This window comes from Eubalaena glacialis, chromosome 16, assembly GCF_028564815.1.
Source record: "Eubalaena glacialis isolate mEubGla1 chromosome 16, mEubGla1.1.hap2.+ XY, whole genome shotgun sequence".
NCBI lineage: Eukaryota > Metazoa > Chordata > Mammalia > Artiodactyla > Balaenidae > Eubalaena > Eubalaena glacialis.
Window position 1 is genome coordinate 42,746,210 of NC_083731.1, and position 72,089 is coordinate 42,818,298.

Here is a 72,089-nt window from a genome sequence, read left to right on the forward strand (position 1 = left end):
TATATAATACACATAATACACATAATACACATATATGTGTAAGTCTCCTCTCTAAGCAACAACATAATAAGTACAACAAACATTTCTTTTTAAATGTGTATTTTCTTACAAATGCTTAGAAATTTAAGAAGAAAATACTTACTGTATTCATTTCCTAGAACTATTGTACCAAAGTCTCACAAATTGGGTAGCTTAAAACAACAAACATTTATTGTCTGAAATTAAGGTGTCAACAGGGCCATGTTCCCTCTGAGACGCTTGAGTTGAAAGAATTCTTCCTTACCTTTTCCTAGTTTGTGGTGTTGGCCCTAAATCCTGGCATTCCTTGGCTTGCAGCTGCATAACTCCAATAACTGCCTTCATCTTCACATGGAGTTTATCCATGTATCTTCAGATAATCCTCTAACCAAGACAGTCATATTGGATTAAATGTCCACCTAACTCCACTATGACCTTGTTTTAAATAATTATATCTGCAACAACCCTATTTCCATATAGGGTCACATCTTGAGGTACTATGCATTAGAACTTCAACATATCTTTGGGGGGGGGCACAGTTCAACTCATAATGCACACTTCTTCTGCAAGGAAGTTTGTGTTACGATAAAGAAATAATTTTAAAAATATATTACCACAAATCCACATCTTCCTAAACCCATGATATTAAGAACTCACACTAAGTGCAATGCTGCTTTCTGTTGAGAACATATCTCAGGTTTTTCCTGTTCTAGATTCTTACTCACTAAATGGCCACTGCATTAAAGGCTTAGGTGTAACATAAATATGCTTAATAATCTAGGCCCAGCTGTTTACTTTAATGTAAGTTAAAAGAACATAAGCAACAATAAAGAGCTATAATAAGAGTCATATAAAAAAAAGCCAGACAAAAACCTAGCCATCCTTAAAAGTGCATTTTTACCATTAAAATTGTTTCATTAGATATATAAAGTGTGATATATATAATTTCTTAAATGTGGCTTTTATTCTATTTAAAATACGTTATATGTGTTAAAACATTTCTCTGCTATACAAGACAATACACAATATTGACTTAGGTAGTTTTACAGGTTTATGCTGGGGACCCTCTCTGACGCCTTCCCGAGGGCGCGGGTTGGTGGCTAGTGCGAGGCCGCGACATAGTTATAACTGCTTTATCACACTGAAGAGGGGTGTCTCTTTCTTCCCCGGGCGCCATCGCGCCTGTCCGGAAGCCCGGAGCGTGGGCGCGCAGGCAAAGCTACAGCCTAGAAGTTTTGGCGAGGAGCTGGAGTCGCCTGGCGCGGAGAGCGCGCACGGAGCTCGCCCAGGGATTGTTTGGCAAGAGGAATCTACGTGCTGTCTGCGCCATTCCCCAGTGGTTTTAGCCAAGGCTGCTCTTGTAGAATTTTCTTTCAGATTTTGTACTAAAGGGGAAAACACTTCTTTCCCACATCAGATGTTTCTTAAGGTATGGAGGGGGTGCCACTAACATAACACTCGATACCTCATTCCAGCGCTTCTAACAAGTTTCCTGATGTGGCATTCTGGGAACGAAACCTACTCTTTACCAGTGGCCCCACGAGATTCCACAAAGGAGGTGAAATCACTATTGAAGTGGCCTTATGAAGATGGGAGCAGGACTACCCCAACTGACTGCTGACTTCTTACCCAAGGGGGATAACCATGTGCTAAGGTGATCTCAGTAGATACATGAGAAATACATCTACATGTGGAACTGCTCCTACAGAACACCCACTGAACGCTGGCAGAAGACGTCAGACCTCCCAAAAGGCAAGAAACTCCCCACGTACTTGGGTAGGGCAAAAGAAAAAAGAAATAACAGAGACAAAAGAATAGGAACGGGACCTGCACCAGTGGGAGGGAGCTGTGAAGGAGGAAAGGTTTCCACACACTAGGAAGCCCCTTCACGGGTGGAGACTGCGGATGGCAGAGGGGGGAAGCTTCGGAGCCACGGAGGAGAGCGCAGCCACAGAGGTGCAGAGGGTAAAGAGGAGAGATTCCCGCACAGAGGCTCGGCGCCGAGCAGCACTGACCAGCCCGAGAGGCTTGTCTGCTCACCCGCCGGGGCAGGCAGGGGCTGGGAGCTGACGCTCGGGCTTCAGTTGTATCCCAGGGAGAGGACTGGGGTTGGTGGCATGAACACAGCCTGAAGGGGTTAGCGCACCACAGCTAGCCGGGAGGGAGTCCGGGCAAAAGTCTGCAGCTGCCGAAGAGGCAAGAGACTTTTTCTTGCCTCTTTGTTTTGCAGTGTGCAAGGAGAGGGGATTCAGAGTGCCGCCTAAACGAGCTCCAGAGACGGGCGCGAGTCGTGGCTATCAGCGCGGACCCCAGAGGTGGGCGCGAGCTGCGGCTATCAGCGCGGACCACAGAGACGGACATAAGACGCTAAGGCTGCTGCTGCCACCACCAAGAAGCCTGTGTGCAAGCACAGGTCACTATCCACACCACCCCTCCGTGGAGCCTGTGCAGCCCCCCACTGCCAGGGTCCCGTGATCCAGGGACAACTTCCCCGGGAGAACGCACGGCGCGCCTCAGGCTGGTGCAACATCACGCCGGCCTCTGCCGCCGCAGGCTCGCCCCGCATCCGTACCCTTCCCTACCCCCGGCCTGAGTGAGCCAGAGGCCCCGAAGCAACTGCTTTTTTAACCCCGTTCTGTGTGAGCGAAGAACAGACGCCCTCAGGCGACCTACACACAGAGGCTGGTCCAAATACAAACCTGAACCCCGGGAGATGTATGAACAAAGAAGAGAAAGGGAAATCTTTCCCAGCAGCCTCAGAAGCAGTGGATTAAAGCGTCACAAACAACTTGATGTGCCTGCATCTGTGGAATACCTGAATAGACAACGAATCATCACAAATTCAGGAGGTGGACTTTGGGAGCAGGATATATTAATTTTTCCCCTTTTCCTTTTATTGTGAGTGTATATGTGTATGCTTTTGGGTGAGATTTTGTCTGTATAGCTTTGCTTTCACCATTTGTCCTAGGGTTCGGGCCGTCCTATTTTGTTTTTTGTTTTTTTTTCTTTGTACTTAAAAAATTTTTTTTCTTAATAAATGTTTCCTTAATAATTTTTTCCTTATTTTCTATTTTTAAAAATTAAAAAAATTTTTTTTGTAGTAAGATTTTTCATATTTTTTATTTTAAAAAATTAAAAATTTTTTTCTTATTAAATTGGTTACAAAACAATTTTTTTCTTATTTTTTATTATAAAAACTTAATAAATTTATTTTAAAAAATTAAAAAAAAATTTTTTTCTTAATAAATTGTTTCTTAATAATTTTTTTCTTATTTCTTATTATAATAGCATTATTTTATTTTATCCTCTTTCTTTCTTTCTTTCTATTTTTTCTCACTTTTATTCTGAGCCGTGTGGATGAAAGGCTCTTGGTGCTCCAGCCAGGCATCAGGGCTGTGAATCTGAGGTGGGAGAACCAACTTCAGGACACTGGTCCACAAGAGACCTCCCAGCTCCACGTAATACCAAATGGCAAAAATCTCTCAGAGATCTCCATCTCAACATCAAGACCCAGCTTCACTCAACGACCAGCAAGCTACAGTGCTGGACACCCTATGCCAAACAACTAGCAAGACAGGAACACAGCCCCATCCATTAGCAGAGAGGCTACCTAAAATCATAATAAGGCCACAGACACCCCAAAACACACCACCAGATGTGGACCTGCCCACCAGAAACAGAGCCAGCCTCATCCACCAGAACACAGGCACTAGTCCCCTCCACCAGGAAGCCTACACAACCCACTGAACCAACCTTAGCCACTGGGGACAGATACCAAAAACAACGGGAACTATGAACCTGCAGCCTGTGAAAAGGAGACCCCAAACACAGTAAGATAAGCAAAATGAAAAGACAGAAAAACACACAGCAGATGAAGGAGCAGGGTCAAAACACACCAGACCTAACAAATGAAGAGTAAATAGGCAGTCTACCTGAAAAAGAATTCAGAATAATGATAGTAAAGATGATCCAAAATCTTGGAAATAGAATAGACAAAATGCAAGAAACATTTAACAATGATGTAGAAGAACTAAAGAGGAACCAAGCAACGAAGAAAAACACAATAAATGAAATTAAAAGTACTATAGAACGGATCAATAGCAGAATAACTGAGGCAGAAGAACGGATAAGTGACCTGGAAGATAAAATAGTGGAAATAACTACTGCAGAGCAGAATAAAGAAAAAAGATTGAAAAGAACTGAGGACAGTCTCAGAGACCTCTGGGACAACATTAAACACACCAATGTTCGAATTATAGGGGTCCCAGAAGAAGAAGAGAAAAAGAAAGGGACTGAGAAAATATTTGAAGAGATTATAGTTGAAAACTTCCCTAATATGGGAAAGGAAATAGTTAATCAAGTCCTGGAAGCACAGAGAATCCCATACAGGATAAATCCAAGGAGAAACACGGCAAGACACATATTAATCAAACTATCAAAAATTAAATATAAAGAAAACATATTAAAAGCAGCAAGGGAAAAACAACAAATAACACACAAGGGCATCCCCATAAGGTTAACAGCTGATCTTTCAGCAGAAACTCTGCAAGCCAGAAGGGAGTGTCAGGATATACTTAAAGAGATGAAGGAGAAAAACCTACAACCAAGATTACTCTACCCAGCAAATATCTCATTCAGATTTGATGGAGAAATTAAAATCTTTACAGACAAGCAAAAGCTGAGAGAGTTCAGCACCACCACACCATCTTTACAACAAATGCTAAAAGAACTTCATTAGGCAAGAAAAACAAGAGAAGGAAAACACCTACAATAACAAACCCAAAACATTTAAGAAAATGGGAATAGGAACATACATATCGATAATTACCTTAAATGTAAATGGATTAAATGCTCCCACCAAAAGACACAGACTGGCTGAATGGATACTAAAACAAGACCCATATCTATGCTGTCTACGAGAGACCCACTTCAGACCTAGAGACACATACAGACTGAAAGTGAGGAGATGGAAAAAGATATTCCATGCAAATGGAAATCAAAAGAAAGCTGGAGTAGCATTTCTCATATCAGACAAAATAGACTTTAAAATAAAGACTATTACAAGAGACAAAGAAGGGCACTACATAATGATCAAGGGATCCATTCAAAAAGAAGGTATAAAGAATTGTAAATATTTATGCACCCAACATAGGAGCACCTCAATACATAAGGCAAATACTAACAGCCATAAAAGGGGAAATCAACATTAACACAATCATAGTAGGGGACTTTAACACCCCACTTTCACCAATGGACACATCATCCCAAATGAGAATAAATAAGGAAACACAAGCTTTAAATGATACATTAAACAAGATGTACTTAATTGATATTTACAGGACATTCCACCCAAAAACAACAGAATACACATTTTTCTCAAGTGCTCATGGAACATTCTCCAGGATAGATCATATCTTGGGTCAAATATCAAGCCTTGGTAAATTTAAGAAAATTGAAATCGTATCAAGTATCTTTTCCGACCACAACGCTATGAGACTAGATATCAATTACAGGAAAAGATCTGTAAAAAATACAAACACATGGAAGCTACACAATACACTACTTAATAACAAAGTGATCACTGAAGAAATCAAAGGGGAAATCAAAAAATACCTAGAAACAAATAACAATGGAGACACGGTGACCCAAAACCTATGGGATGCAGCAAAAGCAGTTCTAAGAAGGAAGTTTATAGCAATACAAGCCTACATCAAGACACAGGAAACATCTCAAATAAACAACCTTACCTTGTACCTAAAGCAATTAGAGAAAGAAGAACAAAAAAAACCCCAAAGCAAGCAGAAGGAAAGAAATCATAAAGATCAGATCAGAAATAAATGAAAAAGAAATGAAGGAAACAATAGCAAAAATCAATGAAACTAAAAGCTGGTTCTTTGAGAAGATAAACAAAATTGATAAAACATTAGCTAGACTCATCAAGAAAAAAAAGGAGAAGACTCAAATCAATAGAATTAGAAATGAAAAAGGAGAAGTAACCACTGACACTGCAGAAATACAAACGATCATGAGAGATTACTACAAGCAACTCTATGCCAATAAAATGGACAACCTGGAAGAAATGGACAGATTCTTAGAAATGCACAACCTGCTGAGACTGAACCAGGAAGAAATAGAAACTATGAACAGACCAATCACAAGCACTGAAATTGAAACTGTGATTAAAAATCTTCCAAAACACAAAAGCCCAGGACCAGATGGCTTCACAGGCGAATTCTATCAAACATTTAGAGAAGAGCTAACACCTATCCTTCTCAAACTCTTCCAAAATATTGCAGAGGGAGGGACACACCCCAACTCATTGTACGAGGCTACCATCACCCTGATACCAAAACCAGACAAAGAGGTCACAAAGAAAGAAAACTACAGGCCAATATCACTGATGAACATAGATGCAAAAATCCTCAACAAAATACTAGCAAACAGAATCCAACAGCACATTAAAAGGATCATACACCATGATCAAGTGGGGTTTATACCAGGAATGCAAGGATTCTTTAATATACGCAAATCAATCAACGTGATACATCATATTAACAAATTGAAGGAGAAAAACCATATGATCATCTCAATAGATGCAGAGAAAGCTTTCGACAAAATTCAACACCCATTTATGATAAAAGCCCTGCAGAAAGTAGGCATAGAGGGAACTTTCCTCAACATAATAAAGGCCATGTATGACAAACCCACAGCCAACATTGTCCTCAATGGTGAAAAACTGAAACCATTTCCACTAAGATCAGGAACAAGACAAGGTTGCCCACTCTCACCACTATTATTCAACATAGTTTTGGAAGTTTTAGCCACAGCAATCAGAGAAGAAAAAGAAATAAAAGGAATCCAAATTGGAAAAGAAGAAGTAAAGCTGTCACTGTTTGCAGATGACATGATACTATACATAGAAAATCCTAAAGATGCTACCAGAAAACTACTAGAGCTAATCAATGAATTTGGTAAAGTAGCAGGATACAAAATTAATGCCCAGAAATCTCTTGCACTGCTATACACTAATGATGAAAAATCTGAAAGTGAAATTAAGAAAACACTCCCGTTTACCATTGCAACAAAAAGAATAAAATACCGAGGAATAAACCTACCTAAGGAGACAAAAGACCTGTATGCAGAAAATTATAAGACACTGATGAAAGAAATTAAAGATGATACAAATAGATGGAGAGATATACCATGTTCTTGGATTGGAAGAATCAACATTGTGAAAATGACTCTACTACCCACAGCAATCTAGAGATTCAATGCAATCCCTATCAAACTACCACTGGCATTTTTCACAGAACTAGAACAAAAAATTTCACAATTTGTATGGAAACACAAAAGACCCTGAATAGCCAAAGCAATCTTGAGAACGAAAAATGGAGCTGGAGGAATCAGGTTCCCTGACTTCAGACTATATTACAAAGCTACAGTAATCAAGACAGTTTGGTAGTTGCACAAAAACGGAAACATAGATCAATGGAACAGGATAGAAAGCCCAGAGATAAACCCACACACATATGGTCACCTTTTCTTTGATAAAGGAGGCAAGCATATACAGTGGAGAAAAGACAGCCTCTTCAATAAATGGTGCTGGGAAAACTGGACAGGTATATGTAAAAGTATGAAATTAGAACACTCCTTGACACCATACACAAAAATAATCTCAAAATGGATAAAAGACCTAAGTGTAAGGCCAGACACTATCAAACTCTTAGAGGAAAACATAGGCAGAACACTCTATGACATAAATCCCAGCAAGATCCTTTTTCACCCAGCTCCTAGAGAAATGGAAATAAAAACAAAAATAAACAAATTGGACCTAATGAAACTTAGAAGTTTTTGCACAGCAAAGGAAACCATAAACAAGACGAAAAGACAACCCTCAGAATGGGAGAAAATATTTGCAAATGAAGCAACGGACAAAGGATTAATCTCCAAGATTTACAAGCAGCTCATGCAGCTCAATTACAGAAAAACAAAAAACCCAATCCAAAAATGGGCAGAAGACCTAAATAGACATTTCTCCAAAGAGGATATACAGATTGCTGACAGACACATGAAAGAATGCTCAACATCATTAATCATTAGAGAAATGCAAATCAAAACTACAATGAGATATCATCTCACACCAGTCAGAATGGCCGTCATCAAAAAATCTAGAAACAATAAATGCTGGAGAGGGTGTGGAGAAAAGGGAACCCTCTTGCACTGTTGGTGGGAATGTAAATTGATACAGCCACTATGGAGAACAGTATGGAGGTTCCTTAAAAAACTAAAAATAGAACTACCATACGACCCAGCAATCCCACTACTGGGCATATACCCTGAGAAAACCATAATTCAAAAAGAGTCATGTACCAAAATGTTCATTGCAGCTCTATTTACAATAGCCAGGACATGGAAGCAACCTAAGTGTCCATCATCAGATGAATGGATAAAGAAGATGTGGCACATATATACAATGGAATATTACTCAGCCATAAAAAGAAATGAAATGGAGGTATTTGTAGTGAGGTGGATGGAGATAGAGTCTGTCATACAGAGTGAAGTAAGCCAGAAAGAGAAAAACAAATACAGTGTGCTAACACATATATATGGAATCTAAGGAAAAAATAAATTAAAAAAAAGGTCATGAAGAACCTAGTGGCAAGACGGTAATAAAGACACAGACCTACTAGAGAATGGACTTGAGGATATGGGGAGGGGGAGGGGTAAGATGTGACAGGGTGAGAGAGTGGCATGGACATATATACACTACCAAATGTAAAATAGATAGCTAGTGGGAAGCAGCCGCATAGCACAGGGAGATCAGCTCGGTGCTTTGTGACCACCTAGAGGGGTGGGACAGGGAGGGTGGGAGGGAGGAAGATGCAAGAGGGAAGAGATATGGGAACATATGTATATGTATAACTGATTCACTTTGTTATAAAGCAGAAACTAACACACCATTGTAAAGCAATTATACTCCAATAAAGATGTTTAAAAAATAAAAAAAAAATAAAAATGCGTTTGTATATCTTTGCTCTGAAAAAAAAAAAAAAGCTTTATGCTAGCTTTATGATTTCTTAGCATTTCTTTTTGATGAGTCCCTAACCTGAAGATATAACTTAAAACATAGGTTTTATATTAATTATAATTTTTATCAATTTTGGAATCATAATCAACTTTATGAATGAATTTCTTTTATTAACATATTCAGCCTACTTGTTAAGTGCTATAAATTATAGTGAAAATGTTGGATATTACTAGTATGCAATATAAATTATCAAATCATTGTTACCCTTTATATAAATAAAATCTCTATTAGCTATGTATTTTGATAAAAAAATATATTTTTTTCAAATCTAGTTCATGGTGCTACACAAAGTTCAGGAAGAAGTCAGTTATAATGGGAATTTTTGCAGATGTTGCACAAAAATAATATTTTCCAAACCTCAAATCAGGGGGTTTACAAAAGCTTAGTAGCAAACAATAAAATATCTTAGATGATCTACAACTTTGATAGGGTCCTGCTTTTTTTTTTTTTAACAAAAGACAGTGGTGTAAGTTAAAAATATTTTTAAAGTATTTATCTATTATTTATCTATGTAAATTAAGTAAATTATAATATATATGATATTGCAAACCTAAAGTTCCCTGTTTCCTGTATTAAAGATTATTTGTTACAAATGTTCCAGAGCCCTTCCCATCTCTGCTTTGACATGAATTTCTTTTATAAACTCTAAAGTGATTAATTAGTGTGAGGCAATCGTTACTTGTTCCTCAAGAAAACAGTCATGTTTAACCAGATTTTCAGAAAATTGATGGTTTGTTATTTGAAGATAATTGTTGTTTTTGAAATGCAGTTCATGTTTTAATGTTATTTTAACTTATTTTTAAAGATAGCACATATAACACATATGATCGTGGGTTTAACAATATAAATAATTATACATGTCCACTCCTCCTCAAGAATTACCCAAATAGTGGAGGAATCATTTCCAACTCAGATCTAAATTCTTTTTTTTTTTTTTTTTACCACATCTAAAGCGAAAAGATAAAACTTTCCCCCATTGCTTCAGATCAGAAAGGACAGAATGGGCCTATCATAAATGAAATTTTCTGCCAAGAATAGACTGTGGAATTTGTGAAATAGAGTTGAAACAATCAATAGCATAGCTATTATTCCTCTGTTGATTAGTAAAGTCAGCAAGTTGCAGTGTGTGTTCAGGGGAAAATAATAACTCCTTAGTAATGTTTTTAAGGATTATGAATTTAAAGGGAATCTCCAAGATATGCAAATAAGATTTTAATTCTGTGTGCCAATTTTACACACATTACTAAATAGAGTATAGTTAGATATGAACATGTAAAGATATAGTAAAAGATTCCCAGAAGGGCTATTAAGTGAGTGGTTAGAGGATTAGAGAGATTTCACAAAAAAAGGGGCATAGGCATTGGGGCTTGAAAAGTATGCAAATTTAACAAGCCAAGATCAACAGTGTGACAATAAATGGAAATAAAGTGTTGAGAATAAGAAATGTTTTTCACATGCAGTTAACTTTTCCTAAATTCTACCTCATTAGATGGAATGGGGACAAAACTGTGCAGCTTCCTGGATCTTTACCTCTATTTTTAAAATTAATTTTTATTGGAGTATTGTTGATTTACAATGTGTTAGTTTCTGCTGTACAGCAAAGAATCGGTTATATGTATACACATATCCACACTTTTTTAGATTCTATTCCCATAAAGGTCATTACAGAGTATTGAGTAGAGTTCCCTGTGCTATACAGTAGGTTCTTATTAGTTATCTATTTTATATATATAGTGGTGTGTATATGTCAATACCAATCTCCCAATTTATCCCTCCCTCACCTTTCCCCTTGGTAACCATAAATTTGTTTTCTACATCTGTGACTCTATTTACCTCTATTAATTAAAAAAATTTTGAGATATAATTGATAAAAAATTACTTGTATTGAGTATATATAATTTTATCAAATAATGTATTTTGGTTATTTATTAACAGTTCTTTTTGCCTTTAGCATTGAAGACTCCACTATTACCAAAAAGTTACTTGGTCACCAATCCCCTAGCCCCTCAGTGAGGTAGTTTAATCCATTTGTACTAAAGTTAGATTGTTTTGTCCACATTCTTCATTCCATACTGGGATATTAGCTTACTCATTTATTTTTAATTTGCACACATTAAAATTTACTCATTTTGCTGGAAAATTCTTTGAGATTTGACAAATATGTGGTTTCATGTAGCCACCATTAAAGTATGTACTAGAATAATTTCACTACTAAAAAATGCCCTGTACATCACTTCTTCAACATTCTTCTACCTCTAAGTGCCTGGCAGACACTGATTTTTTTTTTTTTTTTTTTTTTTACCATTTTTATCATTATGACTTTTCTAAAATATCACATAATGATAATGATAATGACATGGTATAATGATAATATAATGATTAAGCCTTTCAGACTGGTTTCTTTCACTTAGCAATAAGTGCATGGCTGCCAATGAAACATCTATAATTCTAATCCTTGTGCTTCTGCATGTAAGGTTATTTTTGTTTTGTTTTCTAACTAATTTCAAAGACTTTATCTTTTTTTTTTTTTTTTTTTGGTTTTTGTCAGTTTGTTATATTTCTAGGTATAGATATTTTTTGCTATTTACCCTGCTTGATAGTTTCTGAGATTTCTGAAACTGTGATTAGGTATAAGTCACTAATTTTGGAAATTTTTTGATTATTATTACTTTCAATGTTTGTTTTACTTCTTTACTTTTCTTCTTTTGGTATTACAAGTATATGTATGTTACAGCTTTTGAACTTGCCCCATAGTTGTTGGATATTCTGCTGTTTTTTTTTTTTTTTTTTCTTCTTTCTTTCTTTTTCTCTTTGTATTTTAATTTGGAGAGTTTCTATTACCTTTCCTCAAGTTCACTTATTCTTTTCTCAGCCATATGTAGTCTACTGTTGAGACCATCAAAGGCATTCTTTATTTCTGTTTCAGTATTTTTGAGTTCTAACATTTCCCTTTCACCATTTTTTAGAATTTTCACCTCTGCTTAAATTATTCATCTCTTCTTTTATGTTGTCTATTTTTTCTATTAGATCACTTAACATATTAATCATATTTTATTTTTTACTTTTTTTACATCTTTTTTGAAGTATAATTGCTTAACAATAGTGTGTTAATTTCTGCTTTATAACAAAGTGAATCAGCTATACACATACATATATCTCCACATCTCCTCCCTCTTTAGTCTCCCTCCCACCCTCCCCATCCCACCCTTCTAGGTGGTCACAAAGCACTGAACTGATCTCCCTGTGCTATGTGGCTGCTTCCCACTAGCTATCTATTTTACATTTGGTAGTGTATATATGTCCATGCCGCTCTCTCACTTCGTCCCAGCTTACCCTTCCCCCTCTCCGTGTCCTCAAGTCCATTCTCTACATCTGCGTCTTTATTCCTGTCATGCCCCTAGGTTCTTCATGAGTATTTTTTTTTTTTTTAGATTCCATATATATGTGTTAGCATATGGTATTTGTTTTTCTCTTTCTGACTTACTTCACTCTGTATGACAGATTCTAGGTCCATCCACCACACTACAAATAATTCAATTTCATTTCTTTTTATGGCTGAGTAATATTCCATTTTATATATCTGCCACATCTTTTTATCCATTCATCTGTCAGTGGACACTTAGGTTGCTTCCATGTTCTGGCCATTGTAAATAGAGATGCAATGAACATTGTGGTACATGACGCTTTTTGAATTATGGTTTTCTCAGGGTGTATGCCCAGTAGTAGGATTGCTGGGTCGTATGGTAGTTCTATTTTTAGTTTTTTAAGGAACCTCCATACTGTTCTCCATAGTGGCCATATCAATTTATATTCCCACCAACAGTGCAAGAGGGTTCCCTTTTCTCCACACCCTCTCCAACATTTATTGTTTGTAAAGTTTTTGATGATGGCCATTCTGACTGGTGTGATGTGATACCTCACTGTAGTTTTGATTTGCATTGCTCTAATGATTAGTGACGTTGAGCATCTTTTCATGTGCTTGTTGGCAATCTGTATATCTTCTTTGGAGAAATGTCTATTTAGGTCTTATGCTTATTTTTGGATTGGGTTGTTTGCTTTTTTGATATTGACCTGCATGAGCTGCTGGTAAATTTTGGAGATTAACCCTTTGTCAGTTACTTCATTTGCAAATATTTTCTCCAATTCTGAGGGCTGTTCTTTTGTCTTGTTTATGGTTTCCTTTGCTGTGCAAAAGCTTTTAAGTTTCATTAGGTCCCATATGTTTCTTTTTGTTTTTATTTCCATTTCTCTAGGAGGTGGGTCAAAAAGGATCTTGCTGTGATTTATGTCATAGAGTGTTCTGCCTAGGTTTTCCGCTAAGAGTTTTATAGTGTCTGCCCTTACATTTAGGTACTTAATCCATTTTGAGTTTATTTTTGTGTATGGTGTTAGGGGGTGTTCTGATTTCATTCTTTTACATGTAGCTGTCCAGTTTTACCAGCACCACTTATTGAAGGGGCTGTCTTTTCTCCATTGTATATTCAACATTGTGAAAATGACTATACTACCCAAAGCAATCTACAGATTCAATGCAATCCCTATCAAACTACCAATGGCAGTTTTCACAGAACTAGAACAAAAAATTTCACAATTTGTATGGAAACACAAAAGACCCCAAATACCCAAAGCAATCTTGAGAAAAAAAAAACGGAGCCTGGAGGAATCAGGCTCCCAGACTTCAGACTATACTACAAAGCTACAGTAATCACGACAGTAGGGTACTGGCACAAAAACAGAAATATAGATCAATGTAACAGGATAGAAAGCCCAGATATAAACCCATGCACATAAGGTCACCTTATTTTTGATAAAAAAAATCATAGTTATTTTAAATACTGAATTTTAAATTCCCTGTCTCCTGACATCTCTGTCAAATGTGAGTTGGATTCAGATGTTTACTTTTTTGTTTCAGATGTTTTTGTGTTTTGCCTTTTAACATGCTTTGTAATTATTTATAGGAAGTCAAACATGATGTTTTGGGTGACAAAAGCTGAGGAAAATAGTCATTTAGTGGTAGTTTTTTTTTTTTCTTTTCATCTGACTAGAAGTTTTGTTGTGTTTAATGTTTGTAACATCTGTAGGTGCCAGAGTCTTAACTTTTCTCTAGTGCCCTAGTTTTCAACTCTCCTGTAAATTTGGGTTTCCCTAATTACTCCTCTGAGAGTTGTAGCCTTTTTAACTGTACTCTACTATTATTATCCTGGAGCCCTCTTCCCATGCTATTTAGGTGTTTGTAGGGGGGATTTTTCTATAATCTTCTAATTAAATCTCAATCTTTTAGTAGGCCTATGTCCCTGGCATGTAACAATCACAAGGGATTTTCAACATTTTTATTCTACTACATGAAACAAAAAAGCTCCTGGGGACAGAAATTGGAAAAATGCTCTTCTCTCAAGGGGGATGAAACTCTGGTAAAATCTTTCTTCTGGAAAATAGAATTTTGCTATAGAGAACACTCTCATATATTTCATGATTATTCTTCCCCTCCCCCTGGCTTAGCCAAGAACTTATCTCTCTCAGATAGTCATCATATGACCTTGGAATGTTTCCAGTGGTAAAATCCAGAAAAGTGTGGGACCCACCCCCTCCACAAGTGTTTCTCACTTCCATGCTAATTCACACTCAGCTTCCAGCAATCAATCATAATTATCATTTAGTTGCTTCTATTAGTTTCTAGTTCCAACTGTTTCTGCTTCAGCTAAGCAGATTTTGGCTGTGACTCTCTGGATTCTCCCGTCCGTATGGATTTTGACATAGTTAGCACTGTGACCTCAGATTTCTAATGGGGCTCAGAGAAGGCACTGATTTCAGTTTTTCAGTTTTGTTTTTTTTTTCATAAGAATGGGAGTGATACTTCCAAATTTTTTGCATGTCAGAGCTGAAGTTAGAAGTCTAATAACTCTTAAAATATTCTTTTCTGCTAATTCTATAATTTCTATCATTTCTAGTTCAGTTTCAATTAATTTATTTTCCTCTACATTATGAGCCCAGTTTTCCTTCTGCTTTACATGCCTGATGGGATTTTTGCCAATTCAAAGCTTGCTTTGTTATGTAGGTGAAGAGTTTAGTTTAGTGTAGGTCTAATTAGCTCCACTCCTGAGGAGCTTTGGATTACTCTGTATGATACCCTGTGAATGATGAGATATTCCACTCTGGAGAATTAGAACATGAGCTAATTCTGGTGTTGTGCAAGGTCAAGGAATTCATGATTCTGCTCTCTTGAATGGTTCTTTACTACACTTTAGGTACTTTCCTCATACAAATGTGCTGATCAGTACACAGATAAAAATCCTATGGGAGTCTCATAGATTATTGGAGATCTCCTTCGTTGAAGCTCTCTCTTCTCCAGTACTATATCAAACTCTAATCTCCTGGACTCTTCCAGCTCTCTATTGATAACTTGGAGAAATTATCAAGTGATACTTAGATTCTCTTGCAGTTTGGAATCTCTCTGGGCAGTAAAATATGGTGATATTGAGGCTTGGATTAGTTTCCTAGGGCTGCTGAAAGAAATTACAAAACACTTGGATGTTTTAAAATAATAGAAATTTATTGTCAAACAGTTCTGGAGGCTACAAGTCTGAAATCAAGATGTAGGCAAAGTCATGCTCTCTTTAAGATTCTGGTAGCATGCTTCCTCTTCCTAGATTTTGGTAATTGTTGGCAATATTTGGCTTTCCTTGCCTTATGGTAGCACAACTCCAATCTCAGTGTTCTTTGTCACATGGTGTGCTTCCCTGTTTATCTCTGCATCCAAATTTCCCTCTTGTTATAGGGACACTAGCCATTGAATGAGGGCCCATTCTATATAACCCAGGATGACCTCACCTTAATTATATCTGCAAGGACCCTATTTCCAAATAAGTTCACATTCACAGATTCCAGGTGGACATGGATTTGTGGGGAAAATATTCTGTCCAATACAGCATTCAATCTATTTGTTTCCCATCTCTTCAAGAATCACTGTCTGAACACTTTTGCTTCAAATTTTTTTCCAGCTTTTAGTTTCAGGTGGAGGAGTATTTAGGTTCCTTTTACTCTATCTTGGCCAGAAGCAGAAACTCTCCCCTTCTTCTCTGTTTACCCAGCATATTGCTAATGTTTTAATTGGTGTTCAGTGCACAATTTTCTTTGATAAAAAGTTCCACTGCCTAAAACCTGACTTGAATGCATTAAAAAGGTAAAATATATCAAAATGTTAGAAAAATTTTGGTGGACAGATGTTGAAAATGCATTAACTGTGTGTAAGTTGATTTTTGATAAAATTGAGATTTCAAAGTTATTGAGAAGTAAAATGCATGATTTGAATTTTGCTTAGAGAAGGTAAATGTGATACATAAAATGTAGTGTGGGCAAAAAAAAGTAAGAATTTCAGGGAGGAAATTCTATAGAAATAGAAATCTAAGGGTCTGAACCAATATGGGTCAGTGTGATTGTTAGAAAGGATAAGGTCAAGTTACTGCTAAGGTTGAATTGTCATAACTTGTCAGTGTACTAGAGAAAATAAAGCTGTTCCAAGGTTGTAACAACACAGTGGCCACAGCTAAGTCCTCAACAATTATTGGTATAAAGATTACTGTGTTAAAGAATGTTTCCTGGAGATCCATTCATAAGTCCTTAATATTCTGTAAAATGAGGCAAATTATAGGCCATAATGAATTAGTGATATGACTGTAACTAACATATATTATTACTCTCAATTATAAGTTCTGTGATGTCTTTTACTAGACAACTATCTCTTCTTTTTTATTCTATCATGTCAGAATGTTATGACATTAAGATTCTCTGACTGAGTCATTTTATGAGTATCAGAATGAATACAAAATATTGCCAGTGAGTGGCACATTCTTTTAGATAAACAATAAATTTTCAGATTTTAGAGTTTAGGACATGGTTTATGTATTTACTCACACATTTTCTTAAGCAATATGAAAATCTGACAGTGTATGAAATACAGAAGTTGTCATTCCATCACTGGAGAAACATGACTGTGTTTAAAAATGAATTCAGAAATTTGAATCATGTAACATTTCATAGAATGGTTTTTGATATCAGAGAATAACTGGAAGTTATTTTCATATAAAAAGTAAATAAACCTTACCTAGATTTTGCAGTGTTTTAAGAGTTGAATATATCAACATCTGCTCATTATAGGAAACTATAAATCCCTCCATCTAGCAAGGTTTCCTAAACAGTCATTTTAACTGTAATTGCTTAGAATTTTTATGTTAATTTTCAATATGATTTCTAATTAGTTATTCATTGGTATTTTAGTGATACATTTAAATTAAAATATATTAAGTACCTACTCTGTCCAAAAATTATGTTAGAGATCATAAAATACACTAATTTAACAAAATAAGTATATACTGGGTATTCTGTTCAAATATCTTTAATTATTAAATGAGGCATACTAATTAAAGGTGGACAAAAAGTCCTTTCCAAGTAAATTTACATTACTTTACATGAATTTGTAAACAATTGCATTTACAACACAACATGACAAAGACAATATTACTTGTTTGCAAACTGCTGATTTCATAAAGGCTGAATTGTTAATTCTGCCTAGTCCAGAAGGTATATTCTTTACATCTTTTAATTTGTGCCATGAGAAAAAAGTTTCTATTCTCCTAGCGGAAATATGGAAAATGTGCATTCAAGGATGAGAGAACAGAATGTTATAAAAGCATGGAAGCATGAAGTAGCACATGTTCAGGGAATGGCAGAAACACAGACTATAGAGCATAGAGGAAAGATAGCATATGATAAGGATAAAAATAGGCTGGAATGGATTGTGAAGAACTTTGCATGATATGATCAAGAGTCTAAGGGTGAATTCTATGCACAGTGGAGTCCCATGTGTGGGTTATGCCTGAACATGACAGGATTATTTTCTTCTATTTGAAAGTTATTTTTTGGCTTTTGTGGATGTAAGGGTCCAGAAGAATGAAATAATTAAGGATTTATCCAAGTTTTCCAACTAAGATGACTAAGACATGATTATATTAACACAGGGGTCCCCAACCCCCGGACTGGAGACTGGTACCGGTCGGTGGTCTGTTGGGAACTGGGTAGCACAGCAGGAGGTGAGAGGCAGGCAGGTTAGCAAAGCTTCATCTGCTGTTCCCCATCGCTCACATTACTGCCTGAACCATCCCCCCATGCCCCCAGCTGTGGAAAAATTGTCTTCCGTAAAACTGGTTCCTGGTGCCAAAAGGTTGGGGACCACTTTATTAACACATATTTTTAAGAAGAGTGTTAATAAATAATTATTGATTCTAATTTGTTCCCTATACTTAAAGTGAGATCAAGTGAGGTAAGTAAATAGATACCTAAAAGATTAACTTTAAAAAGTCATATTAAAAGTAGATATAAAGGTGGTGATAGTTCAATGATCTTTAATTCTTTTTAATCTATATTATTCATAAAAATATGTGAAACTATCAATTTTCTCCTTAATTATATATTCAGGATATAGAAACCTACCTTATTCAGGGTAGTAGAGAGAAAATTAAAAACCAAATTTGGAAAGTCATGTTCATATGATTTGCCAAATTTTACACTGTTTACTGTGTAACTATTCTTTACCTTGTGTAGATTTATTTATAATTTTAATGATTGAATTTGACATAATATTTAAATGCAGAGGCTTTGGAGTCAAATAAACATGAGTAGAATTCCCAGTTCCATTCATCACTTGCTATGTAAAGTAGATAAAGTCCTCTGCATCTAGGTTCCATATTCCACATTCTATTTCATTTCTAATACAATATGACTAGCAGTACCCATATAATATTATTAGAGAGTGTTTAAATGAAGTTGGGCATGTGAAATATTTATTTCAGTGTTTGGCATATGATAGCAGTTTAAGATATCATGGAGGAGGCAGAGTCAAGATGGCGGAGTAGGAGGATGTGGAGTTCACATCTCCTCACAACTAGGGCAGCTTCCAGGTGCTGGTGTGGGACCTCAGAGACCTAAGGGGTAGGGAGAATCCCATGAGTGACTGGGTAGGATGTGGGGGGAAGTGAGGAGGGGAGGAGAAGTGGAGGTGAGATGGGACTGGTGCCCCTGAGGGGAGACTTGGGAGGGGAGGGGTTCCCATGCTTGGGAGGGGCCCAAAATGGTGAGGGGATCAGCAGGGAGGGGGAGAGACCCTTGGAGGATTGGAGAATCAGAAAGGAATGCAGCCAGCATTTCCACCACTCACTTGGGCTCCAGTAAGCCTGCTGGGGTCCCAGGCCTAAGCATCACCACCTCCAGCTGTGCTGAGCCTAAGCCCTGCCCCTCACTAGCCAGGGATTTCCCTGAGCCTAGGCCCTGCCCCTGCCTAAGCCCCAACCCTGCCTAAGATGCCCCCAAAGCCAAGGCTTTTTCTGGCAATATTTTTTTGGTATTTTGATTCTGCTTTACTGTGTTGTTGTTGTTTCATTTACATTTTTATACTTTCTAATATATTTTTTATTTTTCTAATTTTATTTTATTTTTTATTCTTTGTTATTTTTCTGCTCTTTTGTTTTTCTGCAGCATGTGGCTGGAGGGATCTTGGTTCACAGACCAGAGGTCAGGCCTGATCTCCTGTGGTAGGAGTGCCAAGTCCAAACCACTGGCTTAACAGAGAACCACAGACACCAGGGAAAATTAATAGGAGTGAGGTCTTCCGGAGGTCCTAATTTCAGCACCAAGACCTGGCTCTACCCAACTGCCTGCAAACTCCAGTGCTGGGCACCTCAGGCCAAACAAACACCAAGACAGGAATATAGTCCCAGTCATCAAAAAAATGAGACAACAAAAAAAATATGTTACAGATGAAAGGGCAAGGTAAAAACTTATAAGACCAAATAAATGAAGAGGAAATAGGCAACCTACCTGAAGAAGAATTAGTAGTAATGATAGTAAAGATGATCCAAAATCTTGGAAATAGAATGGAGGCACAGATCAAGAAAATACAAGAAATATTTCACAAAGACATAGAAGAACTAAAAGAAACAACAAACAGTGATGAACAACACAATAACTGAAATGAATAATAAACTAGAAGGATTCAATAGCAGAATAACTGTGACAGAAAAACGAATAAGTGAGCTGGAAGATAGATGGTGGAAAAAACTGCCAAGGAGCAGAATAAAGAATAAAGAATGAAAAGAATTGAGGACAGTCTCAGAGACCTCTGGGACAACATTAAATGAAAAAACATTCAAATTATAGGGGTCTCAGAAAAGAAGAGAAAGAGAGAAAGAGTCTGAGAAAATATTTGAAGAGATTATAGTCAAAAACTTTCCTAACATGGGAAAGGAAATAACCATCCAAGTCTAGGAAGCACAGAGAGTCCTATACAGCATAAAACCTAGGAGAAAAACACCAAGACATATATAAATCAAACTAACAAAATTTAAATTCAAAGAAAAAATATTAAAAGCAACAAGGGAAAAGCAAAAAAGTAATATACAAGGGAATCCCCATAACATTATCAGCTGATCTTTCAGCAGAAACTCTGCAGACCAGAAGGGAGTGGTAGGATATATTTAAAGAGATGAAAGGAAAAAACCTACAATCAAGATTACTCTACCCAGAAAGGATCTCATTCATATTTGAGGGAGAACTCAAAAGCTTTACAGACAAGCAAAAATTAAGAGAATTCAGCACCACCAAACTAGGTCTACCACAAATGCTAAAGGAACTCCTATAAGGGGGAAACACAAGAGAAGAAAAAGACCTACAAAAACAACCCCAAAACAATTAAGAAAATGGTAATAGGAACATACACATCAATAATTACCTTAAATGTGAATAGATTAAATGCTCAACCAAAAGACACAGACTGGTTGAATGTATACAGAAACAAGATACATATATACACAGTCTACAAGAGACCCACTTCAGACCTAGGGACACACACACAGATTGAAAGTGAGGGGATGGAAGAAAATTTTCCATGCAAATGGAAATCAAAAGAAAGCTGGAGTAGTAATACTCATATCAGATAAAATAGACTTTAAAATAAAGACTATTACAAGAGACAAAGAAGGACACTACATAATGATCAAGGGATCGATCCAAGAAGAAGATATAACAATTATAAATATGTATGCACCCAACATAGGAGCACCTAAATACATAAGGCAAATGCTAGCAGCCAGAAAGGGGAAATGGACAGTAACACAATATTAGTGGAAGACTTTAAGACCCCACATATACCAATGGACAGATCATCCAGACAGAAAATAAAGAAAGAAACACAAGCTTAAAATGACACAATAGACCAGATAGACTTAATTGATATCTATCAGACATTCCATCTGAAATCAGCAGAATACACTTTCTTCTCAAGTGCACATGAAATATTCTCCAGGATAGATCACATCTTGGGCCACAAACCAAGCCTTGGTAATTTTAAGAAAATTGAAATCACACCAAGCATCTTTTCCAACCACAATGTATGAGATTAGTAATCAGCTACAGCAAAAAAAAAAAAAAAAAAAAAAAAAAAACTATAAAAAACACAAACACATAGAGGCTAAACAGTGTGCTGCTAAATAACCAAGTGATCACTGACAAAATCAAAGAGGAAATTAAAAAATACATAGAAACAAATGATAACAAAAATGACCAAATGACCCAAAAGCTATGGGGTGCAGCAAAAGCAGTTCTAAGAGGGAAGTTTATAGCAATTCAATCTCACAACACGAAAAGAAGAAAAATCTCAAACAAAAAATCTAACCATATATCTAAAGCAACTAGAAAAAGAAGAATAAAGAAAACTCAAAGTTGGTAGAAGGAAAGAAATCATAAAAATCAAAGCTGAAATAAATGAAATAGAAATGAAGAAAACAATAGAAAAGAGCAATAAAATTAAAAATTGGTTCTTTGAGAAGATAAACAAAATTGATAAACCTTTAGCAAGACTCATCAGGAAAAAAAGGGAGATGATTCAAATCAATAAAATTAGAAATGAAGAAAGAGAAATTACAACTGACATGGCAGAAATACAAAGGATCATAAGAGACTACTACAAGCAACTATATGACAATAAAATGGACAACTTGGAAGAAATGGACAAATTCTTGGAAAGGTACAACTTGCCAAGACTGAACCAGGAAGAATTAGAAAATATGAATAGACAAATCAAGTAAGGAAATTGAAACTATAATTAAAAATCTTCCAACAAACAAAAGTCCAGGACCAGATGGCTTCACAGATTAATCCTACCAAACATTTAGAGAAGAGCTAACACCTGTCCTTCTTAAACTCTTACAAAAAATTGCAGAGGGAGAACATTCCCAAACTTGTTCTACGATGCCACCATCATCCTGATACCAAAACCAGACAAAGATATCACAAAAAATTTACAGACCAATATCACTGATGAGCATAGATGCAAATATCCTCAACAAAATACTAGCAAACAGAATCCAACAGCACATTAAAAGGATCATACACCATGGTCAAGTGGGATTTATCCCAAGAATGCAAGGATTATTCAATATACACAAATCAATCAATGTGATACACCATATTAACAAATTAAACAATAAAAAGCATATGATCATCTAAACAGATGCAGAGAAAGTGTTTGACAAAATTCAACACCGGTTAAATGGGTTTTTATGATAAAAACTCTCAGAAAGTGGGCATAGAGTGAACCTACCTCAACATAATGAAGGCGATATTTGACAAAACCCACAGCAAACATCATTCTCAATTTTGAAAAACTGAAAGTATTTCCTGTAATATCAGGAACAAGACAAGTGTCCTGCCACTGTTATTCAAAATAATTTTAGAAGTCCGACACACAGCAATCAGAGGATTAAAGGAAATAAAAGAAACAAAAATTGGAAAAGAAGTGAAACTGTCACTGTTTGAACATGACATGATACTATACATAGAAAATCCTAAAGATGCTACCAGAAAACTACTAGAGCTAATCAATGAATTTGGTAAACTTGAAGGATACAAAATTAATGCACGGAAATCTCTTGCATTCCTATACTCTAACAATGAAAAATCAGAAAGAGAAATTAATGAAACAATCCTATTTACCATCATAAAATACATAGGAATACACCTACCTGAGGACGCAAAGGACCTGTACTCAGAAAACTATAGAACACTGATGAAAGAAATCAAAGCTGACACAAACAGATGGAGAAATATACAATGTTCCTGGATTGGAAGAATCAATATTGTGAAAATGACTATACCATGCAAAGCAATTTACAGATTCAATGTAATCCCTATCAAATTACCAGTGGCATTCTTCACAGAATTAAAAACAAATTTAATGAACAAAAAATTTTACAATTTTTATAGAAGCACAAAAGACACTGAATAGCCAAAGCAATCTTCAGAAAAAACAGAGCAAAATGGAGATGGAGAAATCAGGCTTCCTGACTTCAGACTATACTACAAAGCTACAATCATCAAGACAGTATGGTACTGGCACAAAAACAGAAATATAGATTAATGGAACAGGATAGAATGCTCAGAGATAAACTCACGGACCTATGGTCACCTAATCTTTGACAAACGAGGCAAGGATACACAATGGAGAAAATGGAGTCTCTTCAATAATTGGTTCAGGGAAAACTGATCAGCTACATGCAAAAGAAGGAAATTAGAACACTATCTAACACCATACAAAAAAATAAAGTCAAAATAGATTAAAAACATAAATGTAAGACCAGACACTATAAAACTCTGAGAGGAAAACATAGGGAAAACACTATTTGCTGTGGTTTACCACAGTGAGATCTTTTTGGACCCACCTCCTAGAGTACTGAAAATAAAAACGAAAATAAACAAATGAGACCTAATTAAATATAAAGCTTTTGCACAGCAAAGGAAAACACAAAAAAGATGAAAAGAGAACCCTCAGAATGGGAGAAAATATTTGCAAATGAAGAAATGGATGGATTAATCTCCAAAATATACAGACAGCTCATGGAACTCAATATCAAAAATCCAACAACCCAATCAAAAAATAGGCAGAAGACCTAAATAGACATTTCTCCAATAAGGCATATATATGGCCAAGAAGCACATGAAAAGATGCTCAACATCACTAATTATTAGAGAAATGCAAATCAAAACTACAATGAGGTATCACCTCACACCAGTCAGAATGGGCATCATCAAAAAATCTACAAACAATAAGTGCAGGAGACAGTGTGGAGAAAAGGGAACCTTCTGTTGGTGAGAATGTAAATTGATAGAGTCACTGTGGAGAACAGTATGGAGGTTCATTAAAAAACTAAAAATAGAACTACCATATGACCCAGCAATCCCACTACTGGGCATATACCCTGATAAAACCATAATTCAAAAAGACACATGTACCCCAATGTTCACTACAGCAGTATTTACAATAGCCAGGCCATGGAAACAACCATGGATATGGTTGATAAAGAATGGAATGGATAAAGAAGATGTGGTACATATATACAATTAAATATTACTCAGCCATAAAAAGAAATGGAATTGGGTCATTTGTAGAGAGGTGGATGGACCTAGAGTCTGTCATACAGAGTGAAGTAAGTCAGAAAGAGAAAAACAAATATCTTATATTAACGCATATATGTGGAATCTAGAAAAATGGTACAGATGAACCTATTTGCAGGGCAGGAATAGAGACTTAGACGTAGAGAATGGACATGTGGACATGGCGGGGGGAAAGGGGAGGGCGGGATGAATTGAGAGATCAGGATTGACATATATACACTATCATGTGTAAAATAGATAGCTAGTGTATCAGCTCGTTGCTCTGTGATGACATATATGGGTGGGATGGGGAGGGGTGGGAGGGAGGTCCAAGGAGGAGATATAGGTATACATATAGCTGATTCACTTCATTGTACAGCAGAAACTAACACAACACTGTAAAGCAATTATATTCCAATAAAATAATGAATAAGTAATTAGAATCAGAAACCTAATATTGTGGGGCTCTGATTTGGGCAAAGGCTTGGGCTAGGTGGGAGATAAAACAGAAGATTTATAAACATTGCTTCTGATCTGAAAAGGAATCTGATCTGGCTAGGACCCAGGATTCAAAACTGTTAACCATATCAGCACCATTTAATGACTAAAGGATTTTGGATGGAATATTAAAAAAAAGAAAAATAAGAACAATCATGGAACTTAATTATTCCTTTGAGAGTTAGAAACTTCTGCAAATGAGTCTTGGCTTATATAAGCAGTGTATTTAGGTAGAAATAACTTTGAAACTGGATATGTTTTAATTCAACAGCTAACTTTTATTTTTATATAAAAAGTATTTACAATCAAGAATTTATTTATGTTTTATTTCTTTTCTTTTTTTTTTTTTTGGCCCTTGAGGCTTGCAGGATCTTAGTTCCCTGACCAGGGATTAAACCCACACACTCAGCAGTGAAAGCACAGAGTCCAAACCACTGCCAAGGAATTCCCATCATCTTTTTTAGAAATAAAACGTTTCAAAAAACAAAAAAGTTAAAAAAATGATAAAGTGTAATTTTGTTATATCCTAATTGCTTGTGTTCTTTAAATTCCAAATAAGTAAAATAATATGAAAATATATTTTCAAATCTTTATAGAATGAAAAGAAACCATATTAATCATTAAATACTCCTGGATTTTCTTTACTCCTCCTATAGATGAATTCACAACGGTAAAAACTGATGCACGTTTACATTCTGAAGTACAAATCCCCAGAAGCCAAGTAATTATACAGTTTATTTTGTTATGTGCAAAGTAGGCATTTCATATTTACTTGCTATTTAAAGCAGAGTACAGGCTCAATGAAGAATAATCATTAAACACTGATTATTTTTAAGAACAATGCTGTTGTAAAAATGTACAATAGTACATATATTTGGTAATTATGTACTTCTTTTTTAAAGTAATTACAGCTTTTATAATAGATGTAAATCTTTGGAAGGCTATCTCTGAAGAGCAGTGAAATGACTGTTATTTCAGATTTGATGAATGATAATTTGTCAGTAACCTTCTCAAAAACCAAGTCAGGGGGAGGATTTTTTTTTTTTCTCCTCCATGTGGTCAGTTTCATTCTTAAGGACGGCCTGATATAACAAGATGTATTTCACAAACCTTTAACACAAGTTTGTGAAATGACAACTGAAGGCACCACCTCTGATGTGGATGGTTTCATTCAATCCATGTTCTACCAACTTATCTTCTAGGTCATCTTTTATGATGCTAATCAAGTGGCTAAGGTATTCCTGTTGTTGTTTCAAATGCTGCTTGATTTTTCGTAACAGGTCTGCATCTATGTAATATGTTTCTTCAGATTTGACTGCTCCAAAATGATTCTGCATCCTGATATGGGACATCAGTTCATTTACTCAGTCCTTAAACTGAGTAGGGTATTTAGTTCACAATGAAATGTATCTAGCTGAATTTCATCAGCTTGGATGGCATATACACTCTTCCTCTGAACTTCCTGTTTGATTAGGGCCTGAAGATTCTATGGGAAAGTCCATGAATTTCCTCTTATATTGTGCAATTTTAGCCATAGTAGTAGTTGTAGTTTAATTCTTCTGTAATTCACCAATATCTTCAGATATGATATCTAATGTGGTCTGATGCTGCTTAGTCATCTGATCTTGAAACTTCAGTCTTCAAAAAAGTTCTTTGAAACCCACCATTGGTACAGGAATTAAGTTTTCAGAATCAGGGTTATCCACCTTGACTTGCTCCCAGATAATAGGATCAACATCAGCAGGAGGATTCTGTAAAAGCTGTTCGATCTGTGTAGGAGAATGTTCTGTTCAAGTCATAGAAAGCATTACACAAAGTTGCTACAACTGTGTTTTTATATTGGTTTGTTCAAAATGGGCATATATTATTGTAGCTGGGACTCTTCTTGAAGTACCATTTGGAGAATGCCCAACAACATAGATGACAACTTCTGTCTGATTATCTGACAATGCTTTAATACCCTCTACATTTACAGTAAGGGTCTGGTTTCCTCCCAAAATTTTATGCAATGATTCTACCAATTGCTGTTGCCGGCTTTGAATATCTGTTTCTTTTTTGTTGAAAACTAAAACCACTAGCCCATCTTCATGTTTATTATTGGGCATACAACTATAACCTACTGCCTTAAACCAGCAAAAGGGACTTTCTTGTTTGAATTCCGTTGGTGGAATGTTATTGTTAAAATTTCCTTTTTCTGTTCCCCAAAAGGCCTGTAGTTAATTCCATTTTGCCAAAATAGCATCTCTCTCATCTCCCAGTAGTATTGGAACAGAAAGAGCACTTGCAGTGTTTATCAGTTGTTTGAACTGGGCAGGAGCTTTTGTAGGCTGAATGAAGAGACCACCTAATGTAGTTTGTTTCTGCCACTGCTGCTGTTTATTAAATCCTCCAAATCCAAGTCTAGTTACCAAGTCAGTACCTAAACCATACTGGTTCCAGCTGTTGTGCCAAAACGAGTACCAAATCCAAAACTTTGTTCTGAGTACCACCAAAGAGTCCAGTAATGCTTGTGTTAGCTGGAGCAGAAAAACTGAATGCAGAACCTGCTGTTGTAGATGTTGTCCCAAAAGCTCCAAATGCACCCATGGGGGCCTCAGTGGCTGCAGCAGTACCCGAGGTGTCTGAGGGAGTCCCAAAGTTGAAGGCTGTGTTGCAGGGAGCAGGGGAATAAGGTGCTGCTCCCATGACACTCAGTGCACTCCCCAACAGCTAGCTTTTAAAGTGATTATTTCAGTGTCCTTTTTTTGTAAAAAAAAGAATAAATTACAAATCTATCCCATAAAATGTTGACATTTTTGAGATATGCATAGATATAACCTGGTCATTATCAGAAGCTTAACATATGTTAGCTATATTCCTTTTAGGATTTGTGATCTGATTTTTCACCATTAAGTGCACTTTTATTAGGTACCTGTTGTGTGATAGAAAGTATTCTATTTTTAGGAATTCAAATAAAAAATTACCTAGTGTTTACACTCCAGAGACTTAAAGCCCAGGAGACAAATATATACATGAAAACCACAATGTAATATAGGACCTTAAAATTTTAAAGTGCTCTTGAAGTTTAGCAATGTGATAGAGAATATAAAATTAAGAAGCATAATGTAAATCAAGCATATAGTGCTCCTAAACATATGGAAAATTAGATGTGGAATATTAAAGTGTAAATAAGTAGAGCATTTAATATTGAAAGAGGTTAAAGTCAACATACAAAAATAATTTGCATTTCTTTACACCAACAATGATCTATCAGAAAACACTCTAATTTAGAATAGCATCAAAAGAGTAAAATATTTAGGAACAAATTTAACCAAGGAATTCAATGATCTACACACTGAAAACTATAAAACATTGTTGAGAGAAATTGAAGAAGATACAAGTAAATGGAAGGATATCCCTTGTTCATGGATTGGAATAATTAATATTGTGAAGGTGTCCATACAACCCAAAGCCATCTATAGATTCAAGGTAATCCCTAGCAAAAGTCTAATGGCTCTTTTTTCACAGAAAAAAAATCCTAAAATTCATATGGAACCACAAAAGACCCTGAATAATCAAAACACTCTTTAGAAAGAAGAACAAATCTGGAGGCATTACATTTCCTGCTTTCAAACCATATTACAAAACTATAGTAATCAAAACAGTATGGCACTGACATAACAACAAACATATTGACCATTGGAACCAAAATAAAGAGCCCAGAAGTAAACCAACACATATATGGTCAACTAATATTTGACAATGGTGTCAAGAATATGCAATGGGGGAAGGATAGTCTCTTTAGTAAATAGTGTTAGGAAAACTGGATAGCCACATGTAAAAGAATAAAATCATACCCTTATTTTATACCATAAACAAAAATCAACTCAAAATGGATTAAAGACTTAAATGTAAGACATGAAACCATAGAACCCCTAGAAGAAGGGAAAAGCTCCTTGACATTGGCCTTGGTAATAATTTTTTGAATATCATAAAGTACAGGCAACAAAAGAAAAAATAAACACATGAGACCACATCAAATTAACAGCTTTTGCACAGCAAAGGAAAAAAAAATCAACACAATTAAAAGTCAACCTACTGAATGGGAGAAAATATTTGCAAACTATATATCTGATGAGGGGTTAATATCCAAAATATATAAAGAACTCATAAAACTCAATGGCAGAAAACCAACAACACCCTGATTAAAAAATGGGCAAAGAACCTGAATAGACATTTTTCCAAAGAAGACATACAAATGCCCAACAGGTATATGAAAAGGTCCTCAACATCACTAGTCATCAGAGAAATGCAAATCAAAATCACAATGAAATATGACTTCCCATCTGTTAGATGGCTACTATCAAAACTATGGCAAGTGTTGACAAGGATGTAGTGAAAAGGAAACCCCTTGTATGTTGTTGATGGGAATGTAAACTGTTATAGCCATTATGGAAAACAGTATTGAGTTTCTGCAAAAATGTAAAAATAGAACTACCATATGATCCAGTAATTTCTCTTCTGGGTATAAACCCCAAAGAAATGAAATCAGTAACTCTAAGAGATATTTGTGCTTCCATGTTTATTACAGCATTATTCACGATAACTAAGGTGTGGAAACAACCTAAATGTCCATTGACAGATGAATGAATATAGAAAACGTGGTTTACACACAGACACACCACACACATACACACACACACACATACACACACCCCTCACTCATACTGGAATATTTTTCAGCCATAGAAGAAAAACGTGGATGAACCTGGAAGACATTATACTTAATGAAATAAGCCAGACACAGAAAGACAAGTATCACATTATTTCATTTATCTGTGGAATCTAAAAAATTTGAATATGCAGAAGCAGGGAGTAGAATGCTGGTTACCAGGGTCAGGAAGGTAGAGGAAATGGGTAAATGTTGGTCAAAGGATATGAAGTTGCATTTATACTGGATGAAGGAGTCTAGAGATCTAATGTATAACGTACATATGATTCTATAACATATAGTGAATATCCCACAACAAACATGTAAAAATAGCTTCAAAATAAAAGATTGGAGTTATAGTCTATAGAAGACGGAAATAACTATTCCAGGGAAAGGTCTTTGGGTTTCTCAGCAAACAAACTAGCCAGGGTTTTATTTTAGGGTGACCAAGACACAGAATATATATTAATATAATAGAGAGAAGATATTTACAGTATTTGGCCAAAGTTCTGTATTCTTTCTCACTTATATAAATATTGTTAATATTATTAACCTTTCCCATTATCTTTACAGTAACAACAATCATGTCAATGTCATGTCAATGTTTTACATTTTCTTACACCCTTTGTCAAGTAACTTTCTTTCTTCTCAAGGTTCTCATTAATTGTATAATCAACTATTGTCTTACACTTCAAACTATTTTTTAAGGATAGAGTCAAGTATGTGGGTAATATATATGTTTAAATATATATATTTAAAATTTTAAATGTTACATTTTATATATTTAAACAATTTTCCATATACATATTTCAAACCCAGGTCACCTCATTCTTCTCTCACTAACTTAGCATTGTCTTCTTGCCTCAAAATTTATACTCTTCCCAAAACCATTCTTTTGCCTTCAAAAATACTTTTTAAATATAATTTTAATACATTTTTTTGTTACCTAAAAGATATATTTTTCTTAGATCCTTTAACTTATATTCATAGAACTACATCCAATATATAACCTAATCTTACCTTACTTACTTCTCTAGCCTTACTGTTTTCCTTTCATTCCTCAGATTCTACATTTCATTCATTGTGAAATCCCTGTATTTTCCCACAAGTATGTTGCTCTAGTAGATTTTGCATGTTTTACTTTTGCTCCAACCATCACTATTCATTAGCTTAGCTTTTCTAAGAAATCTTTGGTTCCCATCTTCCTCAGTTTAGATTACCAGCAATTACCAAATTTTATTGTATAATAATTTTGTACACAAATATTGTAAATTGTTAATGGCAGATCTTTTTTCAGCCTTTCTGAGTAAAAATAATTTACTTAAGCTAATCCAAAATGTCCATTACTTAAGTGAAAATTTCTGACAAAAAGTAAATACTGATTTTATATAACAGTATTATATAATATACAAAATCTTTGCAAAATATGTTTTTGTCAGATTATTTTTCAAATTTGTATATCTGAATTCTGTATAACATAGTTTTAGATTAGAGATTTTCCTGCTATTATAGAGAATATACCCCCTTTATTTATAAAAATTTGGCACACTTTATGATAATAGGAGATGTCATAGAGGAAATAAAATAATCTGCCTCATTTCCAACCCCATAGGAACTGTGATATAGAGAAAGATTAACAGGTGTATGTATAGATGGGAATTAATGGGTGTATGCATAAGATGGAAGAAAAAATGCTTGATCTACTAGAGATTGGACCTCTGAAAAACACTGAGGAGTCTAAGGATAGGTTAATTCCAGATTAAAGCAAGCCATCTAGAAGGCACTACTTCTCCATGAGTAAGTCAGGAAGACTAAATATAATGGTATTAGTTGTCAAAATTAGCTAGGAACTCCATCAGGGTAAGCCATATCTCATGGGAAAGTGAATTTTCCCCAAAGGCATGTGACAGAAGACAGTGAATCTCCAAATTCTATCATAGAATCAGTTTGTGCCTTCCCTCTGTTTCACATGGATGCATAAGCATGGCCTCAACACTAAATAAATAAATATATCTTATTTTATAGAAAGGAATGGGGGAAGAAATGTAGATTTTTTTGTTGTTGTTTCTAAGTGAGAGTACTATCTCCAAGGAGCGTTTACATTATCCTATATTTTTGATCTGGTGTAATAGTTAGTTAACTGTCTTTATCTCCCTCGTAATTTTTTGATAAAGAATTGAGGGAGAAATTAGCATTCAAGTAAACTAAAATCAAATATGTTTATTTTATCTATGAATTTGAGTTACAGTATGAGTTAATTTGCAAAACCTTCGTATAATTATCTATTTTCTTATCAGTTTTTCTATCCAAAGTATAAATTCCTTAATTCATGAGCCAAGCATTTTCCATCTATATATTGTCTACCTCAGGACCAGCCCATGCTGAGTATACGATAGTTGCTCACCTTAAATATTTGAATAAAGACATGTTAAATTAAAGGGAGACGGTGGTTACAAGATTAAAGAACATATAGTACAGTTTAGGAATTATTTATAAATCTACAGTAATGGAAAAAGCTGAAAATGAATAGGTTTTCAGTAGGTTTCCCATATTTTTTTCTACATTTGCTTCTTTTTGTTCCCCTTCTCTACTTTTCAAGGATGGTGTTTAAAAAAAAAATTAATGCACATTTAATTTAGGGACAGAATTACACAATGTAGTCACATGATAATATTTACATTCTAGTAAGTTTTCTCAGACAGCAGTCTAGGAAATTTATTCAAAAGGCAGAGTCCTGAAAAAAGAATAAAATTAGAAGACTGTTACAGGGGTCATGGAGATATAAATTTTAAAAGTTATTATAGTTTTCCAAATCAGATTTTATTCAAATATGTAAGGTTCATTTCACCCTTCTTATTTTATGCATAAAGATATTTATTGTTATTTATGGATAGGAAATCTTTCCTTTTTTTCTCTGAAATATATTTACATGTAATTTTTCTCATCTGAAAAGAGTGCTTATGCAGTATTACAGAAAAATGTATCATCACTTAGGAGATAATGAAAATATTACTAAAAAACTACTTTCATATTCCAAATAATGTTTTTTAAGTCATATCTTAATGCAGCTTTCCAAAATATGTCAAAAAATAAAATATTACTTTCAGGAAGTGTGTGAATGTAGGTTAAAGGATTTAGACATTCCCTTCCTTCCTTCCTTCCTTTCTTCAATTTTGCCTTCATCTTTTCCATCCTCCTTTCTCTTCCCTTCTCTTCTCTCCCTTTTCTCTACTTTCATTTCTTGCCTCTTCTGGGGGGAAAAAAACAAAAAACTTTTGAAATGGGATATCACTAGTAATACTTGTGGTAAATACTTAATAACCAGCAGGAGGTGAATAGCAATGAAGCCCTGATTTGTGGATTTGTTAATTATCATGGTGTAAATATTATGTCATGCTCCATTTCAAGCTACCAACCTGTTATCAAATGCTAGCAAAATTCCTGAAAATTTAGCATTCAGTGCCAAGAGGCAGTTCAAGCTCACTGCAGCATACCACTGTTTACTTGACAGCCTAGAGAATACAAGTTTGTACACCATAAGGACCTTCAGATTTGAAAGAGCTATTTATGTAGAGGTGTACTTGTTATCTGACCCTAGAAGTATGAACTGGTACAAGTAATAGATGTTTGTAGTCCCATGGGGAGTGGATTCCTTTAAAAAAAAAATGGAGTCGTTGGAGTAGCTCAACAATGAAACCATTTATGTACTTAACATGAGAATTTCTTCTCCTGTAATAGTGTTTGCTGATTTGAAGGTTCTATATGGATTGTAATGTTACCAATAGTTTTAAAATACCATGAAATAGAAATTATCATTTGAAACAAGGTACTAACCCAGAATAGCAATTCAATATGTCAAATTTTAACATAAATAAAGAATTTCAGGTTTTCTGCACTAAGTCCTCTAATTATTTTGACTTTTCATAAGAACCAGCGTAATTTTTCCTTTGCTAGTACAGGGAATGTTTTCATTCAATTCTCATGATATCTCACAAATGAACAAAGAAAATGTTCTAAAACTTGATAACCAAGGGCTATGCTATGTTAATTTAGCACTTTATGCTTTTCAAAGGATTTTGACAGTGATGTTGGCATATGTTTACACATGATACTCTTTCTGGGCACTAATGAATTAGTTACATGTGTACATTTGCTTCTAAAATATATTCCTATGTTCTTTCTCTGTTCTAGTTTTAAAACATTTATTTGTATGATTAGTAAGTAAGGAATATTTTTGTCTAAAATTCTGCATAAACTAGGGCATTACTGGGTGTGTTATGATGGAAGATGTTTATGATACTTAGCTTTGATATTTATTTTTACACTGGTTTGGAAGGAAGGTAGGAAGAAGGAAAGAAAGGAATAAATCTTACATGCACAAGTATGTCATATAATGAGGACAAATGAGCATTTTCTCTTTTTCTAAGTTTAGTTGCTAACTTCATTAGTGATGCCATCAATAGCTTGACTAACAACAGAGCTTTCATCTTCTGCAAGGAGCTGATGTAGCTTTCTGACTTTGTTTTTTGATTGTGCCACCTTATTTGTTGTTACAAATCAATGCTTGTGCAGATATTGAGCAGGTCAGAACTTAACGTTTTACCTGGGGATTGAGAAATGTGGAACAAAACCCAAGAGAGTGGGAAACACGCCCTGATCAATAGTGTGCATTTTTCTTTTTCCCACATTATTTGGAATATATTTTGGTGAAATAAAATGTAGCACAATTGTTAACCTCTATTGCATATATCACTCATATATGTTTCCTTATCTGATCTAGGTTTTAGAGTGTTACAACTTTCTATAGCATTAAGATATTTATCTTAGTTAAAAAAATAAAGATATGACTCAAATTAGTAGTTTATGGTAATTGATTATTTCAATTGAAAGGAGATGCATATATATCTTTTTCAACAGTATTTTTAAAAGTTTATTTATTTAATTTTTTTATTTATTTTTGGCTGGTTGGGTCTTTGTTGTTGTGCATGAGCTTTCTCTAGTTGCAGCGAGCAGGGGCTACTCTTCATTTTAGTGTGCGAGCTTCTCATTGTGGTGGCTTCTCTTGTTGTGGAGCACGAGCTCTATGTGCATGGTCTTCAGTAGTTGAGGCACGCAGGATCAGTAGTTGTGGCTTGCAAGCTCTAGAGTGCAGGCTCAGTAGTTGTGGCGCATGGGCTTAGGTGCTCTGCAGCATGTGGGATCTTCCTGGACCAGGGATCGAATCCGTGTTCCCTGCATTGGCAGGCGGATTCTTAGTCACTATGCCACCAGGGAAGTCCCTGTATATATCTTTGAAAATTAACAAATACATAAAGAACATATTGAATGTTGTTCCTACAATTAGTCATTCAAAATATTTTTTATTTTTCAAATCTCCTTATAGAGGTGTCTTTTATACACAATAAAATGCACCCACTTTAAACATACAGTTGAATGAGTTTCCAAAAATATGTATGTCCAGTTAATCATCATCTCAATGAAGACTTATATTCCACCAGAAAGTTCTATTTTGTCTTTTTACAGCCAATACCCCTACTCAAACCCGACCCAAAGCTACAGCTCATTTGCTTTCTGTCACTTTAGTTTTGACTGTTATAGATGTTCATATTAATACAATGACAGCTTCACATAAAAAAAAACAGTGTTCTTTTCGTAGCATGCAGGTACAACTTTTATAAACATCATTACTACAAGTACGTATGAACACGTCTCTAAATGCAGCACAAAGAAATATCACATCCATTTCTTGAAAGAATGCTCTTCTCAAAAATAGAAATAGGGAGAGGGGTCAAGATGGAAGCATAGAAGGACATGGAGTTCATCTCTTTCTACAGGAGCATCAAGAATAAATCTGAAAATGGAACAATTCTCACAGAGAATCTGCTGAACACTAGCAGAGGACATTGGACACCTAAAAGGACAAGAAAATATTCCCTCGTAACCAGGTAGTGTGAAAGAGAGAAAAGGAAAAAAAGAAAAGGGCAAGTGGGACTGTACCGATGCCCCTGGGTGGGGGGAGCTAAAGGAGAGGAGAGGTTCTCCCACCCAGGGAAGCCTCCTCACCAGTGGGGAGATCAGCTGAAACAGAAGGGGAGCTTTGGGGGCCCAGAGGAGAGCACTGTAATTGGTCTGTGACAGGCAAGACAGAGTAAGACCTACACAGATGGTCCATGACCAGCCCTGCATGCCTGAGCCTGAGATGTGTGTCTGCCAGAGCAGACGGGAGCTGGGGGCTGGAACGTGGGTTTGGAGAGCAAGCCTGGGGAGGGGACTGCTGTTGGCTGCTCAGAGACAACCTGAGGTGATGAGACTGAGGAGCTCCGCAACCGGGAATGCTCCTGGAAGAAGACAGGAGCTCCTTAGAACTGAAGCACCATTGTAGAGTGACATGCAAAGGGCAGGCTGCCAATGCAGCCTCTCTGCCCACGTGCCTGCCCCCACCTCTGCAGGCACTAGGAGGGCCTCCCAGCAGAGAAGGTTCATGTGCATCTGTTGGTTGCTGCCTCCACTCCCTCCTGCCTGGGCAGGGAGCAGATGCCTGTGAGTGACCCACACACAGAGGTGGGGCTGAAACCAAAGCTGAGTCCCAGGCACTATGCAACTAAGGAAAAAGGGCTGAAATCTCTCCTTGCAGCTTCATGAACCTCAGATTAAACCCCCATGACTGGCTTGGTAAAGTCAGCACTTGCGGAACATCTGAACAGACAAGTGCTCATGCAACTGAGACAGGTCTAGCTTTAGCAGCTGTGGACTTTGTGAGCATGTACACATGGGAGTTGGGCCAGGTCAGAGTCTGAGCTGCCCTCATGGCACCCACAGTGGGTCCAGATCCATGATTACTGCAATCCTGGGACCTGACTTCAGTGGATCTATGCTGGTGATCTAGTGAAAACAACACTTGAGAGACACCAGGGTCAGTTGCTGGCATAACTGTGGTTAAGGTGTGGCCGAGAGCAATGCCAACAACAGAGTAACTTGTGAACTTGCACAATGGGTGAAAGGTGGCACAACAGACCATGCTCACAGGTAAACAGTTCCAGAGAAGGAATACTCAATGGCTTCTCTCCCAGTGGGAACTTATACCCCTTACACTGCAAATCAGAAACACAGCTAAGAAACAGAACTGGAGGCCTCTACTGGAACAACTAAGGAGCAGACCCAGTCCATAACAGGGCAATGATAACCACAGAGCAAAGGGGAGGCCCCGCTCAATATCCAGGGCAGGCTCTGGTCACTACAACACCAATCAAAACCCCTATCAAGGGGATAACGGCCAGCATACACTGAGGAAAGAGATGACAGACATCCATTCTAAAAACAGCCCTCACACCAATAATAATGATGATGATAATAATAATAATAGTAAAATATTAAACACACACAGCCTACACAGGGAGTTTCCCACATAAAAATAGTCCCCCCCCCCACAAGACAGTCTGAGGATCTGGCATTAGGAGGAAGAACCCCCAGAACATCTTGCCTTGAAGGTCAGCAGAGAGTGAGTGTAGGAGTTCCCCAGGGCTGGGGGAAACAGTGACTCCACTCTTGAAGGGTGCACACCATGTCTCACATGCACTGGGACCCAGAACAAAGCAGTACCTCCATAAGAACCTAGGCTAGACCTACCAGGTCTCCTGGGGAGGCAGGGGTTCATTGTAACTCACTGTGGGGGAAGGACAGAGGTAGCAGAGACCTCAGGGAATATTAACTGATGTGAGCTCTCCCAGAGGTCCCTGTTTCTGCACCAAGACCCATCCCTGCCCAACAGCCTGCAGGCTCCAGTCCTGGAATGCCTCAGGCTGAACAACCTGCAAGAGAGGAACACAGCCCCACTCATCAGCAGACAGGCTGCTTAAAGTTATACTAAGTTCACAGCCACCCCCAAACGCACACTGTGACATGACTGAGCCCATCAGAAGGTCAAAACCCAACTCCACCCACCAGAGGGCAGGCACCAGTCCCTCCCACCAGGAAGCCTGCCTCTGGACCAACCTAACTCACCAGGGGGCATACACCAGAAGCAAAAGGAACTATGATCATGTTGCCTGTGAAAAGGAGACCACAAACACAGTAAGTTAGACAAAAATGAGATGACAGTGAAATATGATGCAAATGAAGAAGCAAGATAAAAACCTAGAAGAACAATGAAATGAAGCATAGATAGGCAATCTACTTGAAAAAAAATACAAAATAATAATAGGGAGAGGACAGGGGTTGGCTGCGTGAACACAGCCTGAAGGGGGCTAGTGCACCACAGCTAGCCGGGAGGGAGTCTGGGAAAAGGTCTGGAGCTGCTGAACAGGCAAGAGACTTTTTCTTGCCTCTTTGTTTCCTGGTGCGCAAGGAGATGGGATACAGAGTGCCGCCTAAACGAGCTCCAGAGACGGGCGCGAGCCATGGCTATCAGCGCAGACCGCAGAGACGGGCATGAGACGCTAAGGCTGCTGCTGCCACCACCAAGAAGCCTGTGTGCAAGCCCAGGTCACTCCCCACACCTCCTCTACTGGGAGCCTGTGCAGCCCGCCACTGCCAGTGTCCCGTGATCCAGGGACAACTTCCCCAGGAGAACGCACAGTGTGCCACAGGCTGGTGCAATGTCATGCTGGCCTCTGCCGCCGCAGGCTCGCCCCGCATCTGTACCCCTCCCTCCACCCGGCCTGAGTGAGCCAGAGCCCCCGAAGCAGCTGCTCCTTTAACCCCGTCCTGTCTGAGGGAAGAATAGACGCCCTCAGGTGACCTACACGCAGAGGTGGGTCCAAATCCAAAGCTGAACCCCGGGAGCTGTACGAACAAAGAAGATAAAGGGAAATTTCTCCCAGCAGCCTCAGAAGCAGCGGATTAAAGCTTCACAAACAACTTGATGTACCTGCATCTGTGGAATATCTGAATAGACAACGAATCATCCCAAATTGAGGAGGTGGACTTTGGGAACAGGATATATTATTTTTTCCCCTTTTCCTCTTTTTGTGAGTGTACATGTGTATACTTCTGTGTGATATTTTGTCTGTACAGCTTTGCTTTCACCATTTGTCCTAGGGTTCAGTCCGTCTGTTTTGTTTTGTGTGTTTTCTACTTAAAATTTTTTTTTTCTTTTTAAATTTTTTCTTAAAAATTTTTTTCTTATTTTTTATTTTAAAAAATTAAAAAAAATTTTTTTTCTTAATAATTTTATTCTTATTTTTTATTTTAAAAAAATTAAAAAATTGTTGTCTTAAATTTTTTCTTAATAATTTTTTCTTATTTTTTATTTTTAAAAAATTTTTTAAAAATTTTTCTTAAGTTTTTTCTTAATTTTTTCTTATTTTTAATTTAAAAAATTAAAATAATTATTTAAAAAATTTTTGTTCTTAATAAATTTTTTCTTCATAATGTTTTTTCTTATTTTTTATTTTAATAGCTTTATTTTATTATATCTTACCTTATTTTGTTTTATTTTATCCTCTTTCTTTTGTTCTTTCTATTTTTTCTCCCTTTTATTCTGAGCCATGTGGATGAAAGGCTCTTGGTAATCCAGCCAGGCATCAGGCCTGTGCCTCTGAGGTGGGAGAACCAACTTCAGGACACTGGTCCACAAGAGACCTCCCAGCTCCACGTTATACCAAATGGCGAAAATCTCTCAGAGATATCCATCTCAACACCAAGACCCAGCTTCACTCAACGACCAACAAGCTACAGTGCTGGACACCCTATGCTGAACAACTAACAAGAGAGGAACACAGCCCCATCCATTAGCAGAGAGGCTGCCTAAAATCAAAATAAGGCCACAGACACCCCAAAAAAAAAAACCCACCAGATGTGGACATGCCCACCAGAAAGACAAGATCCAACCTCATCTGCCAGAACACAGGCACTAGTCCCCTCCACCAGGAAGCCTACATAACCCACTGAAACAACCTTAGCCACTGGGGAAAGATACCAAAAACAACGGGAACTACGAACCTGCAGCCTGTGAAAAGGAGACCCCAAACACAGTAAGATAAGCAAAACGAGAAGACAGAAAAACACACAGCAGATGAAGGAGCAAGATAAAAACACACCAGACCTAACAAATGAAGAGTAAATAGGCAGTCTACCTGAAAAAGAATTCAGAATAATGATAGTAAAGATGATCCAAAATCTTGGAAATGGAATAGACAAAATGCAAGAAACATTTAACAAGGACATAGAAGAACTAAAGAGGAACCAAGCAATGATGAAAAACACAATAAATGAAATTAAAAATACTCTAGAAGGGATCAATAGCAGAATAACTGAGGCAGAAGAACGGGTAAGTGACCTGGAAGATAAAATAGTGGAAATAACTACTGCAGAGCAGAATAAAGAAAAAACATTGAAAAGAACTGAGGACAGTCTCAGAGACCTCTGGGACAACATTAAACACACCAATGTTCGAATTATAGGGGTCCCAGAAGAAGAAGAGAAAAAGAAAGGGACTGAGAAAATATTTGAAGAGATTATAGTTGAAAATATCCCCAATATGGGAAAGGAAATAGTTAATCAAGTCCTGGAAGCACAAAGAGTCCCATACAGAATAAATCCAAGGAGAAACATGCCAAGAAACATATTAATCAAACTATCAAAAATTAAATATAAAGAAAACATATAAAAGCAGCAAGGGAAAAACAACAAGTAACACACAAGGGAATCCCCATAAGGTTAACAGCTGAGCTTTCAGCAGAAACTCTGCAAGCCAGAAGGGAGTGGCAGGATATACTTAAAGTGATGAAGAAGAAAAACCTACAACCAAGATTATTCTACCCAGCAAAGATCTCATTCAGACTTGATAGAGAAATTAAAACATTTACAGACAAGCAAAAGCTGAGAGAGTTCAGCACCACCAAACCAGCTTTATAACAAATGCTAAAGGAACTTCTCTAGGCAAGAAACACAAGAGAAGGAAAACACCTACAATAACAAACCCAAAACATTTAAGAAAATGGGAATAGGGACATACATATCGATAATTACCTTAAATGTAAATGGATTAAATGTTCCCACCAAAAGACACAGACTGGCTGAATGGATACAAAAACAAGACCCATATATATGCTGTCTACAAGAGACCCACTTCAGACCTAGAGACACATACAGACTGAAAGTGAGGGGATGGAAAAAGATATTCCATGCAAATGGAAATCAAAAGAAAGCTGGAGTAGCAATTCTCATATCAGACAAAATAGACTTTAAAATAAAGACTATTACAAGAGACAAAGAAGGACACTATATAATGATCAAGGGATCAATCCAAGAAGAAGGTATAACAATTCTAAATATTTATGCACCCAACATAGGAGCACCTCAATACATAAGGCAAATACTAACAGCCATAAAAGGGGAAATCGACAGTAACACAATCATAGTAGGGGACTTTAACACCCCACTTTCACCAATGGACAGATCCTCAAAATGAAAATAAATAAGGAAACACAAGCTTTAAATGATACATTAAACAAGATGGACTTAATTGATATTTATAGGACATTCCATCCAAAAACAACAGAATACACATTTTTCTCAAGTGCTCATGGAAAATTCTCCAGGATAGATCATATCTTGGGTCACAAATCAAGCCTTGGTAAATTTAAGAAAACTGAAATCATATCAAGTATTTTTTCCGACCACAATGCTATGAGACTAGATATCAATTACAAGAAAAGATCTGTAAAAAATACAAACACATGGAGGCTACACAATACACTACTTAATAACGAAGTGATCACTGAAGAAATCAAAGAGGAAATCAAAAGATACCTAGAAACAATACCTAGAAACAAATGACAATGGAGACACGATGACCCAAAACCTATGGGATGAAGCAAAAGCAGTTATAAGAGGGAAGTTTATAGCAATACAAGCCTACCTCAAGAAACAAGAAACACCTCGAATAAACAACCTAACCTTGAACCAGAAGCAATTAGAGAAAGAAGAACAAAAAAACCCCAAAGCAAGCAGAAGGAAAGAAATCATAAAGATCAGATCAGAAAGAAATGAAAAAGAAATGAAGGAAACAATAGCAAAGATCAATAAAACTAAAAGCTGGTTCTTTGAGAAGATAAACAAAATTGATAAAACATTAGCTAGACTCATCAAGAAAAAAAGGGAGAAGAGTCAAATCAATAGAATTAGAAATGAAAAAGGAGAAGTAACTGACACTGCAGAAATACAAACGATCATGGGAGATTACTACAAGCAACTCTATGCCAATAAAATGGACAACCTGGAAGAAATGGACAGATTCTTAGAAATGCACAACCTGCCGAGACTGAACCAGAAAGAAATAGAAACTATGAACAGACCAATCACAAGCACTGAAATTGAAAATGTGATTAAAAATCTTCCAACAAACAAAAGCCCAGGACCAGATGGCTTCACAGGCGAATTCTATCAAACATTTAGAGAAGAGCTAACACCTATCCTTCTCAAAATCTTCCAAAATATTGCAGAGGGAGGGACACTCCCCAACTCATTGTACGAGGCCACCATCACCCTGATACCAAAACCAGACAAAGAGGTCACAAAGAAAGAAAACTACAGGCCAATATCACTGATGAACATAGATGCAAAAATCCTCAACAAAATACTAGCAAACAGAATCCAACAGCACATTAAAAGGATCATACACCATGATCAAGTGGGGTTTATACCAGGAATGCAAGGATTCTTTAATATATGCAAATCAATCAACGTGATACATCATATTAACCAACTGAAGGAGAAAAACCATATGATCATCTCAGTAGATGCAGAGAAAGCTTTCGACAAAATTCAACACCCATTTATGATAAAAGCCCTGCAGAAAGTAGGCATAGAGGGAACTTTCCTCAACATAATAAAGGCCATGTATGACAAACCCACAGCCAACATTGTCCTCAATGGTGAAAAACTGAAACCATTTCCACTAAGATCAGGAACAAGACAAGGTTGCCCACTCTCACCACTATTATTCAACATAGTTTTGGAAGTTTTAGCCACAGCAATCAGAGAAGAAAAAGAAATAAAAGGAATCCAAATTGGAAAAGAAGAAGTAAAGCTGTCACTGTTTGCAGATGACATGATACTATACATAGAGAATCCTAAAGATGCTGCCAGAAAACTACTAGAGGTAATCAATGAATTTAGTAAAATAACAGGATACAAAACTAATGCACAGAAATCTCTTGCCTTCCTATACACTAATGATGAAAAATCTGAAAGTGAAATTAAGAAAACACTCCCGTTTACCATTGCAACAAAAAGAATAAAATACCGAGGAATAAACCTACCTAAGGAGACAAAAGACCTGTATGCAGAAAATTATAAGACACTGATGAAAGAAATTAAAATGATACAAATAGATGGAGAGATATACCATGTTCTTGGATTGGAAGAATCAACATTGTGAAAATGACTCTACTACCCACAGCAATATAGAGATTCAATGCAATCCCTATCAAACTACCACTGGCATTTTTCACAGAACTAGAACAAAAAGTTTCACAATTTGTATGGAAATACAAAAGACCCCAAATAGCCAAAGCAATCTTGAGAACGAAAAATGGAGCTGGAGGAATCAGGCTCCCTGACTTCAGCCTGTACCAGAAAGCTACACTAATCATGACAGTTTGGTAGTGGCACAAAAACAGAAACATAGATCAATGGAACAGGATAGAAAGCCCAGAGATAAACCCATGCACATATGGTCACCTTATCTTTGATAAAGGAGGCAAGCATATACAGTGGAGAAAAGACCGCCTCTTCAATAAGTGGTGCTGGGAAAACTGGACAGGTACATGTAAAAGTATGAAATTAGAACACTCCCTAACACCATATACAAAAACAAACTCAAAATGGATTAAAGACCTAAATGTAAGGCCAAACACTATCAAACTCTTAGAGGAAAACATAGGCAGAACACTCTATGACATAAATCACAGCAAGATCCTTATTCACCCAGCTCCTAGAGAAATGGAAATAAAACCAAAAATAAACAAATGGGACCTAATGAAACTTAAAAGCTTTTGCACAGCAAAGGACACTATAAACAAGACCAAAAGACAACCCTCAGAATGGGAGAAAATATTTGCAAATTAAGCAACTGACAAAGGATTAATCTCCAAGATTTACAAGCAGCTCATGCAGCTCAATAACAAAAAAACAAACAACCCAATCCAAAAATGGGCAGAAGACCTAAATAGACATTTCTCCAAAGAAGATATACAGGTTGCCAACAAATACATGAAAGAATGCTCAACATCATTAATCATTAGAGAAATGCAAATCAAAACTACAATGAGATATCATGTCACACCGGTCAGAATGGCCATCATCAAAAAATCTAGAAACAATAAATGCTGGAGAGGGTGTGGAGAAAAGGGAACCCTCTTGCACTGTTGGTCAGAATGTAAATTGATACAGCCACTATGGAGAACAGTATGGAGGTTCCTTAAAAAACTAAAAATAAAACTACCATACGACCCAGCAATACCACTACTGGGCATATACCCTGAGAAAACCATAATTCAAAAAGAGTCATGTACCAAAATGTTCATTGCAGCTCTATTTACAATAGCAAGGACATGGGAGCAAGCTAAGTGTCTATCATCAGATGAATGGATAAAGAAGATTTGGCACATATATACAATGGAATATTACTCAGCCATAAAAAACCCAAAATGGAGTTATTTGTAGTGCGGTGGATCGAGTTAGAGTCTGTCATACAGAGTGAAGTAAGTCAGAAAGAGAAAAACAAATACCATATGCTAACACATATATATGGAATCTAAGGGGGAAAAAAAATGGTCATGAAGAACTTAGTGGCAAGATGGCAATAAAGACACAGACCTACTAGAGAATGGACTTGAGGATATGGGGAGGGGGAAGGGTAAGATGTGATAAAGAGAGAGAGTGGCATGGACATATATACACTACAAAACGTAAAATAGATAGCTAGTGGGAAACAACTGCATAGCACAGGGAGATCATCTCTGTGCTTTGTGACCACCTAGCGGTGTGGGATAGGGAGGGTGTGTGGGATAGGGAGTGTGTGTGGGAGGGAGATGCAAGAGGGAAGAGATATGGGAACATATGTATATGTATAACTGATTCACTTTGTTATAAAGCAGAAACTAACACACCATTGTAAAGCAATTATACTCCAATAAAAAAAAAAAATAATAATAGTAAAGTTGATCCAAAATCTCAGAAAAAGAATGGATGTACAGATTGAGAAGATACAAGAAATGTTTAACAAAAACATAGAAGATTTAAAGAACAAACAGAGATGAGTAACACAAGAACTGAAATGAAAAATACACTAGAAAAAAAAGTGAAAAATACACTAGAAGGAATTGATAGCAGAATAACTGAGGCAGAAGAACAAATAAGTGAGCTGGAAGACAGAGTGGTGGAAATCACTGCCACTGAACAGAATAAAGAAAAAAGAATGAAAAGAAATGAGGACAGTCTCAGAGACCTCTGGTACAACATTAAGTGCACCATTTGCATTATAGCGGTCTCAGAAAAAGAAGAGAAAGAAAGGGCCTGAGAAAATGTCTGAAGAAATTGTAGTGGAAAACTTCCCTAACATGGGAAAGGAAATAGTCACCCAAGTGCAAGAAGCACAGAAAGTCCCATACAGGATACCCCAAGGAGGAACATGCTGAGATGAATATTATTCAAACTAACAAAAATTAAAGACAAATAAAAACTTTAAAAGCAAGAAGGAAAAGGAAGAAATAACATACAAGGGAATCCCAATGAGGTTATCAGCTAATTTTTCAGTAGAAACTCTGCAGGCCAGAAGGGAGTAGCAACTATGTATTTAATGTGATGAAAGGGCAAAACCTACAACTAAGAATACTCTATCCAGCAAGGCTCTCATTCAGATCCAATGGAGAAATCAAAATCTTTACAGACAAGCAAAAGCTAAGAGAATTCAGCACTACCAAACCAAATGCTAAAGGAAATTATCTAGGCAGGGGGGGAAAAAGAGTCCACAACTAGAAACAAGAAAATCACAAATGGGAAAGCTCACTGGTAAAGACAAACATAAAGTAATAGAAGGAAGTCAACCACACACAGATTTATCAAAACTGGCAACTGTGAGGGGAGTACAAATGCAGGAGATGGGAATTGCATTTGAAATTAAGAGACCAGCAATTTAAGACAACCTTGTATATATACAGACTCCTATATCAAAACCTCATGGGGAATGTAAACAAAAAAATGACAATAGATACACACACACACAAAAAAACAACCCAAATGCAATAAAACTACCTTATGATCCAACAATCCCACTCCTATGCATATATTTAGAGAAAATCATATTTCAAAATGATACATTCACCCCAATGTTCTATGCAGCACTATTTACAATGGACAGGACATGGAAGAAACTTAATGTCCATCAACAGAGGAATGGATAAACAAGATGTGGTACATATATACAGTGGAATATTACTCAGCCATAAAATGAATGAAATAGTGTCATTTGCAGCAACATAGATGAATCTAGAGATTGTTATACTGAGTGAAATAAGTCAGAGAGAGAAAGACAAATATCATATGATATTGCTTACATGTGGAATCTAAAAAAAAGGTAGAAATGAGCTTATTTACAAAACAGAAATAGAGTCACAGATGTAGAAAGCAAACTTATGATTACCAGGGGGAAAGCAGGGAGCAGGTGGAGGGATAAATTGGGAGATTTGGATTGACATATACAAACTACTATATATAAAATAGATAACTAATAAGAACCTGCTGTATAGCACAGTGAACTCTTCTCAATACTCTGTAACGACCTACATGGAAAAACAATCTAAAAAAGAATAGATATATGTGTCTGACTCACTTTGCTGTACGGCAGAAACTAAGACAACATTGTAAATCAACTATACTCCAATAAAAAAATTAAAAGAAAAAATGATAATACATAAAAATAAATCAGAATGGTCATCATCAAAAAGTCTACAAATAATAAATGCTGTAGACAGTGTGATAAAAAGTGAACCCTCCTACAATGTTGGTGGGAATGTTAATTGGTACAGCCACTATGGAGAACAGTATGGAGGTTCCTCAAAAAACTAAAAATAGAGCTACCATATGATCCAGCAATCCCACTCCTGGACATATATCTGGAGAAAAACATGGTTCAGTAGGGTACATGCACCCCAATGTTCATTGCAGTGCTGTTTACAATAGCCAGGACATGGAAGCAACCTAAACGTCCATCAAGAGAGGAATAGAGAAAGAAGATGTGGTACATACATACAATGAAATATTACTCAACCATAAAAAAAGAATGAAACAATGCTATTTGCTGCAACATAGATGGGCCTAGAGATTGTCATACTGAGTGAAGGAAGTCAGACAGAGAAAGACAAATACCATATGATATCTCTTACATGTGGAATCTAAAAAAGGGGTACAAATGAACTTATCTACAAAACAGAAATAGAGTTACAGATGTAGAAAACCAACTTATGGTTACCAGAGGGTAATGGCGGGGAGGGATAAATTGGGAGATTTGGATTGACATATACACTCTGCTATATATAAAATAGATAATTAATAAGGACCTACTGTATAGCCCTGGGAACTCTACTCAATACTCTGTAGTGACCTGTATGGGAAAATAATCTAAAAGAGTGGATATATGTGTATGTATAACTGATTCACTTTGCTGTACACCTGAAATTGACACAACATTGTAAATCAACTATACTCCAATAAAACTTAAAAGTAAATAAATAAAGAAGTAAAATGCCAGCACTTTATGAGAGTACAAGTTTGTCCACATTCTTGCCAATACATGATAACATTTCACCAATGACAGATGATTTTGAGTAATGTTTGCGCTAATTGTTCATTTGTATATCTTCTTTTTGAAGTTTACTCAAAAATAAACTTTTTATTAGATTATTAGTCTTATTTGTGAACTCGTAGATTTTTGCATATACTGAATATAAATTGTCAATATATATTATGTGTATATGTATATAATATATATAATACATGTATATACAATATTTACATTTAATTTGTAATTGAAAAGATACATAACTAATTTTAATAAAGCCCAATTAATCTTTTTTTAATGTTTAGGACTTTCTATGTCTTGTATAAGAAGTACTCACCTATAAAAATACATTTTAATCTTTTGTGGTTTGCTATATTATTTATCTTGACACAATATTGTGTTTGGTGTGAGATAAACCCTAGGTTATTTTTTCTTATGAATGTCTAGTTGTTTCAGCACCACTTATTGCAAAGACTCCTTTTTCTATATTGAGTTGCACTAGTGCTTTTGTTAAAAAAAAAAAAATTGACCCTATAGACATATATTTATTTCTGAATTATTTCTGTTCCATTAATCTATGTATCTGTGAGCCAATACTGTGTTCTCTTGAAAAATGTAGCTTTATATTCTCTCTCAAATTTAGGAAGTTACTTCCTTGAATATTTTTTTCTCCCTTTCAAAATTATTTGGCACATTTTTGTTTAGAATCAGCCTGTCAACTCCTACTAAAAAACGGTGTGAAAGTTTTGATTTATTATGAATTTGAAGCTGAGCAGGACCTTGTGGGGCCTTTCTGGGTACAAAAGTCTATCTGTGTCCCCTGTTTCTTGTTTGTAGAAAAAAGGCGTCAGCCTTCTAGACCTTCCCTGAGTTCCAAAGGGTGGATTCAAACAGTTACTAATTAGGGCAGAGAGTGAATGCAGAAACTAAGGAAGGGTAATCAAGGAACAATAGTGCAGTGATGGGACAGGGTCCTGGTTCCTCCTTGGGGCTGTGCATAGCAATCTGATACATATCTCTCAGTTCTTCTACAGAAGGTGGGATTCCCCACACAGGTTGAGGATGGTAACTTCAGACAAAGCACAAGCACATAGATACCAGACTGGTTGGAACCAGAAGGTTGATGATTAAGATTCCTAGAACACCACCCTGTTACCTCACCAGCAACCAATCAGAAGAAAGTCACACACGCTGCAGCCTTCTTCCCAAATTTTGCCTATAAAAACTCTTCCCCAAAAACTATCGGGGAATTTGGGCTTTTTGAGCATGAGCTGCCAATTCTCCTTCTGTGGCCCTTGTGAACTCTGTTCCAAACTCTGACATTTTAGCTTGTTGGCCTCACTGTGTATTGGGCACATGAACTCAGGTTTGACAATTAAATTTACTGTTCAAATTGGATAATAATGCTCAGATATTCATACTGTGTATGTTCTGTGAATTGTTTAGATTACAGTAGGTTTTTGTAGTTTTTTATTTTCCAAAGTGATCTATGACGATCTCCTTCTCTGGTACTCTGCCCCATGAACTCCAGACTCAAGACTACCAAAATCCAATTGCTGTCTCCACATCTCAGTGAATCTTCTTTGTTCTGTTTGGCATTGATCTCCATACCATGAACAGAAAACTGCATCCAGGCAAATTGCATAGGTGACTGTGATATTCACTATTCTTATTTTTCTTCTCTCGTTGGTCATTACCCTGCATTATCTATTATCCAATATCTAAAAAAATAGTTGTTTCATATAGTTCCCCCAATTTTCTGGTTATTTATGGAAAGTAGATATGTATGTTAATCAGACATTCCATTTATTAATAGTACGAAAAAGAAGTCACATTGTCATATACTTTTATTATGAAGTTTTTGGTGTGCTTACCCAATCAGTTTTATCACACACACATTTTTCAATATTAGCTTATTAAATACTTAACACAATTCTATTAAATAGGTACCCATATGCCCCCTTTCCAGATGAGAACATTGAGAATATTGAGGCATGATATATTTAAATAACCTGCCCAAGATCAAATATCAGGTAAATAATGGAGGAAGTATTTGAAACCAAGAAATCTGTCTTCAGGAGCAGGATAACTCACAGGTTTATTCTAATAATTGTATACATTAATAGCTCTCAAAACACTTAATACCAGACATAGCACACAATAAGTGTTTAGCATATCCTTTTTTCTAATTTAATTGGCACTGTAGTGGGGTGAATAGTGTTCTCCACAAAAGATATGTCCAAAAACCTAACCACCAGAAGCTGCAAATATAACCTAAGTTGGATAAAATATCTTTCCAGATATAATTAATTTAAGGGTTTCCAGGTGAACTCATTCTGGATTTAGAGTGGACCCTAAATCCAATGAAAGTTGAGGTGTCCTTATAAGATAAAACCAGAGCAAAATTTGAGACACAGAGAAACACAGTGAAGGCAATGTCAAAAATGGAGGTGAATTTGGAGTTATGCAGCAGTAAGCCAAGGAACACCAATCATTTTTGGCAGCCACCAGAAACTAAAAGAAGGCATAAAATGGATTCTCCTTCATCTTTTCCAAAGGGAATTGACCCTCTCAAAAACTTGATTTCAGACTTCTGGCTTCCAGAATGTGAAAGAGTAACTTTCTGTCATTTTAAACCTCTCAATTGGTGGTAATTTATTATGACAACCACTGGAAATGAATATGGACATTATTATTGTTTATATTATTGTATTTGCCTTTTTACCTCATTTTAATTTAATATATTAATGGCTTCATAAAATCCCAGCTCCTTGTACACCATATAATAATGTAAACCGTTAAATTGATATTTTAAATTTTATCATATTCCAATTAATCTCTTCCTGAATAAATATTTTTATGGATTTCTATTTCTTTAGGAAGCATTTATAATTATTTACTAATGCCTAATGAATCCAGACAAATAAAAGCCAAAGTAAATTGCTGATGAGATATCAGAGTGTTGTATATCAATTATAATTTATCATCTTAGTTGTATTTCCACTGTCAATTTTGTGTCATGGAGTAATAGAATGCAAATAAAAAGTTTGCAGTGTTGTTTTTTTTTTAAATTAAATGTACATATAGGTAGACATTTTAGATGCTTTATTCCATTTCTCTGTTTAAGTTTAAAGAAGTTTCTAAAATATTACTTTTTAAACATTTTAGTCATTATGGAAAACATCAAAATGTAGGACTCTTAAAATTTAAGGTAGTGGGCTTCCCTGGTGGCGCAGTGGTTGAGAGTCTGCCTGCCAATGCAGGGGACACGGGTTCGAGCCCTGGTCTGGGAAGATCCCACATGCCGCGGAGCAACTGGGCCCGTGAGCCACAATTACTGAGCCTGCACATCTGGAGCTTGTGCTCCGCAACAAGAGAGGCCATGATAGTGAGAGGCCCGTGCACCACAATGAAGAGTGGCCCCCGCTTGCCACAACTAGAGAAAGCCCTCACACAGAAACGAGGACCCAACACAGCCATAAATAAATAAAATTAAAAAAAAAAAAAAAAAAAAGAAAAAAAATTTAAGGTAGTAAGAAGAGTTGAATTTAATTAGATTTAAAATCTTATTGGCTGCAGAAATAATGAATTTAAAATTTTATTATTTTAGTGATTGGGGAGTTATAAATGCATATTAACAGTCAAAAACTAAGTTTAAACATATTGCTGATTTTTTTTCTATGTATGAATAAACCAAGAATTATGACCTGAAGGAAAAAAACCATAATTTTCTATACAATTGGATATCTTTATATCATTATTATTGATTTCACAGAATAATTTACACTCCCTCATTCTTGCTCATCACTAATGCTTTTCAAATCATCAAATATAACTTTAAAAATAAAATTTGATATTATTGATATTATTCATCAAAGGCAACTATTATTCTGTTTAGTGAGATATAGTGTTAGGGGTGTCTGTGGAAAAGATGATTAAGGAGTTTCCAATCTAGTTCAGAGCTATAACGTACGTGGACTCAGAATAGGAAGATAATCTATCTAATTGAGCAACCCACAAGTATTTTGTTTTAGTTTCCCATTTTATAGCCCATATTTTTAGTTCTTTTCAATAACTTTTACATTCTGGCATTTTATTAAGTTCTGTCTTCAAACTTTTCATTTTTCTCTCATTCATTTCTATGTATTCATATATCTTCTTTTCATATGGCTCCAAAATCCATGTTCTAAAATAATATCTCCCATGTGATTTAGTATGCAATCTTGAATAGCTAATAATTCTACTAGAATGTAATGTCAATCCCTCAAATTCAATGTATTTACAACCAATCTAATTATTTCCTGATACCAAATTAGTTTTTAAAAATTATTATTCTTATTGTTTTATTAAAGACTCCATGCTGAAAACCCTCTAGTCCTATATGACAACATCCTCTCTTTCACCATACTGCCTCCACCTGAGGGTCACACCTACTTCAACAAATTTCTCATCTTCTTACTTTCCTTTCTATGTCTCTTTGCAATTTGTGAAGGCTCTTTTACTTATCAAGGAATATTTGAAACTTAATTGGTCCTCATGTCTTTACATTTTCTCTCCATATACACTCTGCTTATTATCATTATCATCATTTCATGGCACTACTTCACCATGTTACTCCCTACCCAAAAATACTTGGCTACCTTTTTTGTCTATATTAAAGTGGATACTATAGAAGAGTGATTTGGGTCATATAAAAAATTACAGTGCTTATATTCTAGTAAGTGTGTAAAATAGTTAAGGTAAAAAATGAATTACATACAATGTCTCCTTAAAATCCAACACAGTACTTTTTCCTTACAGATTATATAGACTGAGAATTATTATGTCTTCAAAAAGGCAAGAAAATATATTTCCATATATTTTAAAATTTTATTTGAGGGAGATAAGGCTTTCAAAATAATTTTATTTAGTCCCCAAATATCAACCAGAATTTGAATTGTGTGTTTATTTATTTATTTGTATGTAAATATATGTGAATATTATATGTGAATATTTATTTATTTATATGTAAACTAGAATACAGGAGATAAACATGTCTTAAATATTTCACTTAAAAATTTAAATTTTGTAGACCACGAAATTTACTTCTATCAAACTTTTAAGAAGTAATACAATGTTTCCAGTTTAAATATATAAGTTGTATTACAGCTTAAAGAGAAAAGAGAAACACACTAAAAATTCCATGGTGGGATTCAGATCTTTTTAAATAGGCATATATAATAAATATATGAACTACTTTTATAAGACAGTAAATATTTAAATGGTATTAGTTGATGAAAAAACAAGTTCTAGTAATCTCTTTTTCGTCTAGTTTTGTCACATAGGTAGATTGTGAAGTATGTACAAGTTGGTTTTTAAACTTTTCAAAATAAAAAAAAAAAATCCAGATCTTGAATAATTTTAAAGTTTATCTATAATCTTACCAATCCATTGTAAACACACATAGGAAATAGCGACAATGAAGTGATCCCTACTACACTCATTCGTCATCATTAACCCAATTGTCCTGCATTTCTTTAAGTATAATAATAATAAAAATAAATTTCTAGATGGCTATGTATATGTGCATTACTTCAATATAGAATATTAAAACAGACTTAATTGCTAGAGTTATCTTGTCTACAAATTATCTGTGTGATTTTTGTAACTTACCCTAACTTTATTTTATGTATCTGTAAAATAAGAAATTTGTTCTATATAGAGAGTTATAAAATTTTTCTAATTCTAAAATTCTGATTTAATATCATGTACATGTATATTTCCATTTCTGGAGGTAAAGTGATGAGAAAGTTTATTAATAATACTATTTATGTTATCTTAAATGGAATAACAACAATAATATGATAAATTTATTGTAAGTATCCAATGAACTTTCCCTACATAAATCATTCAAGATAAATTGTCTTTTATGCAAAACAAACAAACAAACAAACAAAAAAACAGAAAACATGCAAACAGACAAGCAAAGGAACCAAGTTAATATATGGACACTTTGTCCTTTCTAGTTTTGAATTTTGTTTAAGTATAACATACCCTAAAGTGTAATTTTGCCTCTGAGATTTTATTCACTTACTGAGCAGTAACAATGATATAGCTTCTAATAATGGATTTGAATATGGTAGAAGTGTAGCAAAGCAGTTAGTTCTGCCAATTAGCTAAACGTTGTGGAAAGTGAATCTCCTACCACCTTGCGGTAGTTTAAAATCATTGCATATTAGCATACTTCATTTAACTCACTCTGCTTAATTGATGCTTTTCTAATGAATGTGCATATCAAGTGATATTTGTGATATATAAACAAAGCACATAACAGAACCAAATGTCCTCACCCATTCCTTTTTGGGGGGGGGGAAGAAAAAAAACCCTGCTAAATACACAGACATATTTTTAGGTTCAGAACCAGCAGTAGCACTGTCTGGCTTATCATTAATAGTTTAATCAATAGACCATAGATGCCTTAAATTATACTTTATCATTTTTGAGATCTCTCAAACAAGGTTATCACCCTAAGCCCGATTCATTTCTGCACTGAATTATTTAAGAGAGAATATATCTTTTGGAGTTCCCCTGAAATCCACTTATCCTCTATTAATTGATTCATTTCTGAATCAAGGTAAGTTGCATTCTTTTTTCAAAGAAAATTATGAGAAATACTGAACAGTATCAGGAATTACTGACTGATTTAGGAGAATTGTGGTATTTATGTTTTTACTTATTTATGTATTTATTATAATTTATGTTCTTATTACTTTTGTTTAAACACTTAACTGATGGCATATAGACAATAAGGTACTACATATTTAATTTATATTTGTAAATTATTGTTGGACATTTACCGTAATCAAGTTATCATACTTACTTGTTGTAATATAAATAACATTCACCAGCTAGTTTATTTATTTGAGAGATCCCAAACTCAAATGATATCAGGACCCAGACAGGTAAATTGAGTAAAGCAGGAATGGTGAAGAGTGAAGAGGACTCAAGGTGTTTAAAGCATTCACATTTTGTGTAAAATAATTATAACATTGCTTAATTTCACTTTTTGATATACATATGAGACCTGGGAGCTAAGTATGTTTTTTAATGTTTTCTGTCTTTTTCTCTGTCTTGCTCACATGCTTTCACTTTTCTCACCACTCTCTTGCTGCATTCCCAACTACAGCTCTAAAGTAAGACATGACATCACATAACAAGATAATTTAGGTATATAGAATTACCTTTTTCTTAAATTATGCATAAAACCTAAAAGTACAATTTTAAAAATACAGAAGAATACAAAATAGACATAATCTATGATATATTTGAGTACATAAAATGGGCAGCCTACCTGTGACTTTGGCAAAAGATTTCTGTCTCAAGGCACAAGTACGTTTTTCGCTACTGATATATTTGCTGTCAGAAATGGATGAAATTACAAGCTGTCTTTTTTTCAGTTACATACTAAACATGCCTATTTGTTTTATTTTAAGTGTTGTTTCTATAACAACTATTAGTTCTTTCTCAGAAGGAATTGATCAGCTAACAACATGCCAACATAATCCAGAAATTATAAGATATCCTCATTTCTTCATCTCCTTGAATTATTTTAATAAAGAACAAAACAAAGTAAAAATATGTATGCAATTTCACAACTCATAACTTAATTATTGATGTCATAAGGGTGCTTGGAAATCCACCTCCTTCTCCATTTTCTGAATCTCCTGTGCGTCATATGAGTTCAAGCCTGCTCCTAGGAATTTGAAAACACCAGCTTTATGTTCATCTGGAGTATTTGGTCTAATCCCAACTTAATAATGTTGCTGGTTTCTAGGATACCTTTGGGTTTAAATAGAATCATATTTAAAGTGGGCTTCTGCAGCCAAATAGTTATTTTTCCTTCCTTTACCCTGGTTACATATTCAAAATCATCAAACTAAACTAAGAAAAAAAAAATCACTCTTTAAAAAATCACCAATAATAGTATGCACTGCTCAATTGGAATTTAGTTCAGACGTGTATTGCCAGACTAGGTTCAGATTAAATTGTTTTCTTAGCAGCAAAAGCCAGGAATTAATACTGCAATTTGTAATAAAATTATTGTTTTCTTTTTTTGTCCTTTTTATTATGTTTATTCCTTTAGTTATTATTAGATATATTTTATTAAGAAGAACATTCCCTATATTATACTTTTACAGAGTAAATGTATAATAAAAACTTCAAACTCTGAAAATGTTGTTAATGAAGAAACATTCTTCTTATGTTGCTATTAACTATATATATCTTGCTGTGTATTAGTCCTCTAGACTAATTCTTCTACATAACTGCAACTTTGTACCATTATGTTAAATAAAATAAGCCTGACATGGAAAGAATGATTTTTAAAAATACATGATCTCACTTATATGTGGAATCTAAAAAAGTTGAATACATAGAAACAGATTAGAATGGTGGTTACCAGGGGCAGGGAGGTGGGGAAAATAGGGAGATGTTGGTCAAAGGTATAAAATAGCCCTCTTTTTATTTTTCTTCATTCTAGTTGTTTATGTCTAGTGTCTAGATGTGCAGTTGACTTTTATATTTGACTTACATACAACCACCTTCTAAGCTCATCTAGTAGTTCTGTAAAATCACCAATACATTCTTTGCAAACTTTACATCTTCTGCAAGTAAGAATGTTTGCCATTTTTAAACTTTATGAATTTAATTTTTCTCTTCTTATTGCACAGATCATGATTTTCAAAGCAATGTTTACTGAAAATAGTGGTAGTGAGCAACCTTATAACCTCTTTGATTTAAAAAATATATATATTTCTGATGAGTGTCCATTTATTGTGATATTTTTCTGTAGGCTTTTATGATGTTCTTCATCAGGTTAAGAAAGTTTCTCTAAGATAAGATGGTTTTAAATGAATGCATATTAAATATTATAAAATGTTTTTTTCTACACCTAGTGAAATGGTCAAATGCTTCTTCTTTTATCAATATGGTTAGATGAATTTATAGGTTTTCTAACATTAATCTAGTCTTTTATTTTTGAAATAAATACATTAGCCTTTCAGCATTCTCTCTTTTTCGTTTCAGATTTTAAATTTCTCTCTATTTCTGCTATCATATAATACTTATTTTTAATTTGGGGCACAGTATAATATTCAGACTCTCAAAATAGTATTTCTTTACTTTATAAAAATAAACTTTGATTCAAAAATTATGCATAACTTCTTTTTTTGTCCTAATCACATTGAATGTTTTGTGTGTGTGTGTGCGCTTTATTCTGCTTAAATACGTAAAGTATATTCTTCTGATTTCTAGTTTCTAAATGTTTTGCTACTGGTCTATTTTTTATTTTTTTAACTTTTTTTTCATGTCTATTATAAGTACAGCCAATTCACTTTACATAAAATCATGTGTCTTGTTATATTTTCTTTGAATCTGGTTTGTTTTATGTTTCTTTACTTCATAGAGTCCATGAGAAAAAGTTTATTGTATATATTAATTTCAGTTGTTTTATTATTTTGTCATGTTCTTCTGTGACTGTTTACATATTTCAGAATCATTTCAATATGGTGTTTTCTGATTACTATTAATTTTTATTGAAATAAATTCAAAATTAGTTTGAAGCTGCAAGTTTTGTTTGTTTGCAAAATTTTGAGGACAAGAGACTCGTAGATATGGCATTGAAAATCAAGAATTTAGGTATGTTTGTTGAAAATACTTATAAAGCCTCTTATATATTTGTGTATACTTTAATTCTGGACTGACAATGAGAAGAGCTGGTTGACCTAGGAGGCCTACAGGTTATACTCCTGTGGTGACTTAGCATTTATTTTCCTTCAAAAGACAAAGTCAACAGTAGTGGACCAGGTTGAAACTAACAATTTTCCTACTTTTTGGCCATCAATCTCTTTAAAAACACAGCTACAATCCTCCAGTATCTGAGGGGGATTGTTTCCAGGAACTCTGTGTATACCAAAGTCCCAGGAACGCTCAAATTCCTTATATAATATGGCATAGTATTTTCATTTAATCTGTATGCATCCTCCTATATACTTTAAGTCATCTCTAGATAACTTATAGCATCTAATACAATGTAAATGTTGCATAAATAGTGGCCAGTGTGAGCAAATTCAAGTTTTGAGTTTTGGAACTTCCTGGAATTTATTTTTTTCCAAATATTTTTGATCCAGTTGATTGAATCCATGGATGTGGAAGCTGTGGATACTGAGTGCTGACTGTGCCAGTTTTGGCCCATGTCTTCCCTGACAAGTTTTGGCAAACTATTTTAGAATGTTCTGAAAACAGTGGGAAAAAAAGAGTATTGGTTTCATGTTTCAGAAAAGGAGACTTAGTGTTCTCCAAGGTCTTTACATATGACAGCTGTACAAGATGTAATTTATATCTTGTGTCACTATTCCTTCATAGATAAGATTCAAGATAGTAGGTATTTTCTATTATTGCTGAAAAAATGTTTCCTTTTGCTCCTCCTTTATTTCTATTAGTTTCAAGAATATTGATGAAGGACTTATTTAATCAATATATTTTCTCCACTAACTTATTATGACTGAAGAAATAAAATTAGAGAAATGGTATGCTAATTTTATTTGGTTAGAGTTGCTGTGATCAGGTTTATTTAGAGGTTAGTCAAGAAGATTTATTGACTTCACACTTTTATGAAGCATCATGCTAAGTGTATAGAAAGTGTCACTGAAGTTATTAAAATCTACTTAAAGAAGCCAGAAACTTTTTTTTTTCTTGTTTTGTGCTCCTAGGAAGTTTAACTGACCTTCTAAAGACTGAATTTCTTCACTTATAATAAAAAAGATAATAACTTACTGTGCTGCTCTTAAGTGCTTATGCTGTAATAAAGCAAAACACAAAACACTGACATTGCTGTATCAAAGATAATATATTTTTCTCAATTTATATGAAATAAATAAACAGAAAAAGGAGATACATGAAATGTAGACTTTTTAGCAATGTTTTAAAAGATATGAAAATATGAGATAATTGAAATTGTTGACTAAGTGTACATATGGTGCATAACACCTGAAAACTTTGATCAGGCAATTGCTCATAGTTATATTGTGTCTCACTTTTCTATATACTCAGTGACTCATTTCTTATCACAAAATTTGTGACAATATTATTGAATCAAACTCAACATTAGTTTAGTCTATAACCTAGAACTTGTAGATAACTGATGCTAACACCAGTAATTTATAATAAGATTAGATCAATGGTTTTCAATACTTATCAGTAAAATACATTTATATTTCTTAAAGAAATATTATGAGAAACATTAAAACGAAAAGCTGAGATATGTGGCAGTTTGTATTAAGAACATGTGGTTGGGTTGTTGTCTCACTGGGAGATAGGCTTGCCACTTTCCCCATCCCCCCCCCAAAAAAAAACCCCTTCAAAGGAGGGCTCACACACTAGATATTAGAGATAACTGAACCTATCAATTCTATTCTATGAATATTCCATGTTACAAAAATTGTTCCAGGTTTATCATATGTTTTTAAATTTAAATTTTCAAAAAATACTTTGAGGTGGACAAAGGAAGTGATAGCAAAATACAGATGAAAATAAATCTCTGAAAAGTCACACAGTTTTTATTCCATGCATGGTGATATTTAAGACAGTCACCAATTCAGTAGAAAAATAGCACCATTGAAAACCTGGACATTTTGTGGGAGCAAAGATTCTGTGGTGCTTTTTGGGTCCATTAAATAGTCAAAAGTACTTAAGAATAAATTGATAAGCATTATTACTACCTTTCTCCATTAGAAATATGGGCAGTTTTATTAATAACACACAGAACAGTGACTTGGACATACTAGCATTGTAGGTCTTTATTAAAAGTTTGTTTAATACATGATAAAACAAATCTGATAAAACAATCTTTGATTGTTAAGAGGAAATAACAGCACTGCAATAGGATTAAGAAACATTAATTCAAACAGTAACTTCAAGGTGGTGTACTAGAAAGAACTGAAGCTCACTTTCCCCCTACAAACACATCAAAACTGCAATTATATATCAAGCAACTCTGTATGAGAATGACCTGAAAACTAGTAGAATGGCTATTCTACAACCAAGATTATAAAATAAATGAACCACAAGGAGTCAGATGGGGAGAAGAAGCAATCTAGTTGGGATCCACAAACCTGGTGGGTAATCCCAGAGAGGATGGGTTTATTGTAGGCTAGAAGAACCTGACTAAGGAGCAAGGGGTTCAAGACTCATATTGGGGACCCCAGTCCCAGTGTCTGGCACCATGAAGACAAGCTGCCTTGGCTAGCTTGAAAACCAATGGGACTTACTGAAGGGCTGCAGGAACTGAGATTCTGATTTTGAAGAGTGTACACACAGACTTGCCTTCTCCCAGTCCCAGTGCAGAGGCAGCAGATTGAAAACTGTCTTGCATTCTGGCCAGCCAGCCAGGACAACTCTACCATTCCCACCAGTCCTCACTAGGCTCCTGCTCCAGCCCTTCCTGCTTTGGAACTGTTTCCAACCAAGGTGGAAACCACTATCTTTATGGAAAAAAGCCAAGCTAGCTGATACTTACAGCTCAAACAAGCTGGGACCTTTTCCTGCCAACATACAAGGCAGAGAGTACCGTACTGTGGAGAAGCCCAGCTTCTGCTCCAGTCCCTTAGACACAGACCCTGCCCCTCCATCAGGCCAGCAACTGCCATTGAGCCTTGAGAAGCCCTGGCTCACACCTGGGCTCTAAACCCACACTCAACTCCAGCCCTACGCTCCACCAAGGTGGTGGCTGCCAATGCACCCCGAGACAAGATGTGGCCAGTTATTACTTCAGATTCAGCTGTCCCACAAAAACAACTGGGGACACCCAGACTGCATAGGAATACTCACACATAAGGACATACCTTCAAGACTAGGTAGGTAACAGTTTTGCCTAATATCACAGAGACAAAAAGAGAAAGTGGAGCAAAATGGGAAGACAGAGAAATATGTTCCAAATGAAAGAACAACATAAAACCCCAGAAAAATAAAATAAAATAAAATGGAGATAAGTAATTTACCTAAGAGTTCAAAGCAATAGTAATAAAAATTCTCACTGAACTCAGGAAAAGAATAGAAGAGGACAGTGAGAATTTCAAATAAGAACTAGAAAATATAAAAGGAAACAATCTGCGCTGAGGAATAAAAATAAGTGAAATAAAAAATACACTAGGAGGAATTAGATGAAACAGAAGAACGCATAACTGAGTTGGAAGACCAAATAGTGAAAATCATTCAGTCAGAACAACAAAAAGAAAAAAGAAGTTAATGAGGATAAATTAATGAACCTCTGGGACAACATCAATTGTGCTAACATTCATATTATAGGGTCCCAGAAGGAGAAGAGAGAGAGAGAAAGTGGCAGAAAATATATTTGATGAAACAATGGCTAAAAACTTTCCTACCTTGAAAAAGAAATCAGATATCCAGGTCCAGGAAATGCAAAGACTCCTAACCAAGATGAACCCAAAGAGACCCACACTAAGACATATCATAATTAAAATGGCAAAAGTTAAAGATACAGAGAGAGCATTTGAAAGGCAGCAAGAGAAAAACAAAGAGTCACATATAAGATAACCCCAACAGACTATTAGCTGTTTTTTCAGCAGATACTTAGCAGGCCAGAAGGGAGTAGCATGATATATTTAAAATGCTGAAGGTAAAAAACCCACAAGCAAAAATACTCTACCCAGCAAGTTATCATACAGAATTGAAGGAGAGATAAGAGTTTCTCAGGCAATCAAAAACTAAAAGAGTTCATCACCACTAAACCAGCCTTATGAGAAATGTTAAATGGTGTTAAGTGAAAACATAAAGGCTATAAGAAGAAGTAAGAAAATATTAGAAGAAAAAAATCTCACTGGTAAAGGTAAATACTTAGTAAAGACATTAAATCGACCACTTAAAAAAGCTAGTACAAAGGTTACAAGACAAAAATGTAAACTATAACTACAACAAAAATTAGGAGATAAACATAATGATGTAAAACATGATGTTAAAACATAAAATGTAGGGGGATGAGTAAAAAGGTAGAGCATTTAGCAAAGATTTGAACTTAAACAACTATCAGTCTAAAACAAGTAGATCTATTTATAGGTTGATGTATATGAACCTCATGGTAACCACAAATCAAAAAACTACAACAGATACACACAAAAAAACAGAGAGGAATCCAAACATAATGCTTAAAAAATCATCAAACCATAATGGAAGAGAATAAAAGAAGAAGAAGAAGAAAAGAACAGAGAAGTATAAAAAAAACCAAAAATAAAAAAAGTAAAAATGGCAATAAGTTCATACCAATCAGTAATCAATTTAAATGTAAATAGAACAAATACTCCAATCAAAAGACATAGGGTAGCTGATTGGATAAAAAAGAAAAAAGACACATTTATATGCTGCCTATAAAAGACTCACCCTATATCTAAAGACACACACAGACTGAAAGTGAAGGGATGGAAAAGATATTCTTTGCATAAGAAACAAAAAAATAGTAGGGGTAGCAATACTCATATCAGCAAAAAATAGCCTTTAAAACAAAATCTATAACAAAATACAAAAAAGGGCATTATATAATGATAAAGTGTTCAATCTAAGACAAAGATGTAACAGTTGTAAATGTATATGCACCTAATACAGAAACACCTAAATATAAGTAGCAAATATTAATAGACATAAAGGGAGAAATTGATAATACACATTAATAGTAGGGGAATTTAATATCCCATTGGATAGGTCATCCAGACAGAAAATGAAACAGAAGCCTTAAATGACACATTAGACCACATGGAGTGAATAGATAACTACAGAAAAATTCCATTCAAAACAGAAGGATTCACATTCTTTTCAAGTGCACATGCAACTTTCTCCAGGATATATCACAAGCTTAGCCACAAAATCAATCTCAATAAATTTAAGAAGATGGAAATGTCAAGCATCTTTTCTAAACACAACTGTATGAAACTAGAAATCAATTACAGGAATAAAGTTGGAAGAAACCCAAATGTGTGGAGACTAAAAAGAACCTGCTACTAAAAACAGCAATGGGTCAATGAAGAAATCAAAGAGGAAATTTTTAAAATACACTGAGACAAATGAAAATGGAAACACAGCTGTACAAAATCTATGGGACACAGGAAAAGCATTTCTAAAAGGGACATTAATAGTGATACAAGCTTACCCCAGGAAACAAGAAAAATTTCAAATAAATAACCTAACTTTCTGTCTAAATGAATTAGAAAAAGAGCAAACAAAGTCCAGAGTAAGCAGAAGGAAGGAAATAATAGCAGAGTGGAAATAAATAAAATAGAGAAAATATAGAAAAGATCATTGAAACCAAGAGCTCGTGTTTTAAAAAGTTAAAGAAAATTGAAAAACCTTTAGCCAGATTCATCAAGAAAAAAAGAGAGAGGCCCCAAATATACAAAATTTGTAATGAAAAGGAGAAGGTAGAGTCTATATCACAGAAATACAATCATAAGAGAATACTACAAACAGTTATACACCAACAAATTGGACAATCTAAACAAATAGATAAATTCCTACAAAAAATATCCCAAGACTGAATAAGGAAGAAATAGAAAATTTGAACAAAAAGATTGCTAGTATTGAAATTTAATCAGTGATCAAAAAACACTCAATGAACAAAAGTCTGGGAACAGAGAGCTTCAAAGTGTAATTCTACCAAATATTTACGTAAGAGTTCACACCTATCCTTCTCAAAATATTCCAAAAAATTTAAGAGGTGGGAACACTTTCAAACTCATTCTACAAGGACAGTATTACACTGATACCCAAAACAAACAAAGACACTACAAAAAAAATAAAGAAAGAAATAAATTTATAGGCTAATATTTCTGAAGAACATAGATATAAAAATCTCAATAAAATGTAGGAAAATAAATTCAGCAATCCACTAAAAGAATCATACATCAAGATCAAGGGGATTTATAACAGGGATGCAAGAATGGTTCAATATCCATGAATCAATCAACATGCTACACCATGTTAATAAAATGAAGGATAAAAATCTCATGATCAACTCAATAGATGCAAAAAAAAATCATTTGACAAAATTCAACATCCATTTATCATGAAAACTCTCAACAAATTTTGTATGGAGGAACATACTCCAACATAATAAAAGCCATGTGTGAGACAAACTCACAGCCAACATCATATGCAATGGTGAAAAGCTGAAAGCTTTTTTTCTGAGATCAGGAACAAGACAAGGATGCTTACTCTCACAACTTTTATTTAACATAGTATATAAAGTCCTAGTCACAGCAATCAGACAAGAAAAAGAAATAAAAGTATTCCAAATTAGAAGAGAATAAGTTAACTCTCACTGCTTGCACATGACATGATACTGTGTATAAAAAATGCTGAAGTCTTCACCAAAAAAAAGTTAGAACAAATAAATCAATTCAGTAAAGTTGCAGGAGGCAAAATTGATATACAGAAATATGTTGGATTTCTATACACTAACAATGAACCCAGTAAGAGAAAACAGGAGAACAAGCTTATTTATAATCAAATCAAAAGAATAAAAAGCTAGGGATAAATTTAACCAAAGAGGTAAAAAGACCTGTACTCTGAAAACTGTAAGTCACTGATGAGGGAAATTGAAGATGTTAAAATAAATGGAAAGATAGTTTGTGTTTATAGATTAGAAGAATTAATACTGTTAAAATATCCATAATAACCAAAGAAATTTACAGAGTCAATGCAACCCCTATCAAAATACCCATGGCATCTTTCAAAAGACTAGAAAAAAATAATCCCCAAATTTGTTTTGAACCACAAAAGACCCAGAATAGTCAAAGCAATCTTGGGGGAAAAAAAGAACAAAGCTGGAGATATCACAATCCTTGACTCAAACTATTCTACAAAGCTCTAGAAATCAAAACATTATGGTACTGGCACAAAGACAGAAACATAGATCAATAGAACAGAATATAGAGCCCCAAAATAAACCCAAGCACATATGGTCAATTTATATATGAAAAATGAGGCAAGAATACACAACGGGGGAAAGATTGTCTCTTTAATAAGTGGTGTTAGGAAAACTAGACAGCTACATGTAAGAGAATGAAACAAGAATATTTTCTTACATCATAATCAAACAAAAAAATTAAAATGGATAAAAAACTGAATGTAAGACCCGAAGACCTGAAAACTCCTAAAAGAAAGCATAGGCAGGATGCTGTTTGACAATGATATTAGCCATATATATATATATGTCTCCTCAGACAAGGGATTCAAAAGCAAAATAAACAAATAGGACCAAATCACATTTAAACTTTTGCATATCAAAGGAAACTATCAACAAAACTAAAAGACTACCTCATGAATGGGAGAAGATATTTGCAAATGATATGACCTACAAGGGGTTAATATCCAAAATATATAAAGGACTCATACAATTCAATATCATAAAAGAAAACACATAATCTGATTAAAAAATGGGCAGAGGACCTGAATAGGCATTTTTCTAAAGAAGACATACATATGACCAACAGACACATGAAAAGCTGCTCAATGTCACTAATCATCTGGGAAATGCAAGTTAAAATCCTAATGAGATATCACTTTACACCTGTCAGAAAGGCTATCATCAAAAAGATGAGAAATAACAGGTGTTGGTGAGGATATGGATAAAAGGGAATCCTCATGCACAGCTGGTGGGAATGGAAAACAGTATGAAGTTTCCTCAAAAAATTAAAACTAAAACTACCATATTATCCAGCAACTCCATTCCTAGGTATTTATCCAAAGAAAATGAAAACATTTATTCAAAAATATATGTACACTGCAATAATCATACAGCATTATTTACAATAGCCAAGATATGGAAACACCCTAAGTGACCATCAACAGATGAATAGATAAAAAGAAGATGTATATACATGATTTTTCAGCCATAAAAATATGAAATTTTGAGGTGTAAAAAAAAAATGAATGGACCTGGATGGTATATGCAAAGTGAAAGAAGTGTGAGAGAGAAAGACAAATACTATATATTTTTAGTTATATGTAGAATCTAAAAATTAAAACTAATGAAAAAATATAGCAAAACAGAAACAAACTCACAGATACAGAGAACAAACTTTTGGTTACCATAGGGGAGAGGGGTGGTGGAAAGAAAAAATAGGTGAAGTGTATTAAGAGATACAAACTACTAGGTAAAATAAATAAATAAATAATTTACAAGGATGTAATGTATAGCACAGGGAATAAATATTTTGTAATGACTTAATAGGAGTGTATTCTATAAAAATATTGAATTACAATGATGTACATCTGAAACTAATACAATATTGTAACTCAACCATATTACAATTAAAAAAAGAAATATTACTCCCTTTTGTAGGCTACATTAAGCAAATCAGAGACACTTGAAAACAGTGAGATTCTAGTAACCACACTGCCCCATGTAGTGTTCATAAATATTAGAGCACCTAAGAGCAAAGGCCAAGAGCTGTGTGGAATTTTCAATTAGCATTTAATTTAGTATAGAATTTAACATATAAAAATCAGTGACTGAACAAATTTCTGTATCCTACATCAACTTCTGAACAGTTTTCCTCAAACTCAGTCAGTAGAGTACCTCTAACACTGAGGTTCTGGAATGTAGTTATGCTTCCAGCATTGAAGGGGCACTGATTACAGCGTAATTTTGCCAGGTCACTGCATTTAGAAACATAAAGTACCAAGTAATTTTTGAATGATAATCTGAAAGGATATTTAAAATAGATGATGGATTAAGTTATTTTAGTATGTCATTAAGCATAGCATAAAATAATCTGAAACACTAGATAAAGATATAAACAGTTATTGCTGTTAATAATAGCTTGAGTTCAGAGGTAATTTCCACTTAGCAGACTCAAGTAAAAGCAAAGCAATAATTTCTTTCAGATTTGTTTTGATGTATTTTTGTTGTATAATCAGCCACAGGTTTTCACACTCTCTTTAAAATTAGAATTGTCTTTGCACAATAATTTCTCCCAAAAAAAATAATACTAGGGATTGGAATAAGGAGGAGTTCAAGATTAATTGAGCATCTACTATAAGAAGAGATTGTGCTATTTTCTTCTCAGAATTCATTAGCTTATTTAACCCTTACAATTAGCTCTGGAAAAAATGGAACTGTATCATGCACAATTTCCAGAAGAAGGTTCAGAAATTTTAACAAACTTGTTAAGGACACAGAGCAGTCACTGACAAGAATCTGAACTCAATTTTATTTATTTATTTATTTATTTATTTTATATTGATCCTGGTGTATGATCCTTTTAATATATTATTGGATTCAGGTAGCTAACATTTTGCTGAGGATTTTTGCATCTAAATGTATCAGTAATATTGGCTGGTAAACCTCTTTTTTTGTGGTATCTTTGTCTGGTTTTGGTATCAGGATGATGGTGGCCTCATCGAATGAGTTCAGGAGTGTTACTCCCTCTGAAATTTTTTGGAAGAGTTTCAGAAGGATAAGTGTTAACTCTTCTCTAAATGTTTGTTAGTATTTGCCTGTGAAGCCATCTGGTCCTGGACTTTCATTTGTTGGGAATTTTTAAATTACAATTAAAATTTTAGTGCTTGTGATTAGTCTGTTCATATTTTCCATTTCTTCCTGGTCCAGTCTTGGGTGATCCTATCTTTCTAAGAATTTGTCCATTTCTTCTAAGTTCTCCATTAAATTGGCATGTAGTTTCTTGTAGTAGTCTCTTATGATCCTTTGTATTTCTGTGGTGTCAGTTGTAACTTCTTTTTTATTTTAATTTTATTGATTTGAGCCCTCTCCCTTTTTTTCTTGATGAGTCTGGCTAAAGTTTTATCTGTATTGTTTATCTTTTCAAAAACCAGCTTTTAGTTTCATTGATCTTTTGTATTGTTTTCTTCATCTCAATTTCATTTATTTATGCTCTGATCTTTATGATTTCTTTCCTTCTACTAACTTTAGGATTTGTTTGTTCATCATTCTCTAGTTGCTTTAAGTGTAAAGTTAGGTCGTTTATTTGGGATTTTTTTGTTTCCTGAGATAAGCTTGTATTGCTATAAACTTCCCTCTTAGAACAGCTTTTGCTGTGTCCCATAGTTTTTAGATTGTTGTGATTTTGTTTCTATTGGTCTCTAGGTATTTTTTGATATCCTTTTTGATTTCTTCAGTGATCCATTGGTTGTTTAGTAGCATATTGTTCAGACTCTATGTGTTTGTGTTTTTTACTTTTTTTTTCCTTTTTTTGTAGCTGATTTTTAATCTCATAGCATTGTGGTTAAAAAAAGATGCTTGATATCATTTCAATTTTCTTAAATTTACTGAGGCTCACTTTGTGGCCCAGCATGTAATCAATCCTGGAGAATGTTTCATGCTCAGTTGAAAAGAATGTGTATTCTGCTGCTTTCACATGGAATTCTCTATAAACATCAGTTAAGTCCATCTGGTAATATGTCATTTAAGGGCTTCATTGATTTTCTCTCTGGATGATCTGTCTATTGATGAAATTGGGGTGTTAAAGTTCCCCATTATTATTTTGTTACTGTCAATTTCTCCTTTTATGGCTGTTAGTATTTGCCTTATATATCAAGGTGCTACTTTGTTGGGTGCATATATATTTACAATTGTTATTTCTTCATAGATTGATCCTTTGATCATTATGTAGTGTCCTTCTTTGTCTCTTGTAACAGTCTTTATTTTACCATCTCTATTGTCTGATATAAGTATGTGTATTGCCACTCCAGCTTTCTTCTGATTTCTATTTGCATGGAATACCTTTTTCCATCTCCTCACTTTCAGTCTGTATGTGTTCCTAGATCTGAAGTGGATTTCTTTTACACAGCATATATACAGGTCTTGTTTTCTTTCTATTTTTTTTTTTTTTTTAAGCTATTCAGATAGTCCAAGTCTTTTGGTTGGAGCATTTAATCTATTTACCTTTAAAGTAATTATCAGTATGTATGTTCCTATTGCCATTTTGTTAATTTTTTGGATTTGTTTTTGTAGGTTTTTTTCTTCCTTTCCTCTTTTGTCATCCTCTCTTGTGATTTGATGACTAACTTTACTTTGGTGTTTGGATCCCTTATTCTTTTCTGTGTGGGTATCTATTGTAGGTTTTTGGTTTGTGGTTGCTATGAGGTTTTGATAAAACAGTCCATATCTAAAAAAGATTATTTAATTAAATTAATTAATTTATTTAATAAATTTATTTATTTGTTTGTTTGTTTTTTATTTATTTGGTTTTGGCTGCATTGGGTCTTCGTTACTATGTGCAGGCTCTTTCTAGTTGTGGCGAGTGGGGCTACTCTTTGTTGTGATGTGCAGGCTTCTCACTGCAGTGGCTTCTCTTGTTGTGTATCATGGGCTCTAGGCATGCAGGCTTCAGTAGTTGTGGCTCACAAGCTATAGAGCACAGGCTCAGTAGTTGTGGCACATGAGATTTGTTGTTGTGCGGCATGTGGGATCTTCCCGGACCAAGGCTCAAACCCATGTCCCCTGCATTGGCAGGTGGATTCTTAACCACTGAACCACCAAGGAAGTCCTAAACAGGATTATTTTAAATTGCTGGTCTTTTAATTTCCAATGCATTTCTAGTATCCTGCATGTGTACTCTCCTCTTCTCATGATTGCTGGTTTTGATATCGTATTTGTGTATGGATGATTTCCTACCTTTACAGTATATTTGCCTTTACTGGTGAACTTTTCCACTCATAATTTTCTTGCTTCTAGTTGTGGCCTTTTCTTTTCCACCTAGAGAATGCCTTTAGCATTTGTTGCAAAGCTGGTCTGGTTTTGCTGAATTCTGTTAGCTTTTGCTTTTCTGTGAAGCTTTTGATTGCCCCCTTGAATATGAACCAGAGACTTGCTTGGTAGCTTATTCTTTGTTGTAGGTTTTTCCCTTTCATCAATTTTAATATACTGTGCTACTCCCTTAGCTGATCACCTTATGGGAATTACCTTGTATGTTATTTGTTTTATTCCCCTGGTTGCTTTTAGTATTTTCTCTTTGTCTTTAATTTTTGTCAATTTGATTGCTATGTGTCTCAGTGTGTTCCTCCTTGGGTTTATCTTGCCTGAGACTCTCTGTACTTCCTGGACTTGGTTGACTGCATCCTTTTCCATGTTAGGGAAGTTTCCATCTACTATCTTTTCAAATATTTTCTCAGGTCCTATCTCTCTCTCTTCTCCTTCTGGGAGAAGATAATGCAAATGTTGGTACATTTAATGTTGTACCAGAAGTCTCTTAGACTGTCCTCATTTCTTTTCATTTTTTTTTCTTTATTCTGTTCTGAAGCATTGATTTCCACTATTTTGTCTTCCAGCTCACTTATCCATTCTTCTGCCTCATTTATTCTGTTATTGTTTCCTTCTAGTGTATTTTTTTATTTCAGTTATTGTATTGTTCATTTTGTTTTTCTGTTGTTTAGATCCCCTAGCTCTTTGTTAAATATTTCTTGTATCTTCTCAATCTGTGCCTCCATTCTTTTTCTGAGATCTTGGATCATCTTTACTAAATTACCCTGAATTTTTTTTCAGGCAGATTGCCTATCTCCACTTCACTTAGTTATTCTTCTAGGGTTTTATCTTGTTCCTTCATCTTGGACATATTCCACTGCTACCTCATTTTATCTAACTTCCGTTATTGTGGTTTCCATTCTGCAGACTGCAGGATGGTAGTTCTTCTTGCTTCTGCCATCAGCACCCTGTTTGATGAGGCTGGCCTAAGGGGCTGTGCCAGCTTCCTGGTGGGAGGGACTGATTCCTTCCCACTTGTGTGTGGAACTTGGTCTTGTCCTTCTGGTGGGTAAGGCCATGTCCAAGTGTGTGTTTAGTGGGCAGCTATGGGCTCAGGAAGACTTTAGGCAGCCTGTCTGCTGATTGGTGGGGCTGTGTTCCCATCCTGTTGGTTGTTTGCAATGAGGCATCCCAGTACTGGAGCCTACAGGCATCCTATACCAGTGGGGCCAGGTCTTGGTGAGAAAATGACAGCCTCCAGGAGGGCTCACACAAATGAGTACTCCCCAGAACTACTGCCATCAGTTTCTTTGTCCCCACAGCCACCCCCACCTCTGTAGGAGACCCTCCAAGACCAGCAGTTACATCTGGCCCAGGCCCTTATGAAATCACTGCTTTTTCCCCTTTGTCCTGGTGCACATGAGACCTTGTGTGTGCCCTCCAAGGGAGGAGTGTGTGTTTTCTCCAGTTCTGTGGAATTTCTGCAATCAATCTCTGCTGGCCTTCAAAGCCAGAAGCTCTGGGGGCTCCTCCTCCCAATGTCAGGCCTCCAGGCTGGGGCACCTGATATAGGGCTCAGAACTTTCATTCCTGTGGGAGAACCTCTGTGATATAATTACTTTTCAGTTTGTGGTCACTCACCCAGCCGTTATGGGATTTGATTTTATGGCTATTGCATTTCTCCTACCATCTTGTTCTGTCTTCTTCTTTGTCTTTGGATGTAGGATATCTTTTTTTGTAGTTTCCAGTGTTTTGTTGTTGTTGTTGATGGTTGTGATTACAGCAGTTAGTTGTGATTTTGCTGTTTTTGTGAGGGGGTGGGCTTACATCATTCTACCCCACCACCTTATCCCAGATGCCTGAACTCTACTTTAAAGCCAACACTTTCACTTACAAGATGATAGATCATTTTTCCTAATTATATCCATGGTATTTTATGTAAAAAAAAGGAATGTACACAAAGTTACACTATGTAAATATAATATAGTATATCCACAATTTGAAGAGTTGTATGTACAAATTCATACACACACAGACATATGTAGATATGGCTATAAATATATTATTATGCATCTGTATATGCATATGTATATATATATAATATATGGCTAAAGTACACACATATTAAACTATAATGTGTGTTATGTATATATATATATATAAAGTTTAACTGAACTTTAGCTATATACACAGGGTTTAAACCATTTTCTACAGTTATTTGGTGTGCAAAATAAGTGATGTTCCACTGGATAACCATCTGTAAGGTATTGATTACATATTATTGAAATTTATAATTATGTATACTTTTGTTTTATAAATACACAATTGAGTAAAATTCAGTTTAATGTGACATTAACATCATCATTATTCTTACTATTTTTCTACATTTTTCTAGCCAATTGATGCATTATTATATTTTTCTATGTGATGAAAAAAAGAGGAGGTTATCACAGTGGAGCACAAAATCAAAAGACAAAGCAAGAAATATAACTAGAAAATGAGAGGATCCTGTAAAAGCCAAAATGATTAAAGGGAGTCTTCCACTATGTTTGTATATGTTGTCAAAATTGTCAAGAAATATTTTTCTGTGATCCTTTGCTCATGTACTGAAAGAAATAATGAACTTTTTCTTGTTTTATGCTTGATAAGTAGAGGCTTCAGTTACATGGCACCTGATTTGTGGTCTCTTTCTTGTATGTTTAATGATAAACTCAACTGGTAACTGAAGAGGGAATAAAAGAACAAACTTCCAAATTAATATATCTTTGTCAGTAAATTATTTATGTCTAGT

General features: G+C 35.2%; 1 pseudogene; it reads right to left on the minus strand.

Annotated features, from left to right (window-relative positions):
* Positions 1-26,193: 26,193 nt before the first annotated feature.
* LOC133076354 (nucleoporin p54-like) lies at positions 26,194-27,766 on the minus strand (annotated as a pseudogene).
* Between the last annotated feature and the right edge of the window lie 44,323 nt (positions 27,767-72,089).